The following is a 72,089-nucleotide window of genomic DNA, read 5'->3' as shown; positions in this document are numbered from 1 at the left end:
CAACCAGACCTGCCAGGAGACTTGTTTCCTGTTTCTAAAATACCAGTCTGGTCAGTTATCCTGTTAACAGTTATGGGTCAGATAGCCATTTTGGATGTCGCAGTGGTGCAGTGGTAGTGTTGTTGCCTTATAGCAAGAGGTTCCCTGGTTCAATTATCTGCTTAACTGCCTTCTGTGCAGCATCTGCATGTGCTCCCTCTGTTTGTGTGGGTTTGCTCCAGTTTCCTCCCATGTTACAAAGACATTTGTCTGAAGTGTTTCTCCCTGAGCCTTTGCTGAAAATCTGCTTTGTTCCAAGTCGGACTTTCCTGGTTAACAAATAAATAAAAATTCCTTCTGATTTATTGTCTGTTCAGAATATCTCATTAAAGCATCTTAATATACTTGCTGCAGACTTCTATCTGATGTTATCTGATGTTAGGCAAAGCCCTTTCCTAGTGATGCAAAGTGTGGAACTGTAATTATGATAAAACCTGTCATGTATACAATAACTTCAGACTCTGTTTAGTACCTTGTCATAACGGCTATTTATATTGACAGTGTTATATTAACTGTAGTCTCAGTGAATTTTTCCATTTTGTCTTCTATTACCATCATTTGAAGTGAGATGTTTTGATGTACATAGACAGTGCTTGGTTATGTTTAAACAAAAACAACAGGATGGATCCAGTACAAAACATTTAATAGACACAAGTGCTTTTGCAGGTCCTTGAACAATTGAATGATTATAAAATTTCTTTCTTCTCGTGTCATATCACTCCCTAATACAGCACTCACAAAACTGCTCAAATAAGTCAAGGACGGGTGCCAATGGTGGGTTAAATGTATTGTACCTCTCCAACCCACTTTCAAAACTGCCCTGATTGGTGGACACCATCAAACATCTCAAATTTAATTTCCTTGAGTAAAGCTTCCATTTAGTGATAGTGTCCACAACACTAGGATGGCTTGTGGGTACAGATCTGAAACCCTTCAGAGATAATGAGACAAAAACTGGAGTGATGGAAAGATGTAAAAAATTATCAATATTACAAACACCAAACTCAACACTAGTACCTTTTGTGCTCATACCTGGGTCATCAAAGTGGATTAGCAGTGCAATCTGCAGTTCTGAAATCTCCTCAGACAAAATCCCTATCTGGAAAATGCAGGCTGTGGGTCAGAAGTATTGGATGCCTGACTTAAATGCTTTTCCTCCAGCCTCTTTGATCTGTGTGGTATCTATTCCCCCCCAAAAATGTGTCATTCACCGACCTCACTATCATTTCTCTCCCAATCAGTACGAAAATGATCATTGTGCTCCTGAGTTGCATATTTCCTTGTACTGTTAGGAGATGGGTAAACTGTTTTGGTGTGGTATGCTTTTTCATCCCTCACGATCTTCTTCTGCTTACATTAGAAGACTTAGATCTCTTTTGTTCAGCCCTACATAAGGCACATCGAAATTCTTCCAAATGGTGGGGGAACAAGTCCTTATGAATGATACCATTCAAATTCTTAATCTCAACTTCAAGTTTTTCTAATTGCCATAAATTTTCCCTGACAATAATCCACATCATCTTGATACCCATCTGGTTGAAAAGACCCAACAATTTATGATGAAACACTAAGCCTGGAACCATGTCATTGGGATATTTGTAAATTCTCAGTCCTCTAGTGGCCCTGCCATGCTGAATACAAAAATTCAAAAAAGAATTGTCCAAAAAAGGCTTTTGTATTTGGTAAAAAGCCTCTCAAGCCTCTAAATGGCATATACCAAAGTAACACCCATTCAGGCCTGTGGCATCCATATTATAGCAAGCAGAGCTTCCTCCGAAAGTGCATTTATATACAAACAGGTCCTATACATTGAAACTGACAAACAGCAGAGTCCACAGGATGTGGTTCAAAAACTCTCCCATTTATAAGGTTAATTGGCCCCAAAGTTTCAGAACAAACTGCTGTAGCACATGAATTGTTACCTGAAGCCAAATCCAAGCCATTACCTCTCTCACCATGACTTCTAATTGCAATTGTTAAAGCTGCCATAAATGTACCAATCTGCTCCTTCATCTGGTCCATACATTCGATAAGCAAAATTAAATTCACAGAAGAACCATTCAATGTACCATTAATATTAGAAATGGTACAGGGTTGACAAACAAATCCATCTGTGATCTGCTGGTAAAGTGGTATAAATCAAAACAGAAAATACAACCAACCACACAGTGTAAACTAAAAAAAAACACAATAAAAGATGCAGTACCAGATGCCAAGATGCCACATAGGACTGTAAAAACAAGTTTCATTTCCAAGTTTAAATGCTTTCATTCCTTTCAAACAGGAATATCTTAAGAAACAAACTAACAACTGTTCCATTCATTTAAAAAGCCTTAAAGGCACTAAACCCTATTGCATTTAAAAGGATAGTACACAAGATAAAGGTTGTTGTTGTCTTTCAGCTTTTCCCGGTTAGGGGTCACCACAGCGGAACTCCAGTCCGCTAATGATTGGCAGTAGATTTTTCACGGTGCCGAGTTGCCAGCTCGACACCCAACCTTCAACAAAGGCATGCCCATTCACACATGTCTGTTGGAATGCCACTCTACCCGCGGGGAGGACAAGCAGACTCCACACAGAAGGCACTCCCCGAACACTAGCTAAGAATCAAACGGGAGAACCTCTTGCTGTGAGACAACAATGCTACCGCTGGACCACCGCGGGCATACAAGATAAAGATAAATTAAATGTCATGAATAAGTGCAAAAACACAATCTAACCTCAAAAATTAAGAACATAATGCAATAAACAATTAATATAAAAGTGTTAAATTCATGTTGATAGCAGCAAGCATATTTAAAACAGTCAAAATTTAAAATTTAATACAATCTGTTAACTTATTCAACTAAAATCCTTTTAAAAGATCATAAATAAAATGTCATATAAAAATAATGTATTAAGATCTAATGAATTTCATATTTTGTCATCTTTCAGTTTTGGGACAGGTTTAGTCAAAACCAGTTCCCAATCTGCCCCAACCCCCATTGGAGGGGACTACCTGCTCCAGAATACTGAAAACAAACTTTCTGAAATCACAACATTGGGTAGAGTGTTTATACAAGCTGCTAACCCCCATAGCCTTCTTAATCACATATGTGTACTGATAAATCCTTGTTTTCAATGGTCCCATTGTCTTGCTAATGTAGAAATCTGAGAAAGATGAACAGAAAGAGATGTAAACCACACCCTTGGCATTACAGTTATAATTCTCATTCACAGAAATAAGCTTGGGGTGACCTGGGGCCACCAAATGAGTGCCCTGCAGTGTAAATCTACATTGCTTACAGGCACTGCAGCACTTCATGTCCAGATTGTAGTTGGAGGTATACAAATGTTCATCATTCCTTTCCAAAATAGCCAAAGTTCTTACTGCTTTTATACACAAATCTGGGCTGGTGCTCCAAGGTGTCCAAAAGTCAAAAGGAGCCAAACACGGTCGACCAGTGGCAGTTAATAACTTCTTTGAGAGAGAAAATCTCATTGTTAAATTGAATAACAAAAGCATGAGACAAGTCATTGTTGTAACTCCCTGTGTTACTTGCTAAACCATTAGGACAATGCAAGTGGCCCATAAAGGGTGTATCTCTTTTCAAATATCCATTTCAAAATGTCTTCCAATAAATTTGCTGGAGATCCTTGATCCCAAAATAGGCCATTGAGATTTTCAGCCTCCTGACAAAAATAGAGCCCTTGGATACCAACCTGCTAAGCCTAGTAAACTGCCCCTTGACAATATTTCTTTTTTCCCACCAAGGGTATTGGCTAGTAAAGTGCAGATATGCATTAAAAAAGTATTCTTTCTAAAAATCCTAGATTCATATCTACGAGTGGTCAGAATTTAACATAACATGATGTGCAAATAGTTACTTGAACTCTTACTTTATTGTGATTCTTTAGTTTATGCTGTGTGGTTGTTTGCACAACCCAGGTTTTATTAGGCAACCAAAACAACTAATCCATATAGTCTTCTAGCGTGTTCTTATCCTCTAGCAATGTTACCATACAAGCCACCATGGCATCATTGTTGAATTTTGAGACCCAGGAAAAAACAAAAAGCCAAATTCTCAAAATGACTATTATACTTTGAAAGCATTTTTTTGTGTAAACCCCCATAACCTTGGAGAATGTGAAGTTATCTGCTTGATCTACCTGTAGAGAATCCTCCAAGATGCTGCAGTTTCAGAATTAATATTCATATTTCCTGTAATCCCATAATCCTCTTTACATTTTCATTGTTTTGAGGATTATAAAACAAAGATCATCAGAATGCAACAAGCAACCAAATTCATTTTATTTACTCAATTTGTAACTATGTAGATCCAGTTCATCTAGACATTGACCTCGATCTAATAAACTGTTAAATGACTGATTTGAGTTCCTTGTCATTTACAGAAGGGGGCACATTCCGCAGGTACTAACAAATGATGATTTTTTAGGATCCCACTGCTGTTTTGTTGGATACTGTGAATTAGGTCATTGCAGATTTCATGATTAAGTGCCCTCCAAATGGTAGTAAGTTGCATATTGAAGAAGATGCATCCCTCAGGAGGACATTAACTATTCAGAAAAGTTTTCAAGGCATAAGTAAGCTGTTAGTGCTGGGATAAATCAGATCTACATGTGTCCAGTGGACGTGTGCAAAATGGACAGCTATGTATCGGGCGAGATTTTTTTGTGGAAACAGATTGCCCTTTTCTTTTTCAGGTGAGAGTGGGATGCTGGGGAGGGGTTGTAGGTATATTTGGGGAGGTAGGTTGGGTAGGTTAACAGACAAGACAAACGATGCATACAGGGGTGGTATATGACACATGTGGGGGGAAAACCAAAATAAACTGTTGTAAGCAGGGGGGCAAGCCCTCCTGCACCGCCCATGTGGGGTGCTGCACCCCCACACCCCCCCCGCTACTTAAATATACCGACTCCGAGATCGCACCTAATTCATCAGAATGAAATCCTCCCCTTACGGGCTTTTTCATTGAAACACTCAAACTTGTACAAGTTCAAACTTATGGTTTCGACCATATAAGGTTCAAACTTGTACAAGTTCGACTATGTGATAGGAATCCTAATAAATATGCTCACTCATGGCTAAGGAAATGAGTGAGTTCCTACAGCTCATGGCACATATAACTATGTCTCACATGGCCTCAGAGTAAATATCTCTGATCAGGAAGCCACTGTGTTAATAAATGAATTCACAGTGTAAGAATTAGTATATATATGTAAGGGGTAGGTTTGGAAGTCATACCCCACATGTGGAGGGTGCAAGGTTATAACAGATCATGGCTTCCAAATCAGTGAAATATGGTTGTGTGTTGTACAACCAGACCTGCCAGGAGACTTGTTTCCTGTTTCTAAAATACCAGTCTGGTCAGTTATCCTGTTAACAGTTATGGGTCAGATAGCCATTTTGGATGTCGCAGTGGTGCAGTGTTAGTGTTGTTGCCTTATAGCAAGAGGTTCCCTGGTTCAATTATCTGCTTAACTGCCATCTGTGCAGCATCTACATGTGCTCCCTCTGTTTGTGTGGGTTTGCTCCAGTTTCCTCCCATGTTACGAAGACATTTGTCTGAAGTGTTTCTCCCTGAGCCTTTGCTGAAAATCTGCTTTGTTCCAAGTCAGACTTTCCTGGTTAACAAATAAATAAAAATTCCTTCTGATTTATTGTCTGTTCAGAATATCTCATTAAAGCGTCTTAATATACTTGCTGCAGACGTCTATCTGATGTTATCTGATGTTAGGCAAAGCCCTTTCCTAGTGATGCAAAGTGTGGAACTGTAATTATGATAAAACATGTCATGTATACAGTAACTTCAGACTCTGTTTAGTACCTTGTCATAACGGCTATTTATATAGACAGTGTTATATTAACTGTATTCTCAGTGAATTTTTCCATTTTGTCTTCTATTACCATCATTTGAAGTGAGATGTTTTGATGTACATAGACAGTGCTTGGTTATGTTTAAACAAAAACAACAGGATGGATCCAGTACAAAACATTTAATAGACACAAGAGCTTTTGCTGGTAACCCCACTTCATCAGATGTCAACATAAAATAACATCAAATCTGCCCCCTTCATTTATATATACCCCTCCTAAGTCACATGATATAAAAATTAATTAGTGTCTCACAATTGAAGTAATCACTACCTATTTCAGTTAAAAAAATAAGAAATAAGTAATACATATGAACATTTAATACACATATTTTAGTGCATATAAAACAAGAATAAAAATAAAACATTCATCTAAACGAAACATACCAACATAAAAATAAATAAATACATCATCTAAAAAGTTGCTTAAATTTCAACTTGGGGCATATGGGGACATATTCATTCAACCCATGGCCCATATCTGCTCTCAGTCTTACTATCCATTTAGCTTCCATTTCCTCTGTAACATTATGTAAATCACCCCTCTGATGTTTTCATAAGTTCTCCCTATGGCTAGAAATTTGAAAGTATGCCTAAGGTTAATATTAATAACATGTTTTTCTAGTGCATTAACCTTATTATTCTTATTAATAGCATATATATAACAACATATCCTCTCTTTATAAGATCTATCAGTCTTCCCAATGTAAAATTTGCGACACTCTATACAATGTTCACTATCACATGTGGCTGGGACCTTAAATTCATATATCTTCTCTTAGACCGGCTACTCAAATCTCGAACTACTATCTATGTACTTACAGTATGAGCACTGCCACATTCTTTAGTCCCTTTAACTGTATTTGATTTCATAGTCTCCTGTTTTTTTATAAACCTTACGGTAACATAACTGTCTTTTTAGTGACTTGTAGTTCTTTAAAGAAAAGCTGGGTTTTTCATCTATTAGTTCGTTGATGTCTTTATCCATTCTCAGTATGTCCCAGTGCTTCCTAACTATATTCATATAATTATGTTACCCTAAGGTTTATAAAAAACAGGAGAGTATGAAATCAAATACAGTTAAAGGGACTAACGAATGTGGCAGGTGCTCGTACTCTAAGTACATAGATAGTAGTTTGAGATTCGAGCATCCAGACCAAGAGAAGATATATGAATTTAAGGTCTCAGTGACACGTGATAATGAACATATTGTCTATTTAGCCCATTGTATAGAGTGTCGCAAATTTTATGTTGGGAAGACTGATAGATCTTTTAAAGAGAGAATGCGTGAGCATATATATGCCATTAATAAGAATAATAAGGTTAATGCACTATCAAAACATGTTATTTATACTAATCTTAGGCATAGTTTCAAATTTCTATCCATAGGGAGAACTTATGAAAACATTAGGGGGTGTGATTTATGTAATGTTACAGAGGAACTGGAAGCTAAATGCATAGTAAGACTGAGAGCAGATATGGGCCATGGGTTGAATGAATATGTCCCTATACGCCTCAAGTTGAAATCTAGGCAACTTTTTAGATGATGTATTTATTTATTTTATGTTGGTATGTTTCGTTTAAATGAATGTTTTATTTTTATTCTTGTTTTATATGCACTGAAATATGTGTATTAAAAGTTCATATGTATTAATTATTTCTTATTTTTTAACTGAAATAGGTAGTGATTGCTTTAATTGTGAGACACTAATTAATTTTTATATCATGTGACTTAGGAGGGGTATGTATAAATGAAGGGGGCAGGTTTGATGTTATTTTATCTTGACATCTGATGAAGTGTGGTTACCCAGAAAAGTGCTTGTGTCTATTAATCGTTTTGTACTGGATCCTGCAGCTGTTTCCGAGTCCTGTTGTTTTTATTGGAATTTTGGACAATTATTTTATACAGGACCGGTGAGCTTGAGAGCTTTGGTGGCTGTGTTGTGTTTTGTTACCCTATGTTTAAACAAAACTTTGTTGTCTCCTATTTTAAGTGCAATACATAATACTGCATGTTTTGATACTTAAAAAAAGTGTTACAATGTTACAAGATGGACTGAGGACATCATAAAATGTCATGAGAAGTCATAATCTGTAAGTCAAAGGGACAGGAAGTATTTTAACCAAAAAATAAATTAGTGTCATGCTTAAAGCTACTTAAGGCATCCAACTTTTTTCATCTAATACATCCTTACCTTATACAAAAAGCTTTCTTTCTGTTACCAGATTTATTGTTAAGTTCTGCTAACCATTTATTATTTCTAGTAACATACTAGTGGTTAACAAAACTAATTTTGACTGATGCCTCCACGAAAATATTAACAAAGCATGTATATGCCCAGATTAAGTATTGCTTTACTTACATATACCAAACATACTATATAACTTGTTTTCTCCAATGATCTTAGGAGTTCAAACTATAAAGACAACAGGCCTAACTCAGCTTTTAAACAATGGGAGCAAAATGTCTTTATATCTGTAAGAGATGGTAATCAAAATTCAGTTTAATATGCAAAACATTTCCTGACCACTAAAATTTATATTTTCGCCAATCTAATTTGTTGAGAATAATAGCAACAATATATTTAAATCCTGAGCAAACTTAAGAAATTTCATTATTTAGTGCATATAGGAAATTATCTGATCCTATATGCATTATTATGCATTTTTAGTTAACAAATACTACCTGAGTTTTAAAATAATGCCACTTAGGACTATGCAAACAAGTTAAATTTCCAAGTTTAAGCATTTTTCATTCCTTTCAAACAGTCACTTCCTCAGAAACAAAGTAGCAACTTTCCCATTCATTTAAAAAGCCTTAATGGCACCACACCCTATTGCATTTAAAGGGATAGTAGTCCAGAAAAAGGTAACTTTAGAATGTCATGAATAAGTGCAAAAACACAATCCAACCCCAAAAAATAAGAACATAATGCAATAAAGAATTAATATGAAAGTGTTAAATTCATGTTGATAGCAGCAATCATATTTAGAACTAAGTCAAAATTTTAAAATTAATAAAATCTATTAACTTATGCAACTTGTAAATATAATGTCATATAAAAAGTGATGTATTAAGACCGACTAAATTTCATATTTTGGCAGCTTTCATTTTAAGGACAGATTTAATCAAAATTAATTTGTTAGCACCCAGAGGGTTACAGCTATTGAGCAGCCATTGCCAGTAGAGTTCCCTTTGTTCAAGAACCAGTTCCCATTCTTGCCCACCACCCCAATTAGAGGGGACTACCTGCTCCAGACTACTGAATGCAAACTTTTTGAAATCACAGCATTGGGTAGTGTTTATACAAGGCATACTCCGTACCTTTCTTAATTGCATACGTGTGCTTATAAATCCTTGTTTTCAATGGCCTCTCTGTCTTGCCAATGTAGAAAGCTGAGGAAGATGAACAAAAGACAATGTAAACCACACCCTTGGTGTTACAGTTATAATTCCCCTTCACAGAAATATGCTTGGTTTAAACTGTGGCCACCAAACGAGTGCCCTGCAGTATAAATCTACTCTGCCTACAGGCACCGCTGCACTTCATGTCCAGATTGTAGTTGAAGATATACACTTGGTCATCATTCCTTTCAAAAATAGCCTTAAAGTTCTTACTGTTTTTATACATAGGTCTGGGATGGTGCCCCAATGTGTCCAAAAGTCAAATGGAACCAAGCCTGTCATCCAGTGGCAGTTAATATTTTTTTTGAGAAAGAACATCTCTTTATTAAATTGAGTGACAAAAGCCTGAGACAAGTCATTGTTGTCCTGTTCTATGTTAAACCATTAGGACAACACAAGTGACCCATAAAGAGTGTGTCTCACTTCAGATAGCTATTTCAAAATGTCTTCCAATAACTTTGCTGGATATCCTCAATCACAAAACAGAATGTGAAGAATTTCATCCTCCTGACAAAAAATATAGCTCTTGGATACCAATCTGTTAAGCCTAAAATAACTGCCCCTTGACAATATTTCTTTTTTGCCAACAAGGGTGTTTGCTACTAAAGTGCAGATATGCATTTGAAAAAGTATCTTTCTAAAAATTCTAGATTCATATCTGCCAGTGGTCAAGTTTTTGTACAAAGTGATGTCCAAATAATTAATTGAGCTCTCACTTACCTGGAAGGTAATCTTGAAAAAGCCAGTGGAGTGGTTAAGAAAGTATATAAAGAGCTCCAATTCTTCCATGCTTCCTTTCCATAAGAAAAAAATATCATCCAGGTACCTCAAGTAGAGACTCACCTTTGAAAAAGGGGGGGATTAAAATTTCTATTGGCTTCCCAAAACCACAAAACCATATTGACAAACACAGGGGCCAAAGTTGAAACCATTGCTATGCCCCCATACTGTTTGTAACATTCCCCTCATAATAAATGAAATTGATCTTAAGAACAAACTCCATACACTGGTACAAAAATTGTTTCAGTTTGGTCAAACTGGGTACCCTTCATCATTGCCAATAAAAAAACACTCCAAACCTTCCTCATGAGGAATAACAGAAAACAAGTCTGTAATATCTGCTGTAACAAAAAAGGCATCACGTAAGAAGTCCCTAACAGCAGTAGTCTGGAGGAAATGCCAGGAATCCTTCAAAATGTGTTTTTACCCCCCCAAAAAAGATTGTAATTTAAAATCCATTAATTTTTAAAGGGTTTCATCTTAGAGCCAGAAGAAGCAACAACGAGCCTTAAAGAGGGCGTCAGTAACTGATTTGTGAATTCTGTGGATATTAAAAATCCCTGGAATCCAAGGATATTTCATTTTCAGGAAATCCCTCATTTTTGGTGAGATTTCAAAAGTAATACACAGATCTCCCACAGTCAAGTCTATACCGTGGTAGGCAATGTTAATCTCATTCATAGATTCTTAGAGACCTCTGTGAAGAAAATCCCCATTGTTTAAGTAATTCAACATCTTCGAAGAATATAATTACTGATCCATGATCACAATCTCTCTCACTGTATCTGCTTCATCACACATACATTCTCATTCTTAGATAGTTCAAACAACAAAGTCCTTGAACGATTGAATGATTATAAAATTTCTTACTTCTCGTGTCATATCACTCACTAATACAGCACTCACAAAACTGCTCAAATAAGTCAATGAGGGGTGCCAATGGTGGGTTAAATGTACTGTACCTCTCCAGCCCACTTTCAAAACTGCCTTGATTGGTGGACACCATCAAACATCTCAAATTTAATTTCCTTGTATAAAGCTTCCATTTAGAGATAGTGTCCACAACACAAGGATGGCTTGTGGGTACAGATCTGAAACCCTTCAGAGATAATGAGACAAAAACTGGAGTGATGTAAAGATGTAAAAAATTACAAATATTACAACCACCAAACTCAACACTAGTACCTTTTGTGCTCATACCTGGATCATCGAGGTGGATTAGCAGTGCAATCTGCAGTTCTGAAATCTCCTCATACAAAATCCCTGTCTGGAAAATGCAGGCTGTGGGTCAGGAGTATTGGATGCCTGTCTTGCATGCTTCTCCTCCAGCCTCTTTGATCTGTGTAGTATCTATTCCCCCCAAAAAATGTGTCATTCACCGACCTCACTATCATTTCTCTCCCAATCAGTACTAAAATTATCATCATGCTCCTGAGTTGCATATTTCCTTGTACTGTTTGGAGTTGGGTAAACTGTTTTGGTGTGGTATGCTTTTTCATCCCTCATGATCTCCTTCTGCTTACGTTAGAAGGCTTAGATCTCTTTTGTTCAGCCCTACATAAGGCACATCGAAATTCTTCCAAATGGTGGGGGAACAAGTCCTTGTGAATGATACCATTCAAATTCTTAATCTCAACTTCAAGTTTTTCTAATTGCCATAAATTTTCCCTGACAATAATCCACATCATCTTGATACCCATCTGGTTGAAAAGACCCCAAAATTTGTGATGAAACACTAAGCTTGGAACCATGCCATTGGGATATTTGTAAATTCTCAGTCCTCTAGTGGCCCTCCATGCTGAATACAAAAATTCAAAAAAGAATTGTCCAAAAAAGGCTTTTGTATTTGGTAAAAAGCCTCTCAAGCCTCTTAATGGCATCTACCAAAGTAACACCCATTCAGGCCTGTGGCATCCATATTATAGCAAACAGAGCTTTCTCCGAAAGTGCATTTATATACAAACAGGTCCTATACATTGAAACTGACAAACAGCAGAGTCCACAGGATGTGGTTCAAAAACTCTCCCATTTATAAGGTTAATTGGCCCCAAAGTTTCAGAACAAACTGCTGTAGCACATGAATTGTTACCTGAAGCCAAATCCAAGCCATTACCTCTCTCAGCATGACTTCTAATTGCAATTGTTAAAGCTGCCATAAATGTACCAATCTGCTCTTTCATCTGGTCCATACATTCGATAAGCAAAATTAAATTCACAGAAGAACCATTCAATGTACCATTAATATTAGAAATGGTACAGGGTTGACAAACAAATCCATCTGTGATCTGCTGGTAAAGTGGTATAAATCATAACAGAAAATACAACCAACCACACAGTGTAAACTAAAAAAAAAACACAATAAAAGATGCAGTACCAGATGCCAAGATGCCACATAGGACTGTAAAAACAAGTTTCATTTCCAAGTTTAAATGCTTTCATTCCTTTCAAACAGGAACATCATAAGAAACAAACTAACAACTATTCCATTCATTTAAAAAGCCTTAAAGGCACTAAACCCTATTGCATTTAAAAGGATAGTACACAAGATAAAGGTTGTTGTTGTCTTTCAGCTTTTCCCGGTTAGGGGTCGCCACAGCGGAACTCCAGTCCGCTAATGATTGGTAGTAGATTTTTCATGGTGCCGAGTTGCCAGCTCGACACCCAACCTTCAACGAAGGCACGCCCATTCACGCATGTCTGTTGGAATGCCACTCTACCCGCGGGGAGGACATGCAGACTCCACACAGAAGGCACTCCCCGAACACTAGCTAAGAATCAAACGGGAGAACCTCTTGCTGTGAGACAACAACGCTACCGCTGCACCACCGCGGGCATACAAGATAAAGATAAATTAAATGTCATGAATAAGTGCAAAAACACAATCTAACCTCAAAAATTAAGAACATAATGCAATAAACAATTAATATAAAAGTGTTAAATTCATGGTGATAGCAGCAAGCATATTTAAAACAGTCAAAATTTAAAATTTAATACAATCTGTTAACTTATTCAACTAAAATCCTGTTAAAAGATCATAAATAAAATGTAATATAAAAATAATGTATTAAGATCTAATGAATTTCATATTTTGGCATCTTTCAGTTTTGGGACAGGTTTAGTCAAAACCAGTTCCCAATCTGCCCCCCCCCCCCCCATTGGAGGGGACTACCTGCTCCAGAATACTGAAAACAAACTTTCTGAAATCCCAACATTGGGTAGAGTGTTTATACAAGCTGCTAACCCCCATAGCCTTCTTAATCACATATGTGTACTGATAAATCCTTGTTTTCAATGGTCCCATTGTCTTGCTAATGTAGAAATCTGAGAAAGATGAACAGAAAGAGATGTAAACCACATCCTTGGCATTACAGTTATAATTCTCATTCACAGAAATAAGCTTGGGGTGACCTGGGGCCACCAAATGAGTGCCCTGCAGTGTAAATCTACACTGCTTACAGGCACTGCAGCGCTTCATGTCCAGATTATAGTTGGAGGTATACAAACGGTCATCATTCCTTTCCAAAATAGCCAAAGTTCTTACTGCTTTTATACACAAATCTGGGCTGGTGCTCCAAGGTGTCCAAAAGTCAAAAGGAGCCAAACACGGTCGACCAGTGGCAGTTAATAACTTCTTTGAGGGAGAAAATCTCATTGTTAAATTGAATAACAAAAGTGTGAGACAAGTCATTGTTGTAACTCCCTCTGTTATTTGCTGAATCATTAGGACAATGCAAGCGGCCCATAAAGGGTGTGTCTCATTTCAAATATCCATTTCAAAATGTCTTCCAATAAATTTGCTGGAGATCCTTGATCCCGAAATAGGTCATTGAGATTTTCAGCCTCCTGACAAAAAATAGAGCCCTTGGATACCAATCTGCTAAGCCTAGTAAACTGCCCCTTGACAATATTTCTTTTTTTGCCACCAAAGGTATTGGCTAGTAAAGTGCAGATATGCATTAAAAAAAGTATTCTTTCTAAAAATCCTAGATTCATATCTACGAGTGGTCAGAATTTTACATAACATGATGTTGAAATAGTTACTTGAACTCTTACTTTATTTTGATTCTTTAGTTTATGCTGTGTGGTTGTTTGCACAACCCGGGTTTTATTAGGCAACCAAAATAACTAATCCATATAGTCTTCCAGCGTGTTCTTATCCTCTAGCAATGTTACCATACAAGCCACCATGGTATCATTGTTGAATTTTGAGACTCAGGAAAAAAACAAAAAGGCAAATTCTCAAAATGACTATTATACTTTGAAAGCATTTTTTTTTTTGTGTAAACCCCCATAATCTTGGAGAATGTGAAGTTATCTGCTTGATCTACCTGTAGAGAATCCTCCAAGATGCTGCAGTTTCAGAATTAATATTCATATTTCCTGTAATCCCATAATCCTCTTTACATTTTCATTGTTCTGAGGATTAAAACAAAGATCATCAGACTGCAACAAGCAATCAAATTAATTTTATTTACTCCATTTGTAACTATGTAGATCCAATTCGTCTAGACATTGACCTAGATCTGATAAACTGTTAAATGACTGATTTGAGTTCCTTGTCATTTACAGAAGGGGGCACATTCCGCAGGTACTAACACATGATGATTTTTTAGGATCCCACTGCTGTTTTGTTGGATACTGTGAATTAGGTCATTGCAGATTTCATGATTAAGTGCCCCCCAAATGGTAGTAAGTTGCATATTGAAGAAGATGCATCCCTCAGTAGGACATTAACTATTCAGAAAAGTTTTCAAGGCATATGTAAGCTGTTAGTGCTGGGATAAATCAGATCTTTAACATATGCAAGATTATAAAAATCATTCCTCCTTTTCATCAGCTAAAGATGTGTGCACATATTTCAGAATCCACACATGTACATCATCATGCTCTTACTCCTGATGACGTCTTAAGCAGTATTTTGCTTATATTGTTCAATTGGCTTATTCTGCTTTCACTATGCTTTTGGAATGCTCCAGAAGATGACATCACCCAAGAAGCAAGGATCATCAAATTCAATACCTCATAACACAGCAGTATTGAATGGAATAGAGTCCTGCTACAGCTTAAACAGGTTAATAGATTCTAAAACATAAATGAATTCCATTACCTATTCCATGTATAGCACAGGTTTCCCCATTGGCTTGGTGGTTTTGCTGAGTCTGACCAAAGTTATGGGGTGCTGCAGCTCTATATCTGTATCAGACATGATAACGCAGGCAGTGAGCCTACTGCCAATACTGGGTCTGGCATACAGGTGTTACTGAACAGCTATAAGGCCATCCAATGCCGTAGGTCCATCTGCAGGGCACACTGGTGAATGTAGGAATAAAATCTAGCATAACCATCATGCCTGCATTCACCCACCCCAGAAGATGGGTGGGCATGTGGGGTCACTTGCCCATCTGTGACTTAATTCTTCTTTTAACTCTATAGCAGATTGAGCTATCCCCCAGGGTGTTCAGGGAACACCTTACAGTATAAACAAGTGCATGCATGTGGACTCAGACCTCCAATCCCTTCTCCTATCAACCACTCAGCTCCTGCCTGCAATACCTAGTTTATCATATAGATGGAGTAGCAGCTGTGCCAATAAAGCACAATGACTTTAACAGAATACTGCACAGGATGCTACATTTAGTCAGCCTTGTATATTGAATTTGCTCAGAGTATGAGCTCAGTTCCTCTTTTGGACTTGGGTGAAGTGCATTTCCCATTAGCGTACACAAAATAGGGGTTGCTAGATACCTATCTTTTAAATCTGGAGTGAAATAATTGGTTAGTATGACGCTTTACTCCACACCCAATATGTTTTGGAAGTCAGACCCTGATCTTGAACTGCATTTTGTAATGCAACAATATCTATCCAATGTTACATTGCTCAGTTTAACATAAACACAGATTATAGCAATTCAGGAGCTCATCACTCCATTTATACTTGACATTTTATTAAAATATTACTAGGCTTCTGGATTTGATGACATGTAACAATTGTACTTATCTACATCTACTAGTATAATTGTGAATGCAGTTATCTGGTCCAGACATAATTGACCTGTTGGAAGCAATGCTTTTTTGACCTCATGTTAGAAACAAACAAGCATTTGTTGATACCTTATTACTATCATGATATAGCATTTTAAATTATTTACTGTTTATTATGACTCTACCTTCTTTTCTTGAAAACATTCTGTTCACAAGGCAGGTGTATATTGAGGGTTAGGGCTTTGTTTTTGCTATAGCCATCATTTCTCACCTGTGACATAAACCGTGCACACTTGATACCTGATATCTTATTTTCTAAACTTGTGGGAGGCACAGAATTTCTTGTGAATCTTTTCAGTTTTTCTTGTAGAATATTCTAAGTGTCTTCCATATTTGTATATATCTCAATATATCTATAGCTATATCTAAATCTAATCTATATCTACCTTTCTGTCTATAAAATAAGACTTTTATTCAGTGGTATAAAGGAACATTTTCTCATCTTCTAAGTACAGTTACACTATCTTTTAAAGAGAAACTTCTTCCTGCACTTTTCCAGCTGAATATCTGTCAGAGATGAAACTGAACTACCTGTATTTCATGAAAACCTAACAAAATAATTGGAAAGATATTAAACCACTTAACTGGAGTCTGTTGGCTGCCTCCAGACATACATATCAAACACTTATTTCAGAAAAATGTTTGTCTGTGATTTTATGATCACTACAGTGTGAGTTAATGTAGAAATGCCCAATGTTTCTGAGGAGAAAACGTGATGACTAGTGTGATGCCCTTATCTTTGGGAGACAGTGCCAGAAAAATGGATGTTAAGATGCATTTTGTTTAGATTATAAGGTCTTGATATTATACAGATTAATATACATTGGTGGTTTTAGTCTCGGTGGAATGTTAAAACCCTTGCAATCACTTATATGCATTGCTACTGAATCTCATTGCTACCTAAGCTGACTCATTGCTATGCCCTACCAGTGTCCATGAGGAAAACATTTCAGTCATATGTTCTTTTTGTTGTTGCTTTCCAATATGTTTTTGCTTGCTTATCTCTTTGTTACACATATATTTGTTGTCATCCATCTTATGTTTACAAATTCTACACTGCGCTTTTGGGAGTAATTAGATACATGTAGAGATAATTAACTTTATTGCTCTATGGTTCCAGTTTGCATGCCTTGTTTCTCATGTATATCAGTACTTAAGTAGAAACATAATTCATTTTTTAATCAGGTACTGAAAGAAATACCCATTCAGCTCCAGAGAGCAGCTTTTATTTGACTTATATTCTAGTTTTGTAACCTGTAATGTAGTTCTTTACTATTAGAAAACATTTTGTAGGTGTTTTTCACTGATAGAGATGCAAGAACTATTTACTTACCAACAGTGTGTGCAAGTCAGATTACCCACTTACCATTAAAACTCAAATGGAATTATTTTTTTTATGTCTGTTTATTGTCCAGATAATAGCATTAGTAATTACAGGATACATTTACAATTGTAGTCTTATTTGCTTACTTAGAACGCAATCATTACAAGCTATAAATTCTGAAGATCAAGTACATACAGCAGCATTGTAACATAAATGATACGCTTAACACATAATATGAGGTTAATGTATAGGCTGAGTCAAACAATGTGTGGGAGCTGAAATCTTAAAGCTCATACTATTCTGTTTAGTCATTATTGTGTATTTCTGTATTCCCTTATCCTACAGCTAGTGACTCATATAAGAGACAAAATCCAGACTATTAACGGCTGAATGATTTTAAGTTCAACTAAGATAATGCTTAGAAAATGAAACCCACACAAATGAACTAAGAATATTTAACTGCCAAAATAGAAATTAAAATGTGCATTCCAAAAATATTAACTGGAAAAAAGCACAGAATTATGTCTGATTAAGGCAGTACAAGAATGCATTTTGATGCATTTATGAATGTGCTTTCTAAACTTTTTCCTGGATTGCTTTTCAGGACCATTACAAAAATTGTGCCTGTGAGGAACAATACAGCAAAATGCCATCGCTCTCCTGTCAGTTTTATGCACATACATTTCTTCTACATTAGCAAAATAGCTTAGTTTTATTGTCTGACTGATTTTTCAAATGAATAAATGAACATATGGCAAAAGTAAATACATAGAACTTAAATTATAGGAATGCTGCATGATTTTTTTTTGTATCGGTTGTGACAGACATCATATACCCAAGAAAAAAAAACAACTAATGAATATGAGAAAAGGATGCCACAAATCGTAAAAACACCACCAGTTTATTGTAAGCGCTTTCGTACAGCCCAATTTACTGCACTTCCCCAGACAAAAAAATCCCTCCAAATTACTTTTTAAATAGCATATTACATCAATTGCATCACAATAGTCAATTAACTATTTAAAAATATTTAAAGAAACCAACCTTTTATAAAAACGTTAAGCCAGTATTAAATTAAGAAACTGATAATATGGCTTCCTTAACATCTGTAAAAATGTATCAACAAGAACTTATATAATTAAACTTGAATATATTAATTCTAACATATTAATAAAATTGATATATATTTAATATTAAATGTAATAAATACTGAAAGTATTTATTTCATCTTTTCAGGGCTTTTAATTTTAATAAACATTTAATAGAGCGATTTTCATTAAGCCCTGGAAAGATGTTGGCATTAGTGCGAAGTTGCCATAACAACTCCCTTTCCTCTAATTTTAGATGCCATGTTCCACCTCGAACATTCTTCTCCACCTGTTCTATAACAACAAATTTAAAAACATGTGTTGGATTATCACTGACATGTTTTGCTAAGGCATTATTTAAATTTATCTTACAAATGTTTCAGCTTTCTCTCCGTTTTCCCTATATAGAACCTTGAACAAAATTGAGATGAAGCAAGGTATATTACACCTTTGGATTCACAATTGTGTTTACTATAACCTTATATGAAGTATCCTTGATATTAAAAGTGTTGCCTATTAGTATGTGTTTGCAATAATGGCAATGCCCACATCTGAACATTCCATTAACTTTGTTGTTCAACTTTAAAGACATTTCTAAAAGACATTTTAAATTAGGCCCTCTTCTATATGTTATTAATGGCTTATTACCTAATTTATTGATGACAGGGTAGTCGTGTGTAATAAAAATCCAGTTATTATTTATAATACTCCGAATCATACTTGTTTCATTAGAATATTCTATACAAAAACTAGTAACAAATGGAATCTGAGCTACATCCACATCATGTACATGCGTGTTGGTGCTCAGAGAAATTCTATCGTCACATTCTATAATATGACCCTTAAATAAAATAGGTTTAAAATAGCCTGTATTTCTTTTGCATCTAACCTCATTTCAAAACTTTTCTATATACTGCTGTAGATAGGCTCTATTGAGAAACATCTGTTGTAATTTGTTACATTCAACTTCAAAATCAACATCAGAAGAAATAATTCTAGAAGCTCTCACTAATTGGTCTTTAATAACTGCCTTCTTTTGATGCAAGGGATGATTACTTGAAAAATGTAGAAAAGAATTAGAATAGGTAGGCTTTCTATATATCTTCACCGAATACCTATTATAATTCCTATCTTTAATAAGCAGAATATCCAAAAAATTAATACATTCTATATTAAATTCAAAAGTGAAATCCAAAAATGATATGAATGACTTAATTGTTTCCACATATTATGGTATGTCATCAAGTTCACCTTTAAAAATAAAAAAACATATCTTCCTGGTATCTCGTATACCAGGTAACTTTCTCAAAAAGCAATTGATTTTTAAACAAAAAAAGTCTTTCCCAATAAGCCATTACTGCATTGGCAAAACTACCTCCGCAAGGCGACCCCATAGCTATACCTGATTTCTGAAGGTAGATGTCTTTGTTAAAAAAAAAATAGTTGTTATTTAACACTAGTTCTAATAGAGTACCTAGCACATTAATAGTTATATTATCCAGACATTTTATTCTTGTAAACTCCCTTATCCATTCTAACCCTATAGTTTGTGGTATAACCGTATAAAGGTCTTTAATATCAATGGTAAGGAAGTTAGCATGCTCGCAAAATTCTAAGGTGTTAATACCTGCCAAGAAACTCCAAGAGTCCTTGCAGATTTGACGTTCACTAGCCAGCAATGGTTTCAACTTATGATCCACCCATTTGGCACAAGCATATGTTATTGACTTCCGTCTGTCAATGAAAAGACAGAATGGTGGATTCATTAAATTTCTATGCAGTTTTGGTGTGCCAAACATAACTGGAGCTAATGGTGCTGGCATGGTTAAAAAGTGATATATGTCCAGTGAAATAGAATTCTCAATAAATAAATCGCTTAATACACTCTTGACATGCTGGTGAGCCTAATTAAATTGGTTAACAGAAACCTTCTCATAATTGGTGGCATTCAAAATAGAATTCATCCTACTAATATAATCAATTTCATCCATAAATATTACCCCACCACCTTTATCTGGCTTCATTACATGAACACAATCATCTGTTATTTGTTTTAGAAAATTCTCTTTCATTTTCAGTGATATTACTAACACACTTCACTTTGTGTTGTTCGTTTGCCATGAGCCTGATCTGTGTTTCACATACTGTTTCATATAAGGCTAAAGTAGGATGCAGTGGGGAATTAAAAGTACTAGGAATTCTATAGGGATCAATAACATTGAAATTGTTACCTAGCAAAAATATTAAATTAAGCTTCCTAATGAACAGCTTTAAATCACACGTTTTAGCAATGTTAAAACAAGAAGAAGGCACAAAGTTAAGTCCTTTCGCAAAAAATTCAGTCATTTCTTGTGGAATATACATGGTAGAGAAATTATAAATTTTAAAGTCACCTCATTGACTTGATAGAATTTCACAACCTTCGGTAACCACACCCACAACTATCTCCTGTGTTTGTTGTAATACTTCCTCTGTTGGCACAGTTTCATTGTTTGGTTCCATATGTTGTTCCTGTTGTTGGGCCCATTGTGAAAACCCTGTCGATTAACTTTTTGATAGTTGTTATTTCCATTATTGTGGAAGCTTGCTTGTTGGCGTATTTCTTGATTATTTCTAATCCTTTCGCTCCTTCTAACTTTTAACCCTGCAGGATTCACTATGATGTCAGAGTCACTTCCTTCTTCATCTAGAGTTTCAGCGGGTTCAACCATTTCAGTCGGGGTGGTAAAGGATTTAACCATAGGTGGATCAGGATAAGCACAACTTTGTTGGTAATCTATTTTATCCCGATTAATCTTGCGCATTTTTGTTTCTATGATCTTTTTACTTAATGAGTTAACACTACTAAAAATGCATCAAAAATCATATTCATATCTTAAAAAATTGGGATCAGCTTTGATGTTACGTTCAAGAATCTCAAGTTGTATTTTGAGATTTCCCATTTGCTCAGTATAATTCTTAATAAGTAACTCAAGAAATGCACAACCTTGCTTATCAAAAAAGGCTAAAAGTTCAAGATAAAAGGCAGAATCCTTGATCAAACCAGCAGGGTATTGCCATTGTCTAAGCCCTTTGGGTATAATGTCAAGTTTTAGGCATTCACGAAAGTAAAGGATTTCTAACTGCAGTTTTTTATATTTAAGCAACTTATGATCAAACTCTTTTAAATTATTGACCAAGTTGTGAACACCATTCACTGTATTCACATGTCTACTGTTTTTTTATGAGGAATTAAACGGATTGAAATTCAGAGAGGTAGACATAAAATCCGATAAAGATGAAATCTGGGCAGAAGAATTAGTTATTTGTGCTAATCCCAAATTAGAATTGTTTGTCGATGGAACAGCATTATTAACAGGAGTGTTACCATGGTTAGTAACTTGATCCAAGTCATTGCTGTTCATTTTGTTAGACAGAGTAGAAGCATAAGTAGAGTTCATGGTATGGCCACTAGAATTCATAGCACTTGTTGGTATAGATACGGTGGATGGAGTAGTCGGAATTCTCCTCGCTAGGTCATCCACACGATTGGTGAGCTCCTGAATAAGCAAAGTTAAAGCTCCAACAGCATTCGCTTCTGATGTAACAGTCCCAATCCTGCTATATCTGCTGCTTGTGTAAAAAGGGATCCAGGTGGTGATATAATGCCAGTGGCCATCCTAAATGATAAACCAGACACAACTAAAGAAGAAAAAACAACTAATGAATATGAGAAAAGGATGCCACAAATTGTAAAAACATGACCAGTTTATTGTAAGCGCTTTCGTACAGCCCAGTTTGCTGCACTTCCTCAGACAAAAAAATCCATCCAAATTACTTTTTAAATAGCATATTCCATCAATTGCATCACAATATTCAATTAACTATTTAAAAATATTTAAAGAAACCAACCTTTTATAAAAACTTTAAGCCAGTATTAAATTAAGAAACAGATAATATGACTTGCTTAACATCTGTAAAAATGTACCAACAAAAACTTATATAATTAAACTAGAATATATTAATTCTAACATATTAATAAAATTGATATATATTTAATATTAAATGTAATAAATACTGAAAGTATTTATTTCATCTTTCCAGGGCTTTTAATTTAAATAAACATTTAATAGAACAATATTCATTAAGCCCTGGAAAGATGTTGGCATTAGTGTGAAGTTGCCATAACAACTCCCTTTCCTCTAATTTTAGATGCCATGTTCCACCTCGAACATTCTTCTACACCTGTTCTATAACAACAAATTTAAAAACGTGTTGGATTATCATTGACATGTTTTGTTAAGGCATTATTACCAATGTTGTATTAGTGTTCATAAATTCTATGTTTCAGCTTTCTCTCCATTTTCCCTATATAGAACCTTGAACAAAATTGAGATGAAGCAAGGTATATTACACCTTTGGATTCACAATTGTGTTTACCTATAATCTTATATGAAGTTTCCTTGATATTAAAACTGTTGCCTATTAGTATGTGTTTGCAATAATGGCAATGCCCACATCTGAGCATGCCATTAACTTTGTTGTTCAACTTTAAAGACATTTCTAAAATACATTTTAAATTACCCCTCTTCTATATGTTATTAATGGCTTATTACCTAATTTATTGATGACAGGGTAGTCGTGTGTAATAAAAATCCAGTTATTATTTATAATACTACAAATCATACTTGTTTCATTAGAATATTTCATACAAAAACTAGTAACAAATGGAATCTGAGCTACATCCACATCATGTACATGTATGTTGGTGCTCAGAGAAATTCTATCGTCACATTCTGTAATATGACCCTTAAATAAAATAGGTTTAAAATAGCCTATATTTCTTTTGCATCTAACCTCATTTCAAAACTTTTCTATATACTGCTGTGGATAGGCTCTATTGAGAAACATCTGTTGTAATTTGTCACATTCAACTTCAAAATCAACATCAGACGAAATAATTCTAGAAGCTCTCACTAATTGGCCTTTAATAACTGCCTTCTTTTGATAAAAGGGATGATTACTTGAAAAATGTAGAAAAGAATTAGAATAGGTAGGCTTTCTATATATCTTCGCCGAATACCTATTATAATTCCCATCTTTAATAAGCAGAATATCCAAAAAATTTATACATTCTATATTAAATTCAAAAGTGAAATCCAAAAATGATATGAATGACTTAATTGTTTCCACAAATTTCAGTACGTCAAGTTCACCTTTAAAAATAAAAAAAACATATTGTCCTGGTATCTCGTATACCAGGTAACTTTCTCAAAAAGCAATTGATTTTTAAACAAAAATCCTCTTTCCCAATAAGCCATTACTGCATTGGCAAAACTACCTCCGCAAGGCGACCCCATAGCTATACCTGATTTCTGAATGTAGATGTCTTTGTTAAAAAAAAAAAAATATTTGCTATTTAACACTAGTACTAATAGAGTAACTAGCACATTGATAGTTATATCCTCCAGACATTTTATTCTTGTAAACTCCCTTATCCATTCTAACCCTATAGTTTGTGGTATAACTGTATAAAGGTCTTTAATGTCAATGGTAAGGAAGTTAGCATGCTCACAAAATTCTAAGGTGTTAATACCTGCCAAGAAACTCCAAGAGTCCTTGCAGATTTGATGTTCACTAGCCAGCAATGGTTTCAACTTATGATCCACCCATTTGGCACAAGCATATGTTATTGACTTTCGTCTGTCAATGATAGGACAGAATGGTGGATTCATTAAGTTTCTATGTAGTTTTGGTGTGCCAAACATAACTGGAGTTAATGGTGCTGGCATGGTTAAAAAGTGATATATGTCCAGTGAAATAGAATTCTCAATAAATAAATCGCTTAATACACTCTTGACATGCTGGTGAGCCTAATTAAATTGGTTAACAGAAACCTTCTCATAATTAGTGGCATTCAAAATAGAATTCATTCTACTAATATAATCAATTTCATCCATAAATATTACCCCACCGCCTTTATCTGGATTCATTACATGAACACGATTATCTGTTATTTGCTTTAAAAAATTTGCTTTCATTTTCAGTGATATTACTAACACACTTCACTTTGTGTTGTTCGTTTGCCATGAGCCTGATCTGTGTTTCACATACTGTTTCATATAAGGCTAAAGTAGGATGCAGTGGGGAATTAAAAGTACTAGGAATTCTACAAGGATCAATAACATTGGAATTGTTACCTAGCAAAAATATTAAATTAAGCTTCCTAATGAACAGCTTTAAATCACACGTTTTAGCAAGGTTAAAACAAGAAGAAGGCACAAAGTTAAGTCCTTTCGCAAAAAATTCAGTCATTTCTTGTGGAATATACATGGTAGAGAAATTATACATTTTAAAGTCACCTCATTGACTTGATAGAATTTCACAACCTTCGGTAACCATGCCCACAACTATCTCCTGTGTTTGTTGTATTTCTTCCTCTGTTGGCACAGTTTCATTGTTTGGTTCTCTATGTTGTTCCTGTTGTTGGGCCCATTGTGAAAACCCTGTCGATTAACGTTTTGATAGTTGTTATTTCCATTATTGTGGAAGCTTGCTTGTTGGCGTACTTCTTGATTATTTCAAATCCTTTCACTCCTTCTAACTTTTACCCCTGCAGGATTCACTATGATGTCAGAGTCACTTCCTTCTTCATCTAGAGTTTCAGTGGGTTCAACCATTTTAGTCGGGGTGGTAAAGGATTTAACCATAGGTCGATCAGGATAAACACAACGTTGTTGGTAATCTATTTTATCCTGATTAATCTTGCGCATTTTTGTTTCTATGATCTTTTTACTTAATGAGTCAATACTACTAAAAATGCGTCAAAAATCATATTCATATCTTAAAAAATTGGGATCAGCTTTGATGTTACGTTCAAGAATCTCAAGTTGTATTTTGAGATCTCCCATTTGCTCAGTATAATTCTTAATAAGTAACTCAAGAAATGCCCAACCTTGCTTATCAAAAAAGGCTAAAAGTTCAAGATGAAAGGCAGAATCTTTGATCAAACCAGCAGGGTATTGCCATTGTCTAAGCCCTTTGGGTATAATGTCAAGTTTTAGGCATTCACGAAAGTAAAGGATTTCTAACTGCAGTTTTTTATATTTAAGCAACTTATGACCAAATTCTTTTAAATTATTGACCAAGTTGCTAACACCATTCACTGTATTCACATGTCTCCTGTTATTATGAGAATTAAATGGATCGAAATTCAGAGAGGTAGACATAAAATCCGATAAAGATGAAATCTGGGTAGAAGAATTAGTTCTTTATGCTAAACCCAAATTAGAATTGTTTGCCGATGGAACAGCATTATTAACAGGAGTGTTATCTTGGTTAGTAACTTGATCCAAGTCATTGTTGTTCGTATTGTTAGACAGAGTAGAAGCATAAGTAGAGTTTGTGGTATGGCCACTAGAATTCATAGCACTTGTTGGTATAGATACGGTGGATGGAGTAGTGGGAATTCTCCTTGCTAGGTCATCCACACGATTGGTGAACTCCTGAATAAGCAAAGTTAAAGCTCCAACAGCATTCGCTTCTGATGTAACAGTCCCAATCCTGCTATATCCGCTGCTTGTGAAAAAAGGGATTCAGGTGGTGATATAATGCCATTGGCCATCCTAATCGATAAACCAGACACAACTAAAGAAGAAAAAACAACTAATGAATATGAGAAAAGGATGCCACAAATCGTAAAAACATCACCAGTTTATTGTAAGCGCTTTCGTACAGCCCAATTTGCTGCACTTCCTCAGACAAAAAAATTCTTCCAAATTACTTTTTAAATAGCATATTACATCAATTGCATCACAATATTCAATTAACTATTCAAAAATATTTTAAGAAGCCAACCTTTTATAAAAACTTTAAGCCAGTATTAAATTAAGAAACAGATAATATGACTTCCTTAACATCTGTAAAAACGTACCAACAAAAACTTATATAATTAAACTAGAATATATTAATTCTAACATATTAATAAAATTGATATATATTTAATATTAAATGTAATAAATACTGAAAGTATTTATTTCATCTTTCCAGGGCTTTTAATTTAAATAAACATTTAATAGAGCAATATTCATTAAGCCCTGGAAAGATATTGGCATTAGTGTGAAGTTGCCATAACAACTCCCTTTCCTCTAATTTTAGATGCCATGTTCCACCTCGAACATTCTTCTACGCCTGTTCTATAACAACAAATTTAAAAATGTGTTTGATTATCATTGACATGTTTTGCTAAGGCATTATTACCAATGTTGTATTAGTGTTCATAAATTCTATGTTTCAACTTTCTCTCCGTTTTCCCTATATAGAACCTTAAACAAAATTGAGAAGAAGCAAGGTATAGTACACCTTTGGATTCACAATTGTGTTTACCTATAACCTTATATGAAGTATCCTTGATATTAAAAGTGTTGCCTATTAGTATGTGTTTGCAATAATGGCAATGCCCACATCTGAACATTCCATTAACTTTGTTGTTCAACTTTAAAGACATTTCTAAAATACATTTTATATTAGCCCTCTTCTATATGTTATTAATGGCTTATTACCTAATTTATTGATGACAGGGTAGTCGTGTGTAATAAAAATCCAGTTATTATTTATAATACTACAAATCTACTTGTTTCATTAGAATATTTCATACAAAAACTAGTAACAAATGGAATCTGAGCTACATCCACATCATGTACATGTATGTTGGTGCTCAGAGAAATTCTATCGTCACATTCTGTAATATGACCCTTAAATAAAATAGGTTTAAAATAGCCTGTATTTCTTTTGCATCTAACCTCATTTCAAAACTTTTCTATATACTGCTGTGGATAGGCTCTATTGAGAAACATCTGTTGTAATTTGTCACATTCAACTTCAAAATCAACATCAGAAGAAATAATTCTAGAAGCTCTCACTAATTGGCCTTTAATAACTGCCTTCTTTTGATGCAAGGGATGATTACTTGAAAAATGTAGAAAAGAATTAGAATAGGTAGGCTTTCTATATATCTTCGCCGAATACCTATTATAATTCCCATCTTTAATAAGCAGAATATCCAAAAAATGTATACATTCTATATTAAATTCAAAAGTGAAATCCAAAAATGATATGAATGACTTAATTGTTTCCACAAATTTCAGTACGTCAAGTTCACCTTTAAAAATAAAAAAAACATATTGTCCTGGTATCTCGTATACCAGGTAACTTTCTCAAAAAGCAATTGATTTTTAAACAAAAAACGTCTTTCCCAATAAGCCATTACTGCATTGGCAAAACTACCTCCGCAAGGCGACCCCATAGCTATACCTGATTTCTGAAGGTAGATGTCTTTGTTAAAAAAAAAAAATAGTTGTTATTTAACACTAGTTCTAAAAGAGTAACTAGCACATTAATAGTTATATCCTCCAGACATTTTATTCTTGTAAACTCCCTTATCCATTCTAACCCTATAGTTTGTGGTATAACTGCGTAAAGGTCTTTAATGTCAATGGTAAGGAAGTTAGCATGCTCGCAAAATTCTAAGGTGTTAATACCTGCCAAGAAACTCCAAGAGTCCTTGCAGATTTGATGTTCACTAACCAGCAATAGTTTCAACTTTTGATCCACCCATTTGGCACAAGCATATGTTATTGACATTCGTCTGTCAATGATAGGACAGAATGGTGGATTCATTAAGTTTCTATGTAGTTTTGGTGTGCCAAACATAACTGGAGTTAATGGTGCTGGCATGGTTAAAAAGTGATATATGTCCAGTGAAATAGAATTCTCAATAAATAAATTGCTTAATACACTCTTGACATGCTGGTGAGCCTAATTAAATTGGTTAACAGAAACCTTCTCATAATTAGTGGCATTCAAAATAGAATTCATCCTACTAATATAATCAATTTCATCCATAAATATTACCCCACCGCCTTTATCTGGCTTCATTACATGAACACGATTATCTGCTATTTGCTTTAAAAAATTCTCTTTCATTTTCAGTGATATTACTAACACACTTCACTTTGTGTTGTTCGTTTGCCATGAGCCTGATCTGTGTTTCACATACTGTTTCATATAAGGCTAAAGTAGGATGCAGTGGGGAATTAAAAGTACTAGGAATTCTACAGGGATCAATAACATTGGAATTGTTACCTAGCAAAAATATTAAATTAAGCTTCCTAATGAACAGCTTTAAATCACACGTTTTAGCAAGGTTAAAACAAGAAGAAGGCACAAAGTTAAGTCCTTTCGCAAAAATTTCAGTCATTTCTTGTGGAATATACATGGTAGAGGAATTATACATTTTAAAGTCACCTCATTGACTTGATAGAATTTCACAACCTTCGGTAACCATGCCCACAACTATCTCCTGTGTTTGTTGTATTTCTTCCTCTGTTGGCGCAGTTTCATTGTTTCGTTCCCTATGTTGTTCCTGTTGTTGGGCCCATTGTGAAAACCCTGTCGATTAACGTTTTGATAGTTGTTATTTCCATTACTGTGGAAGCTTGCTTGTTTGCGTACTTCTTGATTATTTCAAATCCTTTCGCTCCTTCTAACTTTTACCCCTGCAGGATTCACTATGATGTCAGAGTCACTTCCTTCTTCATCTAGAGTTTCAGTGGGTTCAACCATTTTAGTTGGGGTGGTAAAGGATTTAACCATAGGCGGATCAGGATAAACACAACGTTGTTGGTAATCTATTTTATCCCGATTAATCTTGCGCATTTTTGTTTCTATGATCTTTTTACTTGATGAGTCAATACTACTAAAAATACGTCAAAAATCATATTCATATCTTAAAAAATTGGGATCAGCTTTGATGTTACGTTCAAGAATCTCAAGTTGTATTTTGAGATCTCCCATTTGCTCAGTATAATTCTTAATAAGTAACTCAAGAAATGCCCAACCTTGCTTATCAAAAAAGGCTAAAAGTTCAAGATGAAAGGCAGAATCTTTGATCAAACCAGCAGGGTATTGCCATTGTCTAAGCCCTTTGGGTATAATGTCAAGTTTTAGGCATTCACGAAAGTAAAGGATTTTTAACTGCAGTTTTTTATATTTAAGCAACTTATGACCAAATTCTTTTAAATTATTGACCAAGTTGCTAACACCATTCACTGTATTCACATGTCTACTGTTATTATGAGAATTAAATGGATCGAAATTCAGAGAGGTAGACATAAAATCCGATAAAGATGAAATCTGGGCAGAAGAATTAGTTCTTTGTGCTAAACCCAAATTAGAATTGTTTGCCGATGGAACAGCATTATTAACAGGAGTGTTACCTTGGTTAGTAACTTGATCCAAGTCATTGCTGTTCGTATTGTTAGACAGAGTAGAAGCATAAGTAGAGTTTATGGTATGGCCGCTAGAATTCATAGCACTTGTTGGTATAGATACGGTGGATGGAGTAGTGGGAATTCTCCTTGCTAGGTCATCCACACGATTGGTGAACTCCTGAATAAGCAAAGTTAAAGCTCCAACAGCATTCGCTTCTAATGTAACAGTCCCAATCTTGCTATATCCGCTGCTTGTGAAAAAAGGGATTCAGGTGGTGATATAATGCCAGTGGCCATCCTAAACGATAAACCAGACACAACTAAAGAAGAAAAACAACTAATGAATATGAGAAAAGGATGCCACAAATCATAAAAACATCACCAGTTTATTGTAAGCGCTTTCATACAGCCCAATTTGCTGCACTTCCTCAGACAAAAAAATCCCTCCAAATTACTTTTTAAATAGCATATTACATCAATTGCATCACAATATTCAATTAACTATTTAAAAATATTTTAAGAAACCAACCTTTTATAAAAACTTTAAGCCAGTATTAAATTAAGAAACAGATAATATGACTTCCTTAACATCTGTAAAAACGTACCAACAAAAACTTATATAATTAAACTAGAATATATTAATTCTAACATATTAATAAAATTGATATATATTTAATATTAAATGTAATAAATACAGAAAGTATTTATTTCCTCTTTCCAGGGCTTTTAATTTAAATACACATTTAATAGAGCAATATTCATTAAGCCCTGGAAAGATGTTGGCATTAGTGTGAAGTTGCCATAACAACTCCCTTTCCTCTAATTTTAGATGCCATGTTCCACCTCGAACATTCTTCTCCACCTGTTCTATAACAACAAATTTAAAAATGTGTTGGATTATCATTAACATGTTTTGCTAAGGCATTATTACCAGTGTTGTATTAGTGTTCATAAATTCTATGTTTCAACTTTCTCTCCATTTTCCCTATATAGAACCCTGAACAAAATTGAGATGAAGCAAGATATATTACACCTTTGGATTCACAATTGTGTTTACCTATAACCTTATACGAAGTATCCTTGATATTAAAAGTGTTGCCTATTAGTATGTGTTTGCAATAATGGCAATGCCCACATCTGAACATTCCGTTAACTTTGTTGTTCAACTTTAAAGACATTTCTAAAATACATTTTAAATTAGGCCCTCTTCTATATGTTATTAATGGCTTATTACCTAATTTATTGATGACAGGGTAGTCGTGTGTAATAAAAATCCAGTTATTATTTATAATACTACGAATCATACTAGTTTCATTAGAATATTCTATACAAAAACTAGTAACAAATGGAATCTGAGCTACATCCACATCATGTACATGTATGTTGGTGCTCAGAGAAATTCTATAATATGACCTTTAAATAAAATAGGTTTAAAATAGCCTGCATTTCTTTTGCATCTAACCTCATTTTGAAACTTTTCTATATACTGCTGTGGATAGGCTCTATTGAGAAACATCTGTTGTAATTTGTAAGTGCAGCAAATTGGGCTGTATGAAAGTGCTTACAATAAACTGCTGTTGTTTTTACGATTTGTGGCATCCTTTAGACATCATATACTCAACATCCTTGATAGTTTCTTTTTACTAAGGGTCACTGCGCAGCACAGCCGGCCTTAAGCATAGGTGAATTAGGTGACTGGCTAGGACACCATACAGGCAGCCTTGTAACGGGTGCAATTTGCATTTATTTATTTATTTAATTTTACTTTCTCATTAAGGGTGCCAGAATCCATAGGGTAAGTTACTTTCTCGTTAAGGGCACCAGAACCCATAGGGTGAGGGTGAGGGGTGAGCAACCAGTGGTGTAGCTAAGGGGGTGAGAGGGGTGGTCCCCCTTTGTTTTGAATGGTAGCATTGCCTCCTGTTCTTCTGGTGCATGGATTGTCCTGTTCCGCCTACACAATTTTAAAACAGTTGCTGCTCATTTTCCAAGTAAGGTGTGCCAAGACAAGTAAGGGGGCACATTCATGTTATTGCTGCCAAGACACAATATTGCTTTGCTCCTTGTTGCCATTACTGCTTCATTTTCAAGGCTCCTTGCTGCAGTTGCTGCTCATTTTCCAAGTAAGGTACTGCCAATACAAGTAAGGGGGTATATCCATGTTATTGCTGCTAAGACAGAATTGCTTTGCTGCTTCATTGTGTGTGTGCCAAGACAGAATTGCTTTGCTGCTTCATTGTGTGTGTGTGTGTGTGTGTGTGTGTGTGTGTGTGTGTGTGTGTGTGCGTGCGTGTGTGCGTGTGTGTGTGTTGAGACAGAATTGCCTTGCTGCTTCATTTTTTGTGTGTGTGTGTGTGTGTGTGTGTGTGTGTGTGTGTGTGTGTGTGTGTGTGTGTGTGTGTGTGTGTGTGTGTGTGTGTAAAATGCCTCAGGAAAGTATACCTGGTGGTTAGTGTTACTCAAGCTCAAACACTGTACCTTAGGTACAAGGAACAAGAGCCTGAATTTTCTACCCATACCACCAATTGTGATGCAAGGAGATGAGACCATAGCTCTCAACTGTCTAGATTTTCACAGAATGTCTGGAATGTTTGCCTCATTCTTTTTGTCTGTTCCTCTTAACATTTGTGGTTTTCTGGCAAATCAGTGAGAAATGAATTCACTAAATAATGATAACAATTTAAGTTTGTCTTCCTATCTTTCAGGAAATGCATGGTAACACAAATCATTTTATTCTAGCAACTTTCTAAGATTATGCAAGCAATGTTTAAAATGTGTCCCTGGTTTTGGGCCTTTGTCACCCTCCCAAATAAATGTTGGCTTTTTCCAGATTTCTTGTGCTGCAAAGTTGAGAGATTTAGTTGAGTGTCAACTGGATTTCATGAGGAGCTGAGTGGCTCAGGGGAAGAGAAGTTTAGTGCTTCTTATGCCCAACCTGGTTGTACTGTTAGCAGCACAACAAGGAATATACTTGCTTTTGATGCAGAAGGCTGTGGGTTCTACTCCCCCAGTATGTAGATAGATTGCTGATATTGTACTGTATTGTGCCTTAAAGGGGGTGGCTGCTGCAGTCTGGAGAATGTCCTCCTTTGGAGGACATACCTTGTAACTATGAACCAGTTGTCAGTTTGCCATCTATTCCTTATCGCAATAGTACTAGCTAATAATTTTTTTTAATGTAACATAGGCAGTTTATTTTTCAAGGGCAACAGGCACATTGTTTGTAGATGAAATAATGAAGTATAAAGTTGTTTGCTAGTCGTAACTTCTTCATTAGTTACAGATCTGTTTAATGTGGAATTATTTAGATGGCTTTTACTTCTGCAGAGATTGTACATATTTACTGATATTGGTGAATTGTAACGACAGAAGTTTGAGTAGACTTTTATGATGGAAATGTTCTGAATTGGGCAGTTTTGTCATTATCGTTTCATACATTTTGTTTCATTGTTTAAAAAATGTTTAAAACTACAAATATAAAATAGAGTCTAACAAGTGGTGCTTTAATATACAAGGAATATAACTGAATTCAATCAGGAAGGTAAATCAAAGAATAAATACAAGTATGCATGGCCCTAAAAATGTGTGTAAGGAGCCTATGGTTTGAAAACAGGTCAAAGGTAAACTTAATTCTTCACTGGCCAGATGCATTTTCTATGAATGTGGGTTTTCATGCTGTTTCAATGAATGCAAGTTTTGCCATTTTCAATTAATGTGAGTTTCAAGGGCAGAGAAGTTTACTGCTCATGCTAAGTCTGTTTTCATTGTGAGACTGTATTGTTTAGCAAATGGCTGTCTGTTTGTGTTATTATATTTCAATATCTGTAATCATTGTGGAAACAAATAAGAGAACAATATGCACACTGATAGAGCTGAACAGTGTGTATGATAACTGGTGAGAAATAGCTAAACTCTGGAATGACTGCAGAGGGGGGCTGCTGCTTGGGGGGTTAGGGGGTTGCTGCAGGAGAGGCTGCTCTGGGGGGGCAATCTATTAACCAGCCTAGGGCCCTATTTGACCTAGATCCGGCTCTGGTATTTAAATTAGGAAATACGTATGCAAAGGTAGTTGCAGTTTAACTACATTACAATGTATCTTTTCTTCCTATGCATTTAAATAATTTAAGGAAACGACTGAAGTGGCTTTCTTTGGGAGTGACCTGCCTGTGGGTGTGGCTCAAATAGGGGTGTTTTATGAGTATGGTGTGGGTGAGGCTTAAGGGGTGCTGCAGCACTACTTTGCCTAGGGCACCATTTTGGCTAAGGCTTCTGCACAGGGGGCTATGACCTACAAGTGTTATTGCTGTGGATGGGGCTTGACCATCTGACTTCCACACCTATATAATCAGCATGCTATACATGCTCCCAATATAAGGCAGAGGAGGGGAGATACCAAGGCCATCATACTGTGGCCATCCTGTTTTTGTTTAAGCTTTACCGTTCTGAATAAGCTGGCTTAACATGAGTTGTGTTATAAAGTGCAGAGGAGTGCAGAGAACACCACATCACACCTCCTTGGAAAGTATATCCTATTAGATCACAACCCACTTGCTTGATTGGGAAGATGCTAATCTCCTGAATTATGAATCTGCACTGGAAGCAGACAATGGTTGTCTTCCTCACCATTTATAGCCATTCCTTTTCTCCTGACAGAGATGAACAGGTTTAATGATTCTTTATGTTTAAGACATGGTTCCTCTCTCTGACTCTGTGTCAGCTCCTCCAGCTACTAGGCAGCTTTTTTTATCCTTTTTATAGGATCATAGGAGGTTACTAGGCTATTAGCCTTGAGGCCCTTATAAGCCTAGCCAAGAGTTTAGCCCATGTTTAAACAAATCTGCACCCAATGCCCCTGTCCAGCAGGGACATGGGTGGAATCCCAGGGGTATATTTTCTGTTTCCCATCCAGTTATCCAGGTTGTGCTTAAAAAGGGGTAAAGAGGTACTCTGCTTGATGTGGAGAGGGTGTCTATTCCATAGATGGGGGAGTTTCTGGGACACAAATCTGTCCTGACAACAAGCCTTGTTAATGTCACAGACCTGGTTGAGGCTGTGCATGTGGGTTAATTGAGTGGAGCTTGACTTGCGGATATGCAGCAGTCCCATCAAGTTGGGGTCCGTGATCACCTTGTATGCCAGACAGAGGTCACCTCTGAGGAGTCTGTTTGCAACTGAGTAGAGGGATAGGGCTTTTAATCTGTAGATGTTTGAGGCCCCAGATTCTCCTGGTGAGGAACCTCTGTGGTCTCTCAAGCTGCTGCATGTGCTTTGTGAGGTACATGTCAAAAGGGGCATTATACTCAATAATGGGCTTTATTAGGGAAGAATGCAGGGATGTTATGCCCTCCTTGTCCCTGGATAAGATACCCTTACTTATGAGGTGGGTCATGTAGAAGCCTTTCCATTCAACGGAAGCAACATGGTGGTCAAAAGTCAGGTTGCTATCAACCAGAGTGCCCAAATCCCTCACAACTGAGTGCTTAGGACATTGTTATTCATGTGATAATTTGTGGGGATGTTACTCTCCCCAAAGGACATGATGATGCATTTTTTGGTATCCAGCTTTAGGTCATGTTTCTGGCATCACTCATTTGTTTGAGTGAGACTCTCTTGGAGGATGTCCACATCAATAGGGGAATTGATGACAGCACCCGGCTTGTAGTCTTCTGCAAACTTGGTCAGCCATAGCCCACTGGTTTTGGCCTGCACCTCAGAAAAGTATATCCCAAATAACAGAGGCTACAAGACCGAACGCTGGGGTATGCCACGTGTTATGGGTCTACTGCTTGAGGTGGCTTCCCCTGTTTTGATTACGTGGGTTCTATCAGTGAGTCAATCTGCTACCCATCTGCTAACATATAGACTGATGCTTAGTTCAGAGAGTTTATCTATTATGCTCAAGTGAGGAACAGTGTCAAAGGCTTTGGCCAGGTCAAGGTAGGTGGTGTGCACCGGCACCGTCTTCCCCTCATCCATGGCTTTAGTGACTGTCTCAAAGAAGTTGATCAGATTTAGCAGACATGACCTCCCCTTGATGAAACCAAACTGTGTGGAATCAATTATTTGGAGGTTGCCAATGTCCTTGTTAATGAGGTCCATAATAATCCATTCCATGGCCTTGAAAATCAGGCTAGTTAGGCTGATGGGTCTATAATTTCCCAAATCAGTGGATGCTCCACCTTTGTGGACAGTGGCTGTCCTCCACTCAGCTGGGATGAAACCTGTACTCAGGCTTTGGTTGACTAGGGTGCCTAATGGTGCTCCAAGTTCCTGTCTGAGTTCATATAGGATGCAGCCTGGGATGTTATCGGTTCCCATGGAGGCTGTATTTTTTTGCTCAGAGAGCAGTGATGACCTGTTCCCTAGATATAATGGGAAGAGGCTAGGTACTGGGGATGTCCTGATTTACTGATGGGGAGACAGAGGGGTAAAGTTTTCAATGAATCTGCAGTCAGCAGGTTTGCTATATCTATGGCATTTGTATATGTGGCGTCCTTGGTCAGTAGTTCTGAACACATCTGGATGCTTCCTTTGAGGCTGCAGGCATATGGAAGAAGGCCTTATGATTGTCTCTAGTAGATGCGGCCAATTTGGACTTCAAATTTGCTTTGTAAGATTTCACTACTGCTCTTATTTGTTTGTTCAGGCTAAGGAGACATTGCTTCAGTTGGGCACCTACTCCTTCTTGCTCTTAGACAGCAATTTTTTCCTTTTGTTATAGAGTTTATTTATTGCAGATGTCCACGAGACAGGTTTGCTCTTTCTTGTGGAAGATGGATTTAGTCCCTTTGGGTATTCCTGATTCCATGCATCTATATAAATGCTCGTATAGTGCTTTGGTGTAGTTTTGGATATTGGTGCCAGTTCCTACAGAGGAGGAGGGAGCTGTGAAGCTGTTTATACCATCCCTCAAGAGGCTGTAATCAGCTTTAAAGAAATTGTTTTGTCTGATAATAGCTATGGGGGGGGGGGTTGGGTGAGATGGAGAAAGTGACACCTTTGTGGTCAGATCTTACCAGGGAGGATGATACTATAGGGATGCTGCAGTGGTTACTCATGTTGGTTAATACCAAGTCCAAGATATTATCACCCCTTATGGGGGTATCAACTAGCTGTTCCAAGGCATTTGCATTGACAAAATCAAGGAATCTCTGGGCATTTGTGTTCTGGCATGAGTAGTTCTGCTAATCTATGTTTGGGAAGTTAAAGTCACCCAGGATCAGGGTAAATGGTTGAATCTTGATAGATTTAGACAGGTCGAAATAGGTAGATTGGGCATCTAGAGTCAGACTTTGTGGCCGGTAGCGAGCTATGATTTGAATAGGGGTCTTGTGAATGGTTAACTGCACCTGGAGTGTCTCCTGTGTGTCATACTGTTTGACCAGCCTGGAGGTGAGTATGTCTTTAATGTATATTGAAACTCCATCTCCTTTGGCTTTACTGCCCACAGCTTAGGATCTGAATGTATGATATGATGAGTTACTAGATAAGGCTAGGGTGGTCTCCACAGCATTGAACCAGGTTTCTGTGACTGCAAAGATGTCAGCATTTTCCAGGGTTAGGAATGCTTGCAATGAGTGCAGTTTCGTGAAGCAGAGAACCTACTGATAGTTGCTTGGGGGGGGGGGGGGGTGGCTGTTTGAAAGGAATGTCCCTTCAGGAAACAAAGGGTAACCTCCATTGTCGTTCCATTTTATGTCCCCCAGCCCCAGTGCTATGCTGAGTGCACTTGGGGATTGAATTTCAAATTACCCATTATGGCAGTCTAAATGATGACATGTCCAGGTAAACCATTTCCCTGGTGATGGAAAACAAATGGGTTGATTGACCTGGAAGGTTTCTGTTAACAACATAAAAAGAGCTGACAGAGGGACAGATAGAAGAATAATGATCCAGGAATGATCTGCCATTTCTCTGCTACCCCTTTCTGCCTGGCCCCTTTGGTACTAAGGATGTGATTCAAACACCAGTCACTTGGGTCACTGTCAGGGATCAATGCCTGAATCTTTTGTCACTAAGTGAAATGACTGTTAGCTGAATATATCCCATAATAATCCTAGTGCTTTTTCCTTTTGCTCCACAGAGCGAACAATAAATAGCAATATTAATTAGCCTGTCTCTCCTTCATGAGAAAGCTATGCAGTGGCACACAGCTGTTGTTTTTAAGGGCAAGTCTGAATTTTGTTAATCTGTCACCTTTGTTCAGTTTTCATAAGTTCATAAAATCATACACACACTTCTATGCAGTCTTGTCTTTGTAGAACAACTTACTTGCTTTATACATTTGCTATTGAAAGAAAATGTCATAATTACATTTACAAACATCCCTTTGCCACTTAAGCCTGCTCAGGCATGCCTCCTTCAACCACGTACTGTGAAGAATCATCCCAAGCTGTCACAAAAGCTAGTAAGCATCATTAATACTTATTCCCATAGCACTATGTATCATGAAACAAGGAAGAGAAGATATGTTCAGTTTTAGAGAAGAACTCCTTTTGTGTTTGTGTCTGTGTGTGCTGTCATCCTAATTATCTACGTTTGTGGTATAAACATTGCATAACTCAGTTTATATTAGGAAAAGCTGGGTAGCATGGGTACAGCACAATCTTTTTAAATAAGTAGAATGTTTTATTCAGCATTTGTAACAGAAAGGCTAGACAGCTGATGCATTCTGCGAATAATCCTTTTAACGTTTAGAGTACTTATGACTCATCAATAAGCGTTATCTGGTTAAATCAGGTTCTTTGGGTGCATGCGCATCTGAGGAACTGATGCACAGAAGCTTGCTTATCTTCTCTTTGTGGACTGGAATGTAAAATATAAAACAAATAACTTGATTTTTTGAATCACAAGAAATCTGAAGACTTTGCCATAGAAGAATGTTGTCTTTGCTATTTGGTGTGCATTTCTTTTCTTTGTTCTTTTTCTTTCTTTCTTTCTGTCTCTCTCTTTTATTTTTCCCCTTCCCTTTCTTTTCTTTTCTCTTCAATAATTAGAAAGCTGAAGTTTGATTGACATATTTCTGAGAAGATTACCACATGGCATGAATGGTGAAACCTGGGGCTATATCAACACCATTTACTGCAACAATGAGTATTTGGGAAATTTGCTGTTTACTTTCATATTTGTGGAGTTTTTGTAGCTGTTATTAAAGATAAAATATTTTTAAATTTGACAGCTGAGATAAATAATTATCTGAAAGCTTTGTGTGACTTCCCAGTATTACTTCGCTTTTTTTTTTTATGCGTGCAGAATCCACAGCAACTGACTGAATATTGGTCATGCATACTGGAATGAGCACTGCTTTTGGTTACGTTAGTGATGTATGCTTACATTTGTGTACCACGTGAGTACAGTAGCACACCTTACATTCTAGTACACACATTGACAATTTTGACATTTCTCAATATTATTAAAATGTTCTGAAAATCATAAGTGAATGACCAAGAAGTACATGAGTGAAAATAATAAAGCATTGCCTGTATAACCATTGTGAGGTAGCAGTTTGAGGCCAGAGCCCTGAAGGATAATGAATGCTTCGTCAGTACATGGTCACAAATGGAGATACAGGCCATGAGGTCAGAAAACTCTTGACTCTCAAATCTTACAGTTTGGGACCTAAAACCAGTAACCATTCCAGAAGTTAGTTTAGGGAATAAAGAAGATGCTGTAGACACATCATCTGTTTGATAACTTTAAGAGTAAGGAGATGTTCTTTCTAATAATACTGAGTCAGAGATTAAATAAAAGCAGGGGAGATGACACCCCAGTCTTGTGTCTTTTGATGTTGCACATTATAACATTCTAAAATGATATTCAAATGCCATACAGCAGACCTCAGGAAAATTCACAAAAGAGCTGCATAATACATGAGAATTGGGCATTGATTCGGAAGCTGTTAACAGAACTTTCCTAAATACAAGTCCCAGAAGGAAGTGCCCCACTAAATGGATATAATACGCAGAGATACCAGTGATTTCCTTTGGATGTAATTTTCCCCCATAGACTTGTATTGAAAGATGCTGATTTATGAAAAGCACTGGTGACAGACACTCATTGAATGAAGCAGCAAACCAGGAAATAAGTGCAGGAAAAAGCACCATGAATAATGTATAAGGTTCATTATGTAGTTTTCACTCAGTGGTACAAAAATCAATCCTGTATTCCTCTGTAGAATATTGGACTACTTTCGAAAGGAAAGATTCACTTTCTGGACGGCTTGCTTTTTTTATTTATGTTGTAAGTCAAACTCCTGTGCAGCTCATTAAACAAATAAATGCAATGTTGGACCTTCAAAATAATTAAAATGTATTCATGTTAATTTTATTTTACCAAAATCTTGCTCCTTTTTTGTGGTGCCTTCCTGTGTGCATTGACAACTTTTGCTGCTATGTGCATGGGGATTTGGTCTGAAAATTATAGTGGAATACAATGTTTTTTTCTCCTTCAACCACTCTAGAGATGACATATAAAACTGTTAAGAAAGATGATGATGATTTTATGTTAGTTTTTTTAGAGAAAATCAAAGGAGACTGCATGTGGCTATTTTTAAAAGTCACAATTTTAATTTTTTTGGAAAAAAACAATTTCAAAATGAAGGGACCCACAAAGCAATTACAGAATAAATATAAAGCACATAGACTAAATGAATTGAAAATAGAAATCTCAAACCTCCCTATACTATTTGTGATTTGGTGAGAGATTCACATATGTCCTGCACAGTCTTAATAAAAGGTTTTGGCTACTTTGTCTTCTACATTCTTGGAAATTACTATAAAGTGTCAGCCTTTTCAGAATGACTGTGAATGGTACACAATGCACATAAAAAAAAGAACAATAATAAGCAGCCTTCACCCCTTTAACCCTATGCCCCCCTTTACCCTTAGTGGTGGATAAAGGCTGAATGCTTGGGCTTCAATTGCCCATGGTTCAAACTGCCGATGAGCAGAGTTCTTCCATAGGAAATCCCTGTTGGCATATTGTGCCAGCATTGATGCCCTTTTGGGGGGAATTTCTATAATCATAGATTTGAAATATTTATGACTGGTGCAGGTAGTCCTGCCACCAGGGGAAAAAAGTGTATTTTGGCATTTTTTTCCAGCTAATACAGTTTGGCAATTCCAGTCCTCGCAATTCATTCACTTTCATCCACTCATAGTCGAAGTAAGTTCCCCACATTTCTATGCATAAACATGCATTATACCCACAGTGTGCTATGCTACCTATACTAGAAATGGTGGCCAAGTGAATGTGTGTTTGTGTATGTATGTGTGTGTGTGTGTGTGTATATATATATATATATATATATATATATAAAAAAAATATATATATATATATATATATATATATATATATATATATATATATACAGAGAGAGCGAGAGAGAGATATCTATGGGTCTACTTCTATATCCTATACTAACCAGAAGACCGAATGACACATCTCCAAGACCATAAAGCCAAAAATTGAAATTCCTGAAACTTTGGAAGATTTGAAATGTAATTAAAAAGTTAAATGGCAAGTGGATTAATGGTGCTTTTTCCCTTTAAGCTTTTGTACTAAGCATGTAAAAAAATATGGCAGAGTTGACATTCCATGGTTTTCTTGTCTTTAGAGAAGTTTATGGAAGTTTAAATTGTAACAAAGAAAAAGAAGTTGAATTAATTGAATGCTATCTGTTGGAGCTTTAAAGTTAAATAATGCTGGTTTTGTAAGTAGAAATGTACTGGTATATGTAGACGTATAGGTGTTATCATTTGTTTAGGTAGTGGCTACTAGTTTAAAAAAAATCATTAGTCATAATAATACAGGAGATCTGGTTGCAGTTGAAAGGTATACTCTGTACTGTGCTGTGTAACTTAGGCTGAAATGTTAAGACACAGCTATTCTTTAGAGATTGCTAGACTGTTCTCTTTTATTCAAAGTAGTGTGATCTTGGAGTTGGTATATTTAATTTGCAGGGGGTGTGGGAGAAGCAGCCAATAATCAAGTAATAAAAAAATAATACATTATGGTTGCTTTCTGCTTTTCAATATTTTGGGACTCAGTGTTTTAAACTTTCAGGAATTTGAATTTTTGGTTTTATGGTCTTGGTCATGGATTGTTCGGTCTTCTGGTAATACAGTATTTAAAAGTAGACTGATATATGTATGAGTGTGTGTGTGTGTGTGTGTGTGTGTGTGTGTGTGTGTGTGTGTGTGTGTGTGTGTGTGTGTGTGTGTGTGCAGTCTAGCTGTCCCAAAAGGGCTAGTTTTATAGCAATACTGCCTCACCTCAGTCTTAGCCTGCATACTTACAGGCATGTCCTATATCATATGCAGCAAACGGGCAGTTGTGAAGATGAAACATAGAGTGGAGTGCCTGGAAAAGGGGCTAAGAGACCAAGGCTGCAATGGGTAGAGGATATGCTCATGAGTGTGCAACATAATGTGATATATCTGCATAATACTGACAACATATTTGTGTGACACAACTACAGAAACTGTGTGTAACATAATAAAAAGAAGACAATGATAATGATTTATGCTACATTACATAGATTACAGTGAATGTGAACAGATTTTTGTAAAATATCTATATCGGCATTTGTATGTCATATTCTTTTGCAAAGTAAGCACTTTTTTGTAAATATACTTCCAATGCCAGTAGTTCTAATGCTGCACTGTTCCGCCTGGTGCTATATGGGCAGGGCCAAAAGCAAATCTAAGTCAATTCTGTGTTTTCAGCCATTACTGTGGAGGGTAAGGATTTTATATTCATTTAAATGAGAGAATGAGATGCCGTATTTTACTCATATTAGTGTTGTCAACTCTTTGGTAGTATGTGTAAGTGCAGCTTTTCTCCAGGGCATGTTTGCACTGAAATCTGGTGCAACATTCAGCTGGTTTGCAGTTATTGTATTATGTCAGCTTTCAATTGTTGTGTTACAGTATGCCTGAATGATACAAAATACCCATCAAAATCAGAACAATAATTAGCAGCCTTTGTGTCCTTCCACCCTAAGTCCCCCCATTACCCAACTGTTGGATGAAGACTGAATGCACACACACACACACACACACACACACACACACACACACACACACACACACACACACACACACACACACATTTCCAGTCTAACGAGTATATGAAGTACGGCACATTGTAGATGTATTGCATGTTTTTGCAGATGGCATTGTTCAAGCATGAAATGCTGAGAATTACACTGGCTTTACAGTATGAATTGGCTCTGATATAATATATGTGTGAAGTTAGTCAATACTTGAAGATTTCTGAGTGAACCCCAGTGCCACCTGACCTAATATGCATGACAACTATTGTTCCTATACTGTTCTATTTACCTGCTAGCTTATCAGTGCTTCATATACTTTTGCTTGATAATTATGGAGCATGTACAGCTCTGGTGAATTTACCAGCTTTACACAATTGTACAACATGTGCTTGAATACCATTAATAGATTCTGATTAAAGTAACATTTGTTCAAAATGGAAAAGGTAATTTACAAAATGTCATAATTAAGCAATTGCCATGAAAGATTTAAGAAATGGGAGATTTAAAATCGTTATTCTCCATTAGAACAGTTATCAGATAGTTATAAGGCAAGAACAGTGCAAGAAGACAGATTTTAAGACATTATAGAAATGCTAAAAACATAGTAAATTGTTGATACAACACTCACTTTGCAATCTACATATTCTACATATACTGCTGAACAAACAGGAAAAGTAGACAACAGAATTGTACTTCAGACTTACAGCCCTAGTACTTATCTGTGAGTTTAATAATAATTATAAGTGAACTAAAACTCAGATAAACAATTTCATACCTGTGATTGAATAAGTAGTAAAGCTGTATTAAAATCCAATACATTTTTAGATTTTATACAATCTTTGATCACAGCAGCTAAAACAGAGAAATGCAAAAATAAAGTGAGTAAACAAGAACATGGACTGGAGGACAGAAAAAAGAGTGAAACCAAAGTAGATGAAATAAAACAAAAATATATTAATTCAATTGAGGATAAAAATGTTATAAAGCAAAGTGCAGATGCTATAATATTGTGTACCTACCCTATATTAAAGAACATGAAAAATAGAAAAGGAGATATGATTAAACTAATTTCAATATATATACAAAACTAAGGGTATAAATGAGAAGAAGAAATGCAAGGAAACATTTGGAGGGCATTGAGAAAACCAATGTGGTAGAACATAACAGATAATCATTTTTTTCTGCTCTTTCCCTGTCAGTAATTTCCCTTAATGGAGAGAACTGGAGGCTATCATACACACATTGATTCTGTTTTTCCTATTCGTACTGTGTTTCTCTTCACATTTCCATAATTACCAAAGGATGTTTTTTTGTGAATAACGAAACCCCTCCAGAGGCCCTCTTTTCCCTTGTAGGAAAGCATCTCTTTCTTTCCTGATCTACACTATGGATCAAGAATGAAGCATGCTCCTCAAAAATGTATCTCTCAATATTGTCAGAGAAAAGTGAGCAGACAGTTTCCTTGTCATTTCTACCCCTCCCCCAGCCTATATGTCTAGAGGCCACACCACTATCTAATGCCAGGGCACCTAGGTCATACAGAAGATTTTATCTTTGTCAGCCACAGATCTGGTTGGAGTAGCAGCACATTTTCAATGGATAAGTCTCAAGGCAAAGCAAAACGGAAACATTAATTAGTGATTAGGAACAGTGAGCATGCATCTTTTGATTGTGATTACAAAACAATAAAAAAAATGAAGAAAGAATGAGAAAAACAGAAATTAAAGTAAATAAATGGAGATTGCCTACCAGACTAATGTGTTGCTTGGCTCTTCCTTTAAGGATTGAGATGATGGAATGTTAGTAACAGTGGTGGGGGGACAATGAGGTCATGAGATAGGTGGGAAGAAAGTGGAAGGATATACAAGATAAGGTTAAGGGGAGGGAAGTTTTATTGGCACTATGAATTGTTGGCTGCACCCTGTTCTGCTATGTAGTTTAGCTGGTATGTCGATCTTTATTACAGCTCACATCCCACAGGTCATAAAAGAAGCGATTTGGCAGTGAAGTTTCATCAAAGTTTTTGATCTCATAGATGCTGATGGTGTTCAGCAGGTAGCTGTTAGTAATGTTGCGGCGCTCTTTTATTTACTGGCAACTAGAATAGCTGAAGTGAGACATGGTTGTGTGAACTTGGACCTGGATCCAGAGCAGTGGTAAGTAATGGGTGTGGTCATTGAGGTATGCAGTGGTGCCAGTTGTTTCCAGCAGTGAAGGAGGTCAGACAGCAATATGGTTATCCATTGAGAATGATGATACATCTTGCAGGTGCTTATATTGGAGTTATACTTTTGTTTACTTGTTTAATATTGTTTAATAAGAGATTTGTTAGTGGTTTCTCAGAGGTTTCCATGGGCTACGGCAATTTGGTCATCCATAATTCCCAAGTTGGTTTGAGGAGGGCCATTTAAGTTTAAGGCAATGAAAATTACTGTGACATTTTATAATCACAGAGTGGCTAGGGTGAATGTTGATTTATTTATTTTTTCTGGAGCACTTGGATTTTGAGGATAGTGATCCGGCTTGGATCTATAGTGATGGAGTACTTGAATCATGTGATCAGTATTAGACTGCTTGGCGGAGTGAAACTGTGATTAGTGAGTGGTAGGATTCTGCTAGCATGTGCATTATGGGTGTTCTAACTTGCTGCCTAGTTTGGAAGATGTGCTGTTGATGTTGTTACAGAGCATAAAATTTAGGTGAGCATTATATCATGTTGCTGACTTAATTTATTGTATTGCTACATCTGATGTGTTTTTCCATGTTTGTTAATAAAGCTGTTCACAAAGTCATGAGCATTTGTTGAATTATTTTCTTGTTTGGTAAAAGTTCAGTAACAAACAGTCTTTGCCTAGCAGACTAATTCATTGCTGGGCTGTTCCTTTGAGAACTGAGATGGCTGGAGACTAGCAAAAGTAGGAGGGAAGGAGAGTGATGTCACAGAAAGAGGAGGGGAAGAGGAAGAATATAAGGTTAGGTTCCGGGTAGAAGAATTCTCTCTGGCATGATAGATTATGTTGCCTGCCCACCCATCCTGAATTGCCATCAGGAAGTGTTTGACAGAAGAAGAGCCCTAGTAGTTGTTCAAGTAGGTAGGATCCTACTTCCTCCCCCCATTTGAGCTCAGGTGGCACTCTCATTTGGATCACTTGAGTGGTATTACACTACTTGGTGGAGTAGAATTGTGGTTGGTGAGAAGTAGGACTGTTGGTTTATGCATACTGAGCAGACTAACAACATGACTGTTTTAGGAAGATGTGCTGTTGAAGTTATTAAAGAATCTATGATTTAGGTGAGCATTCAACCATGCTGCCAAGTCATTTTATGGAATGGCTGTTTTTGATGTGTTTTTATATTTGCTAATTAAGCTAGTCATGGTTATTTTTGATCAGTCCTCTTGGTAGTTCAGAGTTCAGCAACAACAAAAAATAAAAGTGGAAGGGATAAAAAGTGTCTGCACTGCCAAGCAATATATAACATAACAAAGCTGTTCATATTCAGATGGCAGAGTTTTCTCATGTCATAAATGAAACATTGATTTTTTTTTTTTAGTGCCTATAGTTAGAACAGTGGTTGTTACAGATAATTATTCATGATTATGTATCACAGAAGCAGTATCCTATACATATTACACTTTGTAATGCATATGCCTGACATGTTTTTTTCAAAATCTTTTTAATAGCAGTTATCAGGTCAGGCACTTTTCTGTGTCTTAAGGAATAACTCATAACTAAGTGAATATTGCAGTGCAAAATGAATAAACTTCTACAAAGCCACATTACTAGAATTATTAACTTATAGACAACTACCTGTAAAGACCTGAATTCAAGCTTTGCTTACTAAAAGATTGTGAATGTAACTATCTGTCTATAGGACATGACACATCTGCACCTTTAACTGGGTTATACTACACATCTGCACCTCACACTGGGTTTTAGTACACATCTACACCTCACATTGGTTTATAGTACACATATGCACCTCGCACTGGGTTACAGCACACCAGACTATTAATTCTCATCACACCACGTGATACTTGCATAACATTCTGAAATGTATGTTAGGTAGATGATCGTGTACTGCTCCATCATTTCTCCACTAATGGCAATCTTCTCTCATTCTCAACTGCTTGTATACTGTTGACTTCAGTACATAAGCTAGAACTATTAAAACTTTGTCACTGCCATCTTGTTTCCTATAGCAATAACCCACGCCTAGGTGTGGGCAATGCTGGATTTACCCATGGTTGGTGTGGTTTGGTCATGAGGGTAAAGCCCGAGTGGCCAAACAAAGACAACCGTGGGTAAAGCCAGCATTACCCACACCCAGAAGTGGGTTATTGCTATTATACAATGACATTATTTAAGAAAAAAAATAATTAATTTTCTTAAATAATGGCATTGTATAATGCTTCCTTGCTGCCCTTCCGCAGCTGTCTTTACACAGTACATCAGAGCAGTGGGCGGAAGCAACAGAGAAAGCAAGATCTCCATTGCTTTTTACAAACTGTATCACTATGTTAAAGGAGTTTAACATAGCGAGACTGCTTTAAAAAAAAGCAACGGAGAATCTCCGTTGCTTTTTTTAAAGCTGTCTCGCTATGTTAAACCCATTTAACATAGCGAGACAGTTTTGAAAAAAGCAACGGAGAAAGCAAGATCTCCGTTGCTTTTTACACAATTTCTCGCTATGTTAAAGGAGTTTAACATAGCGAGACAGCTTTAAAAAAAGCAAAGGAGATAGGAAGATCTCCGTTACTTTTTTTAAAGCTGTCTCGCTATGTTAAACTCGTTTAACATAGCGGGACAGTAAAAGCAACGGAGATCTTATGCTCTCCGTTGCTGTAAAAAAAAAAAGAGTTATACTAATGGAAAAAGTTCGGGCGACCGGACCTTTTTCCATTACTATAACTCTGATTTACAATGTGCATGCTGACCAATCAGTGTGCACATTTTGGAATATTAAAGGGGGGTTGTTGTATAATGATATTTATTGTATTTCTGTATCTTTTTCTTTTCTTCTTTCCTTTTTCTCTCTCATTCCTCTTCATGTTTATTCCCTGTATATATTCTCCCCTCTTTATGTAAATATATGCATATATATACAGCTTGTTGAATGTTCAGTATTTGCATACTGTATAATATATGCTGTTTTATCAATGTTTCATGTAAACCAGTGCTCTATTAAGGTAAATAAATCCAGTCAAAAAACATCAAGATCCACTACTCACAACCCCACTGTTTACTTAATAACAATACAGTTCAGAGTCATCTGCAAGCAAAACGTCATTGGAATCAGTTCCACACTTCACCTTGCTTTGTTTTAAACATGCACATGGAAATTACTTGACAATTATCCATTAAAAATTCATCCTATACCATCCATTTCAAAACACAATAAATACATTAAAAAAATTTCACAAAATATTAATTCCCTTATTTTTCTTGTAATACTTGTATCACCAGTGATTTCATTGAAATCATATTTTACAAGCTTGCAATTTTAAAACACAGCTTATACTAATATATTCATTTAATTCTGGAAATACATCTGCATTAAGTTTTACTTGCCATAATAATTCCTTCATTTCTAATTTGTCTTCCTAATAATAATTCATTATTATTAACTTTATTGATTACATACAATACAAACTTTATGCAGTTTGAACAAACCATTGTGTGCTTATATAATGCATTTCCCCTATATAAACACATCACAGGATTGCATGTAGAGATGTACACTACAGCTTGAGTATTACAATTAACTCTTGTATGTACATCCCCACATCCAGCCAAAGCAACACCTGTCACACTTTAAATTGTAATTGCAATAATTACATCTCCCACATTTTTTGCAGTTGTTAGTATTGCTGTATCCCATTTAAAATGATAGATTATTAAGTGAAAACTCATAGATTAGTACTAAGCTATCTGCCCTTGCGAGCCATTTTAAGCTTAGCCAATTATCCCTTGTGAGACTCAAACCCTGCACCTTGTGATTGTAAGGCAAACACGTTAACCATTAGGCCACCCTCCCAACCCTTTGTGAAATGACTATGAGGGGATTTGAACCTGCAGCCATCATAACGAAGAAGGGTTTTATAACATATTAATAGTTTACCTAGAAGTCCAAAAACTTTGGTTGGGAGATAGTGTAGACAATTATAGAGAATTCTGGGAGGACTGAATCAACACACTTCTCAATATCAAGATCATTATAAAGAATACTCATCTAAATAGTAAAGCAAATGTAGGTTGGCATTCATAGTCACTTGCACAAATGTGATAGGTGTATTCCTGATGCTTACAAATGACAGTAGCAAAGGCAAGATTCATAGAGGCCATTTACATCAATTCAAAAGGCTTTGAAAGTAATGAGATGCAAGTGAAAAATGTTGTAAATTAAGGTCGTTTTGCAGTTCATAGTTCAGCGTCCCTACAGTACACACATCTGTTGTTAAAAGTGATGCTTCACCTTTGATATTGGAGTTGTAGTCCACAAATGTGCTTGTCCAAGTATGTATCAGCATTTCCTTGACAAACAAATAAATTATTTCCCCAAACGACCCCTTCAGGAGTCTATTCATGCAAAGGCACAAAAATGAAGCATTCACCCAAGCAATCCATTCAGGAAAATGTTACAGATCCACAAATACCAAAATGAAACATTTCCTCAAGCGACCCCTTCAGTAACATATTCTAGTATGCACAAGCACCAGATTGAAACATTTACCAAGCGACTCATTAAGTTAAATGTCCAGATATGCACAAACGCTAAAATGAAACATTTACCCAACTGACGCCTTCAGTAAAATATCCCATAATGCACAAGCACCAACTCGTCTCCACATTCTCTTGGAAATGAGCTCATTATAAATGTATGTCTAAGAATCTTACTCATATATACATGTAATGCTGCTTGAGTGTAAAAGCTGTCCCACAATTGCTTACATGTTAAGCAAGGTATACTTTTGTGATAGGGGCATCTTTACAACAACTCCTTTGCATGTCACTATGCATGCTGAAAGTTTAATATGTGCATATCCATGTAGAGCCACTGTTTTTGGATCACCACTAAGAACATGTGAAACCCTGGGCAATAAATAGAGCACCTAGTTCTACCTTGCAGAAAATATCATCAATGTCTGTTAACAGATAATGGGAGGAAGGAGTGAAGGTGGTGGAGAAAAGTATGATGTAGCTATTAAAATATAAAAGGTGCATTTTATCTAAGATCAGACATTACATTTTCACAACCTTTCTGCAAATCTTTGACTCCAGGCTGCCCATTTATAGGATCATAGGAGATTACTAGGCTATTGACCTAGCCATTTCATCCCAATGTAATGCCATAAAAATGCTAGTCAGTTCCCAAGATTGCATTTAGTGATGACTGCCCATGTCCAGGAGGGTTGTGGGCATTATCCCCATTAAGAATTTATGGTGCCCCATCCAATCATCCAGGTTCCTCTTGAACTTACTTGCTGGCAAATTCATAATTTTTTAGCAGAAGTTTCTAGTACGTCTGCTAATTTATTGATTTGTTTTTATGTGTTAGGTGTGGTTTTAATTGATTTGTTTAGAAAATAAAATAAAGCAAATTACAGTAGACTAACAAGTGGATGGGACAAAGGAAAGGATATTAAAAGTTGAAAGGCATAGTAAATGACAGTATAGTATCTTGTTGGAGAAGAAAAGAAAAAAACTGAGGTGAATTGTGAGTATGATAGTGGTAGCAGTAAAAACAAACAAACAAAAAAAAATAACATTTCTAACAATCTAGTAAGCAGTATATCATCTTATCTATCTGCCAGTTATGGTGAGACTGTACAAGATTTTTGAAAAATAGTGGTTTTATCCACATAATGATTACAGTACAATTTAAGAATTTATTTTGTTTCAGAAGTATTCATGCTTGCTGGTTAGTTTCTTTACATCAATTTGCAGCTTCCTTCCAACATGTTGTTATGATTTGTGCAGAAGACTGTCATATCACTTGATATATTTAGACTTTTGAGTCCAGAGAACTTTGTTCCCTTCTGTACATATGCCATGCTTATTTGGTTATTCAACTGTGGTATGGATGTATCACGATTTTAGTCATTGACTGGCACATATTGATGTTCTGTTGAGTTATACATGGACAGGTTTGGCAAATGAATGCTTATTTAAGTCTGTTGTGAGACTATTTACAAAGGCTGGTGAACCAAAACACAGCAACAACATTCTGTAAAGTATTAGTATAGAAGCTTGTTAGATTTTTTTGGGGTGATGACTTGTAAAATTTGACTCTAATACAGAAATCCCATACCCTGACTACATTTTTAATTGTTAGGCCTATTTACACACCCATAGATTGAGACTGATAAGTACAGCATCTAAATATTTGACTAAACTTGTTTAATAGGACAGCCATCACGAACCACATATTATTCACAAACAACTAACAATGAAAATTATTTTTGTTCATCCAAAGCACCTTTCAAACTTGTAAGTGTAAAACACTAATTTTCAAAAAACAGCCCACTCATGTGAAACAATCTTGCAGCCAATAAAAGGAAATGCAATACATTACTGATTTCAGGCATGACAGGTCAGAATAACTGAAGGAGTTTCACACATGCAACTGCTTTTAGGATAATATAGGGAGGATAGAAACCCACAGTGGAGCAGAAAATGATTGATTTCAACAATTGGCTAAGTTTCTGGTGTCATTCCAGGCTATAAATCATTCCATACCTTTCGAACTCAGAACTTGGACCGAAGCTCCAAAGGCAGTGGAATTTCCATATTCATAAAGGATACGTACACCTCCCGACTGGTAGCCCAACATGATGCATCAGAGATACTTTGAGTGCAGCTAACTTTGGGTAAGACAGCGATTCAGGTCGTAACCTGTTATAGGTCCCCAAACATGACCCAAGACTCACACTCCACGTTTCTATGCACCCTGGAGAATATTAGGGTTCAACCTAACACTCTCATACTGGGCAACATCAACTACCCCTCCATTAACTGGGAAAACTACTCATGTACCAATACACTTGGCCAACGTTTCCTGGAATTCATGAATTCCAATGCCATGGACCAGCTCATTCTTACCCTCACTACAGGTAGCAACATCCTTGACCTGGTCATTACTAACACGGGTGACCATTGCTCTGTACCAATAGTCAACTCCTCCTTGGTTAGATCCGACCACAAACTAATCACCTTGGAAATCCACATCCCCACCCCCCTGCAAAGGTAACCACCATGAAAATCTTCTCCAAAGCTAACTTTGGGCTCCCAAAAACAGAGGTGGCTAACTTCATGGCACCCATGCAATTGGAGAACAGCTGCATGACCACCAAATCATACACTAATGCCTTGTATGTACACAAATGCATAGATCTCACCATACCCAAAAGAACCAAGACGCTCTTTTCCAAAAAAAGGAAGCCAATCTGGTGGTCCCCTGCCTTAGACAAACTCTACAACAGAAGGAGGAAACTGATGAGAAATAAGGTGAAATCCCAAGACTGGAAAAACTCCCTTATCAGCCTCAACAAAAAGATCCCTCATCAAATCCTCTAAAGCTAGCTATGAAAACAGAATGGCAGCAGATAGTAAAGACAACCACAAGGCCTTCTATAGTTATGGAAAGAATCTCCATGGCAATACTCAGATTTGCTCGGAGCTGTTGCACAATGGCACCTCCTATACCAAGCCAGCAGATATCGCCAATATACTGGTCGGCAGATTCAGTGCCAACTTTACCCCTCTCTCCCCCACCAAAGGACCAATCACAATATCAGCAGATTGCCAGGCACCCAGTATTAGTGCTGCACAGGTTAAAACAGCACTATCCAAGGCCAAGAATACAGTTTCTATGGGACCTGACATTATCCCTGGCTATGTTCTACATGAACTACAGGGTGAACTGGCACCTCAACTGTGTGCCCTGTTCAATCACAGCTTCACTTCAGGCTTTGTCCCTACTGAATGGTGCACTGCTAAAGTCATCCCTCTCCACAAAGGAGGAGTGACTACAGACCCTGGAAACTATCACCCCATTACCCTGACAGGTCTGATATGCAAAGCTATGGAACGTATTATCATGGACCTAATAAACAAAGATATAGGGAACCTCCAAACTCTGGATCCCACTCAGTTTGGTTTTGTGAAGGGTAGATCATACCTGCTCAAGCTGGTCGACTTCTTTGAGTCAGTCACTAGAGCTGTGGATGAAGGCAAGGTGGCTCATACAGCCTACCTTGATCTGGCAAAGGCCTTTTATACCATTCCACACTCAGGAATCATAGAAAAACTCACTAAACTAGGCATCAACCCCTATATCACTGGATGGGTTGCAAATTGGCTCACAGATAAAACCCACAGTATGAAAGTAGCTGACTCCAAGCCAGACTGTCGACCAGTCATGAGTGGAGTCCCACAGGGTTCGGTCCTGGGTCCTCTCCTGTTTGGTATCTACTTCTCTAAAGTTCAGACCAACATGAAGGGACCCTGGCTGACAAAGTTCACAGACGATTGCAAGTTGGAAGCCATAATTAACTCCCCAAATGATGTCGACATCCTACAGAAAGGCCTCACTAAGACCAATGACTGGTGTCAGAACCATGGCTTTAAGCTCAATGCCAAAAAATGTGTCATCATCCCATTTGGGAAATACTTGGTTCCCATGAATTACCACATCGATGGTAGTCTACTGAACACAGAAGGCATCATAGGAGATCTGGGAACACAGGTTGACAGCTAACTCTCTTCTGACCACCACATTGCTACTGTGATCAGAAAGTCCTTCTATGTGGCACATCTCATTACTAAGGGTTTTGCATCCAGGAAGAAAGAGGTCATTGTTTCCCTCTACACTTCCCTCATTAGGCCAGTCATTGAGTACAATGCCCCATTTGGCATGTACCTTACTAGACACCTACAACAACTGGAGAGGCTGTAAAAATATCTCACAAAGAGGATCTTAGGCCTTAAACACTTGTCCTATATAGACAGACTCAAAAAACTCCAACTATTCTCTGTCTCATATCACCTACTTATTGGTGATCTCTGCTTGACTTACAAAGCCATGTCTGACCCAGCTCTGTTAGAAATGCTACAGCTAAAGAAATCTCAATCTCTCCACACTACATGCTCCAGTGACCTCAACCTCATCACCACAATCAACAGGTTCATAACCCAGAGACTGCCCATGCTATGGAATAGACTTCCCATACAGTCAAGTGGAGTGCCTCACTGGTCCTCCTCAAGAGAAATCTTGATGAGTGGATGGGAAATATAAAATTTAGCCCGGGGTTCAATCCAATGGCTCTACTTGACAGAGGCACTAGGAACTAAGGATGGGTGGCACAATGCCAGGGTAATCCAATGGGCTAGGCTTGTAAAGGCTCCAGGGCCATTAGCTTAGTACACACCTATAAACCTATGAGCCTATATTTACAATACTTTATGTGAGCCTACTGCTTTCAGTGACATGGATGATATTATGTTGCAATGTAGAAATACAAATTAAGGTGATGTAGTAGAAATAATATTTAATGAAGTGGGTCACCATGGATAAGTAGATATTCTACAAGTTAACATGACAGCCATTTTTGTAGTCATAAGATAAAATGCATATAGATTAGATTGGGCAAAATAGAGAAAAGGAGAGTTCAGGTGGAGTGAGATGCTTATGAAATGATAAGGAAATAGAGATAGGAGGAGAATTTAGTAGAGCACCAAGTGACAAGAGTAAGGAAACGAGGAAAATGTAATAATGCTGAGAGGGACAGCATGGAGGAAGAAGGAGGATATCATATTGCATTACTTTTTAAAGAAAGCACGTTGACAATTAATGAGCATTTAAGATGTGCATAGTGTTACCCAGGGTTTGATTAAAGACAGTGCAAAGATAGCATAAGATGCTTCTTGACACATTTAAAAGTATGAAATATGTTTGAGAGGAGGAGGGATTGATTTCAAATTTTGAAAACATAGGTGGAATATAGCTCTTTTCTGTTTTGATTGCTTTCTTAGACTCTTTGTTAGCCAACCAATATTATGTCTTAGCTTAGGCTTTCCTTTCTATTGCTCAGATTTTCCTGCATTCCACCACTAGCTTTTATTATGAACCTTATTTCTACACCTGTCATGGTACTCCTGTCACACTGCTTGAAAGGGCTTAAAAGGGCCCTTGATAAACAAGTTTGCATTGCAATAGAAAGTAAGATGGCAAATGAGCGGTTAACATTTAGATCAGGATGCAGCACAACCTATCCGGTGTTTGCTGTAAGGCATATAGTGGAGAAGAAGCTGGAGATGAGTAAAGAGTAATAAGTGGGTCAAGATTTGGGGAAAGCAAATGACAAGGCCCAAAGTAAGATAATGTAGAGAGTACTGCATACTGCAATGGTATGAAGTTCAGGAAACACTGGCAAAATTAGTGCATGCTATGTATAAGAACTCATAAAGGTGTTAACTGGTGAGAAAGTGGGTCTACGTCAGAGATTAAGTTTGAGCACACCATTGTTCATACTAGTGATGAAATACATTAGCAATCAGGTTGGAGGGTGCAGATCAACAAAGTTGCTACATGTAGATGATGTGGCCTTACAAGCAGAATTTGCAAAGAAACTCCAACAAATGACGGGAAAATAATGTAAAGCTGAAAGCACATGGGATGAAGCTAAGTACAGATAAGAAAGTTATCATAGTAACAAATGGAGAAATTTGAAGTTGAAAAGTGAGGTAGAAGGGAAAATTGTGGAACAGGTTAACAGCCTCACTTGTATGAAAGTGGTTGCTGAGAAAAAGGAAAGTCTGAACGGGGAGGCCAAAGCTAGATTCAAAGGTTCTGTAGCCAACTGATGCAGAGTGTCAGGGATAGTATGTGAGAAGAATGCTAACAAAGATGAAAAGTAAGCTGCTCAAAAGAATTGTTTGGCCAGTACTTTTCTGTGGTACAGAAACCTGGTCAATGAAGGCAGAGCAGCTGAGGAGACTAGAGGTAATGGAAATGAAGTGCCTGAGATTGGTCATAGGATCACATTATTGGACAGACAAGGAAATGATGACATCAGTGCAGAAGCCAAAGTAGCTCCAATCGCAGTAAAGATCAAAGAGAAGATGATTTGACGGAGAAGATTTGGGACAGACAAGAAGAAGGCAAGAGAAAATGAGGACATCCAGCAAAGAAGTAGATGTATTATATAAGACCTGTGGCAGTTAGGCATGACTGTTGAAGAAGGTAGGACAGGAAAGTGGATTGAATCAAGAGAACTGGCAACAGCTGAAACAACACCTCATCCCCATGGAGAAATGGAAAAAGGGAGGTTGGTGATGATGCTGAGAATGATAAAGAACATGCTCTTCTGATAACGTAATTTCTTAATTGCAGAAAGCATTTCCTTCTAACGACTTTTTATTAATAATTCTGAAATCTCTATGATTGATAAAAGACACAGAACTGCTAAGAGCTTTCACATTTTCAAGTGAAATCTATTTGGAAGGCTCTGTTCTGCAATGCAGCAAATATCCTATGTTCCTCAAAAGTTCTTCTTTATCTGGATATATGACATAAAAGGAACTTCTGTGGCAATGTCCCTTTTATTACAAATTGCAGTTTCACATTTTTTTTAAAAAATCATTAAAGTTCCTCTTCCATCCTGCCTTGCAAAGTTAGAGTATAAACTCAGCTTGCAACTCAGATGCACATACATTTCTCTTCACGATTTATTTACCTGTACTCTCTGCCCCCTCATCACACTTCCCTCTTATAGATGTCTTTGAAATATGGCTGAGATCTTGTGCAGTCCTATCTGAAGCACCACAGGTTATCAGTAGAATCTTTTTCTAGTTCCAACAATACCTTTCCATCATTAAATACTGTGGTTTGTTAAACTGTACCTTTGTCAGCTGAGAAGATTCATTTTGTTTTGATAACATTTTAAAAGGTTCCCAAAAGTCACATAAAATGACTATTTCCATGACTTGATCTACTTCTGCGTCTCTGCAACAAAACAGTTTCAGCATGTCTTTCTCTTCTCTCACAAACTCAGGTCACTGCCATTAACTTTCGCTACTGCATATCTTAACAGGAAACTAAAGAATAATGGATTTAACCTAGTATTCTCACTAAAGTACTCTAAATCCAGTATAATTGCAAAACTGTGTTGCCATGAAATCAGCTGTGTGTAGTGGGATTAAGCAATCAATAAAAACAAACAGGTTAAATAAATGCAATAAATAGAAAGATAGATGGCACACACAAATAAATAACAGCTGACACCTGTTGGAAGAATACCACAGTAATCACCCTACCTGTTCCTGCTCCATTAGTGTTTTATCCCTTCTACAATATCTAGTCACTCAGTCTGCTAAGAGAAAATTAATCACTAGGAGATAAAGGAACATATTAAACCAGGCATTCGATGCCACATTTGGCATGGAATTCGTTGTGGTTTCAATACCACTAATGACGTCATTCCAGAATTCTGACAACACTTCCACTCATATAGACATAACACTGATATTATTCTTAAGTGCCATGCTCTTAGATATTAAAAAGGCAATTGATCAAGGGGACTATCAGCAGTTGTTGAGAAATTTGACAACTAGTCTTTTACACTCTGTGATGCTGCAGGTTCTTACTCTATGATGGTGTCTTGGCATTCTGTATGCATTACACAAATATTCATTGCTATCCAGTACTTATTTAAAAAGTACTTTTAGTAACCTGAGAGTGTTTATGCTTATTACAATAACACCAGAGCGACTCCAAAAATCTTTACTGCTTGGATTACATCCTACCATTTATACTGATACGTATTTTACTGAATATAATTGAACATTTATTTTGAAGTGTATTGTGGTATTTGACTGGTGGCAGCCATTACCTTGTAATTTGGGAAAGAAGACATAGGTTAATCTGTGCCAGTCTTTCCCAAGAGTGTTTACTTGTGTGAATATCAAATATTTAAGAGTGAGTGTGTCAAATACCTAGAACTGGTGGTTAGTATAAAGACTCATTTGGGGACCTGAAGTGAAGCATACAGTCCATTCCCAGGTTTGCAGCCTGTTCCTGATGTGGGCTTAGGGAAAATTGTGTATTTCTATTCCTGCTTTTAGTGACACTCCCTTACCGGGACAGTGGTAAGGAGTGAGGCTCCTTAGTTATTGCCTTGGGTTTAAGTGGGGTCATCACATACTAATCAGAAACATAGCTAGGTTTACTGGAACTCTATGCAGTTTCTCAAACTGGTGTTCCCCTCAACTCAAAGTTGTGGGGGGGGGGGGGTCTTCTGTTCTGAAACTGTAAGAAATGACTTCCTATAAATGTAAAAAAAAAGCGCTACACTTAAATGTGTACAATACTTTAAGTGCTTCAGTGCTTATGCAAATGCAGTATCGTTTTCTGAATGCTAGTACTGTACTCATGCATCATGCACCCACTGAAAATGCTGTATAATACCCTGTGCCTGTAGCAGCTGAATTGTGATTTTGATTGCGATAACCTTAGCTCCATCTTCATGTTGAAATGGTGAATTGTTTTTTTTCTAAGTCAGTCTTAGACATGATGGGAGGGTACTGCAAGTCAGGTGTAGCATAATTTACTAAGTTACTTCTAGTATCTGTCATATGTACTAGTATCATGCTAAACATTGTTACTATCCTCAGCTGCATTAGTGTATTCAGTTCACTCATATTATATACTGCTGCATGCCATTTCTAGAAGCCAGATGGTGATGCATAATATTTTTATGAATATCACTTCACATTAAAGCAGAAAACCAAGTGCTTAATGTGTGTATATAAAGTGGGAAAAAGGGACAGTGGATGGATATATATATAGCTATATATATATATATATATATATATATATATATATATATATATATATATATATGTACATATATATATAGATATATAAAATCCAGCAAACAAATGATGCTCATACCAATAAGGTGCATGAAACGGAAAACATCAACCACTTTTCCAGTCCACTTAAACATACTTTATTTACATTAAATATAATGTCCATTCAACCACAAAGCTGAAAATAAACAACTTAGCCCCACTAACTGCTAGCAGCATTAAACACTGACGATGCCATTTGGTGAAACCGGTTTGCAAACAGTTTGTGGGGCTAACTTGTTGTAAAGTAAATAAAGATAGTTTAAGTGGATCAGAAAAGTTATTCAATATTTTAGGCTACTTGGATGTAGACTGCTGGAGTTTATGTTTGGTATATATATATATATATATATATATATATATATATATATATATATATATATATTTTTTTTTTTTTTTATGTACACACACATGCATATACCATTAAATGGGCATATATATATATATATATATATATATATATATATATATATATATATATATATATATAGATATACATACACACACACATACATATATACACACACACACACAAACACACACACACACACACACACACACACAGACCCTCATCTATGTGAGTGTCTGTTTTATGTCTATATATAGATACATATAGCTACATGCTACAAAATTGAGGGGAGAAACAGAACAACAGCTAAAATATTTTTTTTACAAATACAAAATAAGCAAGTATTTGTGCAGAGAGATGACTCCCATACACCTTCCATGTGTGTGGTTTCCTGCCTATGCCAACTTATTTAAATCTATAACTATGTTTTTTTTTTTATTTTATTTGACAGTATTCAAAGAAAATAGCACTATAGCACTACTAATTTTTTGCCGGTGAGCTCTAGTCATGTTACAGCAAAAATAAGCAACTTAGAGACATGAAAGAACTATATTTAGCAACATTTCATTGGCAACTTATTCCCATATCTCTGACTCAAATACTTAACACAGTCTTACTAGACATATCTCTGAACCTGGAAACATCAAAAATCAGGACAAAGGCCCATGTAAAGTAGGGAGAAGTGGCCAAAAATCGGGGCACAGATTAACATAAAATTGGCATACATAATCATCTAACCCAACCCACTCAGATGGAATTGTGGGATAACAAAATGAAGATCGAAGTCACTAAATAATAAATAATGACAGACATTTGAATTTCTGACATCATATCAGTCAGAAAATACATAATAATGTGCAACCTGTTATTCTAGCAACTATCTGAGTTTACAGGAACAGTATTTAAAATCTGTCCCTATTTTGGGCCTTCTCCCACCATTATTTTTGGCTTTGTACAGATTTATTGCTCTGAGAGTTTGAGAGGTATGTTAGCAAGTGATATCCCCAATAATACACAAAGGCGACAACTCCTCAGATATCTCAAACTTCTGTCCCATTGCTATCTTGTCCCCTCTTTCCAAAGTCATGCAATATCTTACCAAACATAACCTTCTATCTCCTAATCAACAGCTTCAGACCCAGACATAGAACTACCACAGCGCTCTTATCCTTTCTCCACACAGTCTCTCTTGCCAGGGATGACCACAAGCTAGTTTCATGCCTATTTCTGGATAAATCCAAGGCATCTGATACTGTCTCTCATCCTCTTCTGTTAAACAAATTACAAGAACTTAACTTCTCCCCTGAAGTTGTTTCATGGTTCTCTAGCTACCTCAACAATCGAACCCAATCTGTAAAATAGCATTCTGCACTCTCACCACCTCTACCAGTCAAAATGGGTGTTCCTCAAGGCTCTATTTTAGTGCCTTTACTCTTTAATATTTTCACTAACAAACTATATTCTTCCTCCCCCAGTCTTCATTAGTTCAATATGCTGATGAGTCGACCGTTACTACTCTAGCCAGCTCCCTCTCTGAACTCCATTCTGCCATCCAAACTGCCTTTAACTCAATCAAAACATGGCTAACTGACAATCAGCTCATACTCAATAAAAAAAAAAAAAACTGCTACTGTTCTTCCCAAAAAATCCGGCCTATATCAAATCTACTTTCACTATTCTATCGCTTAACAACACCCCCATACAAGTAGACCTAGCCCCAAACTCTTAGGAATTACCATAGACGATCAATTGAAATTTGATATACATATCAATAATTGTATCAAAAAGACCCATCAAAAACCCGGACTCCTCTACAGTTCTAAAAAATTCCTTTCCTCTAAAGCCAAGATTACACTCTCTCAACCGTACCTCCTACCCAGTCTTATGTATGGCTCCCAGATCCTTGCTAATCTTGACTATATCCTTATCACCAAACTTGAAACCACCTACAATAAAATCGCTCGCTTTGCAGCACATCAAAACTATAAATCCCATCACTGCACCTCTCTAAAACTAATGAACTGGTTAGAACTACTTCACCAACTTTTACTCTCACAGCTATCCATTATTCACTCTATCCTTTACTTGCCTTCATATTGTCCAACACTCATGCCACTCATCTCCTTCTACTCTCCCTCCAGAAAACTAAGAAGCTCTAACCAAAAGTTACTCCAAATCTACAAACCCAAAACTAAAACTGGATGTAAAATTTATAGCTACCACCCATCCATGTCCTGGAATAAACTGTCTCAAGAGATAAGGTCCCTTACCAACCCCACATTATTCAAAGCAGCTTTAAAGGAACATCTCAAAAATCACTGGTACTGCCACTGCAGTCAGTCACCATAAACAATATCGACTCTATCCCTCTTTCTCTCTCTCTCCTCTAACCTTCATACTATTCCACATTACATACCTCTCTCTCCTCTAGTTCCACATGTTTTCTATCCTCAACCTCCAGTCTCATCTCAAATCTAATTCTACCTATATAACATCCCTATTATGTCTAGCCCCTTCCCCTAACCCTTTTTCTAACCTCACTCCCTCTCTCCTATTCTTGATTCTTAACCCCCCCCCATATTACCTCCACTCATCTCCACAGTTTACTTCTGTACTATGCTCTGTAAAACGTCACTGCTAAGCTACTTTTTAATCTTGACTATAATGTAAATATTGTAAATAGTGTTTTGCTTACTCTATTGTTAGAATATGATGTGTGATCTGTACACTAAACTGTTACTTCTTGTAATCTAATGGAGCTTTTTTCCCCGGGTCACTGCTGAAAAAGGGCTTTCCACCCAGCCAGACTAACCCGGTCAAGAAATGTAAAATAAAAAATAAAGATAAAATAAAAATAAATAAAACACAAATGTGTTAGCTGAATAAGCAGCTTGAACTGACAGAAAAATACTTTTCTAACCTATACATTCTGCCACAACTTCACCTGCCCATGTCAAGTCAAGAGTTTCAGAATCCCACCCAGCACCACCACAGCACTAAGTCCACATTATAAGAAATGCCAACATTTTAAGTAACTCTGTTGTCAAGAATATACCTTTTTCCTGCAAACAAAGGGAGTGAAAAACAATTCATAAACTAAATGATGGTCTGGTGGGGTGGTGGCAATGAGTTACATAATATACACAAACAAAATGTCTGCAATATATTCCACATCATAGACTTAAAAATGCTGCAGGATGTACACTGAATTTATTAGTGCAAGCTTTAGAAAAATGTAGCTTTATAAAATGCCTTTTATTGTTAAATTTCTTTCCTGGGTTCCTCATATTCATGCCATTTGCAATGCTGTTGTATGTTGAAGAACAAATCAAAGCAGTGCCCAGGTCAGGCAAAGTGAATTTGTACACCACCATTCACAGTGGGCTATACCTATTTTAGATAACAGTTAAACAAACTTCTATCTTTAATACATTAAGGAAAACATTATATTTAGCCAAGCGTGCCTTTACTCCACTAAGTGAAACAGTTAAATGAGGTACCATGCCCCTTAGACAACTGTCACACACACACACACACACACACAAGCACACCACACACTGCACATAGACATTCACACAGACATCAGGACATTCAAAAGCACAAACACATAGACATACACCACACATACACACACACACACACACACACACACACACACACACACACACACACACACACACACACACACATGTACACACACGTTCACAGTGAAGGGGGTTTCAGAAGGATTGTTCACTGTCTGTGGGTGATTGCTAGACTACTTAGGCAAAATAATAAGACTCTGCTGAGTAATGAGCTTGTAGGCCAGTACCTCTTGAACAGAAAGAACTACAGACACCTCTGTCAGAAAGGAGATGTTGACAAATAACACGCGTATATGGTACACCATTGTTTATTGGTATGCTCTGCCAGTATATTCATCTGATATAAGCAAGGCTGGTGCATCAAAATTCTGTTATATAATCATACATGGGGTTCTGGCAGAGGTGACCAAATGTGCAATCATGTATCAGCATGCAGTATTCCCAAGGTTGGTTATGGATTGTAGCCACACTGAAAATTGCAAATTTGGTACACATATCATTCAAGGTAAATTGCTCTGGAATTATGCCCCATATGTTTTCACCCCAATGTCATAAACCAACTTTTATAATCATATCTCATGAAACAAATGACAAACCTAAAATATAATACTGGTGTGTGTTTTTAACTCAAAATGTGATGCTCTCATATGCCAGAGAGACTACATAGTTAAGAAATCTTAAAAAAAGAATATTACATTGTTACTTTTTTACTTTGTGTACTAAAAAGGGAAATAATTTAAAAAATAAATATAGTAAAACAGCTTGCATATATGAATGAGAGAGTAAACACCTGAAACATTTTGATTACTTATTTTTTAGAAAATTACAAACAAAATCTGTTTTACCTAATATGCATTTGAACAAAAGGATTTAGTCTTTGCCATTTGTAAGGCTCCATTGTTAAAAAACATTGGGGACTGCATCCAGCTAGAACTGTTTTATGCAACATCCATTAAGGCACCATAGTAGCTAATGCAAAATTAACACCTATTTTGGGATTGTCTGTGACACCTTGAACCAGTATGCTTAAGATTCAATACACAAAACAAAAATGCCTCAAATATTCCAGGTGTGTAGGACCCCCATACTCTACAAATGTATATATGCCAACTCCATGATCACATGGAGAAATTTTCTAAAGTGAAAAAAAATAATGGCCACCCACATTTAGAAATTTCACCAGCTGTGATTTCCTGTGGAAACTGGACTCATCATTCTGTTCTTTTGTGTTTTATGATTCAGGCTACTGACATGGATTCAGCAAAGATTTATATTTTGCAGAACATTTTTATATAGCTTTCAATAATTTTCTGTGGTATGCAAAATGGTGGGACTAATTATATTGTTATATGAATGCTTGATTATTCTGACATTGTCTAAAATGTCAAATTGACTAGGATCCTCAGATTTTATTGATTTCATAAAAATTATAAGACAGAATCAGTTCTTGGAACATAATCAGCTTGCCAATAGCAACACTCAAAGAACAACTCCCGTCTCCAGGAGGGCAAACTAAGACAAGCACAGAATGAATTTACAGGCAGCTATCCATTTGTCAATATTTGTCTTAGAGGAAGCAAAGGTATCACTTTGTTCTATATGCAAGCTGTTGTTCCAGGAAAGGAGGAAGCTCTGAGTAAGAAATCGCACTCCGGCATGCCTTCTTTATTTGTCAGTGTTTGTGGACTAATTTGTTTTGTGGAGATTTCAAAATAACAAGGAGGGGTGGGTTCTTTAAAACACAGAGTGAGAGACACAAGTCACCATGCAGGAGTTTGTAAGCAACAGAGTATAGGACAAGAGCTTTATATGTTTTGATAGACACATACAAAAAGGTGCATTATGTTCTATAATTGATCTGATCATGGCAGATTGTGGAGATATTATATTATAACTTCTTTGGAGCTGGATGAGATACCTTTAGTTGTTATTTGGACTATGTTGAACAATTTTCCTGCCTACTGTTATGACATATTGGTCAAAGAGTAAAGAGTTGTGTACAACAATGATAAGAACTCTGAGTAGGGTGCTTCCATTACTTTAAGTGATGTTGAGTTTTGCTTACCAGTGGTGACAATGCTACATTTCTTTACATTGAATTTAAGCACATTTTGAAGTACTTTTGATGTGTATAATTTAGCCCTTCCCAAAGTAACATGATGCTTAGGAAAGGACAGAAATCAGCTTGTCGCCATTGAAATATTTAGTTTGGAATATGTTTGACTAAATAGTTTGGAGATCAAAGAAGTAGATGCCAAACAGAATGTGTCCCAGTACTGAGGCCCATGGAACTTCACCTTTCCAATTTTGTTTTCTGGCGTGGCACCTGCTAATTTAACTACATGCGATTTATCTGTGAGCAAGACTTCACAACATATGCTTCTATGTCTTTGCTTATCTTCATCAAATGTTTATGCTTTTTAATACTATGACAGGAATGGACCACTATTCCAAAGTCAGGGCATAAATAAAGTTCAGGAAATCAGTTTTGGTCTACAGTTTGGATTTACAATTAAGGCTTTATACATGTTTTCGTTTCCAGCATACGGAATGATACCAAAGGGAAATGTAGGAGCAGAGCAAGTATGTGCAAATCTAGTGAAGAAGAGGTATAGAAGAGGTTGACACCTAGTGGGCTGGTTTACTATTTATATAAGGTTATTAGTATTCTATCTGTAGGCACTCTCTGCAGTGAAGATGTGGATGTCTGTGTATGCACAGAAAATTTGTTCAAGTTTGCAGTAAGTACTTTGGCCTAGCAAGGCCACAATGCCTTTCAAACAACCAGGGAGCAAATGGAAGTTGTATGAACTAATGTGGGACTACAGATAGGTGTTCCAGGAACCTAAATGTACAGTATGACATACATAATATATTTAAATGGTGCCACCTATAATATGCTAGAAGATATGGCAAACCTCCTGGCTGATAAAGTAAGCTTCAACTTTACCCCTCTCTCACCCTCAGCCTTCCCTCAGGAAATACCATCAAATATAACTCTCCCTACTCCATAACGCTCTCTATAAGACCAAGAACACTGCATCAATGAGCCCATACAATATCCCGGGATGCCTTCTAAATAGCATGAAACATGACCTATCAGGGCCTCTGGAATTACTATTTAACTGTAGTCTCCAAACAGGCTAAGTGCCTCATGAATGGAGAACAGCAACAATCATCCCTCCACACAAAGGTGATCCATCTACAGACCCATAAGTCTCACTAGTCTTATATGTAAAGCCATGGAAATAAATATCATTGAAATGATCAGTGGAGCTATAGTAAACCTCCAGACACTGGACCCAACCCAATTTGGTTTCATCAAGAAAAGATCATACCTACTCAACCTGGTGGACTTCTTTGAATAGGTAACCAAAGCAATGGATGAGAGAAAAATGGTTTGCACTGCCTACCTTGACCTGGCCAAGGCATTTGACACAATACTCCACTCAGGCATTGTTGACAAACTCAAGAGGCTAGGTATAAAGTCATATGTCACCCAATGGATAGCCAACGGCATGCAAACAGCACCCAGGAAGTTAGAATTGGGGAGTCCACCTCTACAAAGAGGCCATTCACAAGTGGAGTCTCTCAAGGATCAGTCCTTGTACCGCTCCTTTTTGGCATTTACTTTTCTAAAGTCATGGCCAATATCAGTGGTCTATGGATGACTAAATTTACAGAAGATTGTAAATTAGGAGCAGTCATTGAATCCCACACTGACACAAATGCTCTCCAGGAGGGGCTGACACAGACAAACAACTGGTGTCAGAGTCATGGACTAAAACTAAACGCCATGAAATGCATGAGTATCTTTTCGGAAGTCATCTGTCCCTGGTAACTATCATATTGACAACACACCTCTTAGAGTTGACGCAGTAGTCAGGGGCTTAGGGACACACATAGATAGTATGTGCCTTTGACCATCACATGTCTACAGTAGTGAGGACAGTATTCTATATTGCGTAACCTATAAACAAAGGTATGGCATCTAAGTCCAAGGAAGTTATTGCTCTACTGTATTTGGCCTTCATCAGACCTGTCATTGAATGCAATGCTCCCTTTGGTATGCATCAAGTCAGGCATATGCAATAGTAACAGCACCACATGTTACAGTATAAAAGCGGATAATACATCCACAAATTTCATATCTACAGTAACTGCAATGTTAAAAGGTATGTGGGTGACAATCTTTATATGAGATTAAAAATGCAGCTAACTTACTCCCTCCCCCAAAAAAATACCTGACACTCATGTAAAACTATATACACCTTGACAGGATGAATGCAACAGTATTCTACTGCTGATCTAACTAAGCATACCTGAAAGCTTCTCTTGAGAGGAACTGGTGACACCCACGTCCACAACATATCAGTTGATGGATGTCTGGGACCTGTCCTGTGTAGTAAGGTTTGCCAGGAATTCCTCTATGGCTGTGAAAGGAGGTTCTGCTGCAGGCCCACCACTAGTGACTAGACGATCCCTGGCCACATCAGCTGCACGTCTCTTTGCTGCATTGATCATGTCTATGGCATGTTGTCGAACTTGCTCGGAGCTACGATATCGATGACCCACAGCATTGATGTTGTGCACCAGTTCATCCCACAGGGCTGCGCATTCTGACCTATTTGCCCTCCCTCGCAACAGCATGAATTGATAATGTTGTAGCAACGTCTCAGTGATAAGGTTGTTTTCTGCCTCAGAAAATGGTCGCTTGTGACATGCATGCATAATGTTTACTGAAATACAAAGAAATGAGAACGTATATAAGGATCACATATATATGAGTAAACTATGTAGAGAAACAGCAGTAAAGGAAGGCTCTCAGTATTCACCAGTTGATTACACATCTCATATTCAACAGTTGGCCAGCAATACAAAGGGTGTGGATGCAAGTAGGATAGTAGCAATAGTGACATATTCCTGTTTGTCCCATGACAGATACTCACGTATGCTCACACAACCAACACAGCAGTCCATAGTAGTAGTAGTAGTGTGCCCCATAGCAGGAAATATCCCTCCCTCACAAAAAAAGAAATATAAATATCAGTGCCAACAAAACAGCAGTGTACTGTTACAACTGCTATCAAAGAAAGTACCCAGGAGACCTGTGTACCTAGTTATCACACAACATTATACCCTTGGTGTACTCGGGTTCCAATTAGATCATCAAAAATGCATAATTACGAATGCGTCTTCACCAAACTTTAAATAACGAAAACTGAAAACAGCGAAGGGGCATATGAGCGATTTCTTTCCCTTAGAAAGAAATTGCTTGCCCACCTCCAGTAGTTTGCTGTTTTGTAAACTGGATTGCAATCTTGGAGTTGGTATATTTAGTTGGGGGGGGGTGTGGGGGGCACAGCCCCCCACGTTGGGGGGTGTGGCACTTTGTTTTGTGTGTAGTGATATATATATATATATTTTTTTTTTGGACAAGCGATTTCTTTCCCAGGGAAAGAAATCGCTCATATGTAGTTTTGCTGTTTTCAGTTTTTGTTTTTATGGGTTCAATGAAGATGCATTCGAAGTAATGCGTCTTCAACATTGTGATATAGACCCGGTGTACTCTACATCCTCTCTGTGTCTAACATTGTTGAAGATCAATGCCATGTCATGATTACAGTTCTAACAAAGGCTTACTGATGTAATCCACATTCATCCTAAGTATATTCAAACATATGCATCATGTAGGAGACAAAATGGATACATACTGATGGAGTGCAATACTCCTGTGTTAAAAAATATTGCTATACAAGTAATGTGTCAACTGATTAGACATAAGAAGTAACTCTCATACACACTGGCTTGCCTAGTTATGAATTTGCCTTTTTAGGATGGTTCTCATTCACATTTGATTGCATCTGAACCAATCTGTGCTTCAGAAATGTTAAATACAGCCTACACAGCTGATTTGTAGTATAATCAGCCAATCCCATGCAACTACTCAACAAGATATAAGGCCTGAACATAGATTCCATCCCCTTTCTTATATGTTGGGGTGAAAATTAGTGGGGTAAAGATACATCAGCACAGAGAGAATATTTGTAGCAGCTACTTTTTACATAAAGATGTGCGTGATACAGGCTGAAGCTGATGCTGCTGGTAATAGCCATACACAGAGAAGATGGAAGTTTTTCTAGGGCACATAGACCCTGGAGGAAATGAACAAACTCTAGACCCTGGAGGAACTGAGCAAAGTCTCTCAGCATTGACTCACAGACAGAGACAAGTGCAGGGAACTTTCCCAGTGGAAAGTACGGTATGTGTTTATGTGCTATTTGTAGTCACAAGGACATTTCACAGAGTAGCATGGGGCATGCTTTGTGAGTTACAGGCATCATCATCCACAATCTTTAAAACATCACTGCATGGCATGCTACAACATGACAAAAGTGAACATTATTTCTGAGTATATATTCAGATGAATGCTACAATTGTATCATGTATTGCAGTATCCTAAATTAATGTGTGCCTTACATTGGAGTCATGTACACATGACAGCAAAACATGGGGAACAGGATAGCAGCTGCAATAACCATGAGGTATAGAACTGTAACTACCAAGGCATATTGAACAGCATGTGTATTATCTGCCACATGTGTGCTGGCAAACCTGCCACTTAACATGAATCTCATATGTGACCACTCCCAAATGCACAATATGTGTTCTTTGGGAGATATCTCAAAGGTTCACATAGGGGTGGATGCCTTGGATCCACACACACACAAAATAACAGTCAATGCTTGTTCATGCTAGCCAACATGGCTTTACTTTTTGGTGACTGAATAACATATTCCCACGCAATATCCTTAAACCTTGTAAAGGCAATAGTATACAATTGTTTGAATACATGCTCATTACAACAGTACTGGTCAGGTGATTGCTGACTGACTGAGGAACAGAACATTGAATACAAATGTAGCCACATGTTATATAACTTTTCCTGTGCTACGAGGAGTTAAGTGCTATTTACAAGTTCAGAGGAGTAATGCAGCCTTGATGTTTTCTAATGTGTCCTTGTAATAGCTACTAATGCAATGAATCCTACACATGTACATCTACTTTCTTGTATTGGAAATACCTGTGTAGAGGTGTTATAGCTAAGGTGCAGGGTTGTGATACTGCAGAATCCTGTCCTTTTTAATGGTGTCCCACTTCACGTGATAAATGTTAGTAGCTGTGCTAGTATTTCTTATATAATAGTTATTATCATGACAGCTGAGGCAGTTTTCATAATAATATCTGTATTATCTCAAATATTGTGCACTACTAACTATGAGCAAACACGTTGCCTGTGTTTGCACTATGGTAAGCATCGCGCACCATTTTCAAATGTTGCAGGTCGCAACATTCCACATTCTCAGTATCTGTTATAACTGTACTTGGCAGGAAATCACATTGTACATTGATGTTTGTGCACATTAAAGATGGCTGAAATTCAGGATGAAGGACTGAGAGTTCATACTCAAAGGTGGGGTGTACAGGAGTCCAAAGTGATTTTTTTTGGATTCCTAGTGAATGGTTATGGTCTGTGGTTGTTGCAGGAGCACTATCGTGGATCAGATTACAAATCAGATACATGGAATAGTTTGGCCCAGTATTTGCCCCACTGTTACTGGCATCCCCTGCAATGGCGAACAGTGTAGAAATCACTATTGAGACCTCAGAATGAGGAACAGGGATACCCTCACTTATTTGATGGATGAATTTAGGACTGATGGCACTCCACAGATCTGTGAGTATCACATAGAGGCACTGCTTGAATGATGAAGCAGCTGTATCTGTTTTTGATTGTTGATCTTAATGTGTTTATATGTCCCCCACAGTTAATGTGTACAGAATACAAAATGTGTGAGCCAATTAGGAAAGACTAAGATGGATGAGAGATGCAAGTGGTATGTATGCCAGCACCTCCTTCAAATCACCAAACCTAACAAAGTCATAGCAAAAATGCTATATAGCCACTCTGTTAGCTCCTCTTGGAACTAGCTCCCTGTCCACATCAGAACTTTCCAAAACCTGGTGAACTTCAAACTCTCTAGAAAGGAATATCTGTTTACCTCCTGGAACTGCCTCTGTAAAGATCCTACTTGAACCCTGAATTTACTGCCTTACACCCCTCCCTTTTCCAGACCCTCCTCACTCTGCCTGTCCCCCACATCTCTCTGCTATTATTCTCTTACTGATTCCTATTCCTTTCTGTATTTCCAGACTCTCCAGCTCTGTGAGCTTTCCTTTCCACTATACTACAATATTTGCACTATACCTCCTCTTTCATTCCATAACCCTCCTCTTCCTTTCACTCTGCTGCCTGATTTCTCACTCCGACACCTGTACGCCTCATTAAATGTACACATTTCTTAGTAATTTTGCCTTTCCAATGTATTGATTTTTGACATTCATCCTATGTTCGTAAGGCATACAATAGTATATTTCTATGTTTAAAAAAAAAAATGTACCCTGGGATTCAGCAGATAGCTTATTCTTGCACAGAAGGAACCATTCCCATGCAGGACGGCAGCGAAGGTGCACTGCCATGCTCGACTACAGACACGGTTCTGTGTACGAGTGCAGGGGGTGTGTCTGAGAGAAGTGTTCTCACAATACACATACCCCTGAATTCCATAATTGCCATACGGCAATGTAAAGTAAGCGAGAGTGTCCTTGGACACCATTACCTCTCAATCTCAGAAGAAATCTGGCCAAAGCCTTAAAAAACAAGGGACAAATGTGAAATATTGCTCTCACAAACTTATAAAGATGATAGAATGGCAGGCTTTGTATTAGCATGAATTTCCCAAAGGGTATGAAGTGTAAAACCCAAATGTCTGACATCATTTCCTAATTGCAGTCTTTAATGCTTTGCCACTAATCTGCCAGAAATCCACAATTTTATGAAAAATGGACAAAAATATAAGGCAAAACTATGTTCACTCTGTGAAAATCTGTACAGTTGAGAGGTATGACGGACAATGTTACTGTCCGTGGAGCATACCTCTCAAATGCAAAGCCTGGAATGTCATCATCATTTGAAAAGCACAGCCCCCACAGATAATGTTGCAGAAAGCAATGTGCATACCCCTACATTAAAAATATAAAATACATCTGTTTAGTTTTTTTTTTTCAGTCTGCAATAACGTTTAAGTGTAGCTTAGCGGGTGTGTGCATCGCACAGCTCTGAACAGCCTAGCTTATACATCACAAGAAGCTAAATAGGAATATACTTCAAAAAGCAATGTGAAATAGCAAAGTTCTTAGAGCATTTGCTGTGCAAGTAGTTGCTCTTGGTTTGAGCCCCACTAAAGCCAATTTGCATTTTACATGTGAAAGCACTACATAATTTAATTTTTTTTATAATTAGGTAGTAAATAAAATATATTTGTTAA

The sequence above is a fragment of the Protopterus annectens genome, chromosome 3.part1 (assembly GCF_019279795.1).
Source record: "Protopterus annectens isolate FY-2018-M chromosome 3.part1, PAN1.0, whole genome shotgun sequence".
NCBI lineage: Eukaryota > Metazoa > Chordata > Ceratodontiformes > Protopteridae > Protopterus > Protopterus annectens.
This window is presented reverse-complemented; position numbering follows the sequence as displayed.